The following is a 71,179-nucleotide window of genomic DNA, read 5'->3' on the forward strand; positions in this document are numbered from 1 at the left end:
CAGCTCTCTGCAGTGTCCCTGGTGTGTGTGCACAATTATAGGGCCCCACAATTTCCCCTGCTAAATCCAAAGCCTCTATTGGAAATCAGACTGGAGTACCCCCTCCACCCAATTCATCAGAACTAATGAACACAAAATGAGATGTTACCACGGTATTTGGGGATGCGGAAGGGAGGCCTAACTCCCCACATTTTTCTTCTGGTTGGCAAGGCTTGGCGAGATTCCCCAAGGCAGTACAACATGTAAAAGAGAGGGATCCTAAGGAACAGCATTACATCCCCGTAGCAAACCCAGTCCTCAGATACGCGCCATAAAGTGCATCCTCCTTCCTACAGGTTCGTCAACACAGCACGAGGAGGTAACAGCGGCATTGAGTTTACCTCCCTCATGCGGTACGTAAGAGAAATGCAGCAGCAGTGACTGCACACCCTGCAGCAGCTCAGCGAAGTGACTCCCGGTCACTGGCTACGCCAGGACAACAACAAGAAGTACGAGGCGCCTGGGCTCCACACAGAGGCGGCACTACCCGCAGTGCCTGAGCTGCGCCTCCCGAGGCCATTCAAACACCCTCACCAAGGGGCCGGCTGGGCCTCGGGCCTGGCGCCGGGCCGGAGCCGCCCTCCCCACCGCCCCGTGGGCGGGCGCCTGGCGTCGCGTCCGTGCTGCGTCGGTAGCGGGCGCCGGTGTCGCTCGGCTGGGATCGGCTGCGCTCGGCTGGGCTGGGCTGGGCTGGGCTCGTGGCGCCGCCATGGGGCTGCTGCTGTGGCTTGCTGTGCAGTTGGGCGCGGGCTGCGCGGCGTGCGTGGTGTACGTGGATGTCCGGCGAGCCGAGCGGCCCCTGGAGCACTTTTGGAGGAGCACCGGGTTCTGGTAAGCGCGCACAGCCCGGCGGCAGGCCGCGCACCGCCGGCGAGAAGCAGCCGGAGTGAGAGCCGGCTGCCTCCAGCCCTCCTCAAGCAAAGGATCCCCTGTGTGTGAGGACGCGGCCTCTCTGGAGGAACCTCGGCTTTTCCGGGCCTGCTGCTGTGGGATCAGAGGGCCCAGCACCTTGCTGCCCCGTGCCGCTTAGCCTGTTGTGTGTTGCGTGCGTGGACCTGGTCGTGGGACGTGGCCAGTTAACGTAAACAAAGTGGATCGCAGGACAGGGCCAGTCGACATCCCGCCTCTGTCTTGCTCCCTTGGCTCCAGGGCCCTCCAACATGTGAAGTCCTTCCTCGTCCCCAGGACAGCACATATGTTGGTAGTCAGAACTCACTCCCTTTGCTTTTCAGTGTTTCAGTTGTCACAGTCCCCACATAGATCCACGTGAAGGTTCCCTGCCTGTTAGTTCTGGGAGTTTGTTTACTCTTCTTGCGAGACACTTTCAACACGCATTGTCTTCCTGATCTGGCCAAATGAGTCCGGTCGATCAGAGGGGGATGGTTGGGAGCATGCAAAAGTCGCAGCTCCACTGCTTCATATCTTGGTACAGCTTGACTTCTCGGAGAAAGCCCAGTCTTGCTGAGCTAACGGGGGTTGAACAGCCTTCAAGTTGTGTGAGATACCTGAAGGCTCCTAGCAGGCTTAAAAGCAAGAGGTGGTGCATTCCTCACCCATATTAGTATCTTACTCTAAACTGATTATGACCTCCTTCATGTAGGCATACAGTGGATTAAATAACAGTTGTAGGGAAAAGTCACAACAGGCATGGAATCAGCAGTGTGTGCTTTGGACGAGAAGGAATTTGTGCACTTTTTTTATATAATGCATAAAAGTAGTCTTAAGACAAAACTTGGAAAATTTTCCATCAGTTTTCCATGTTGGTGGGAAAATGGAACAGGACCTAAAATACATGCTGATGAAGAGAAATGTTTGGGCTTTCTGGATTCATTTTTCTTTTGTGTTCTGTTTCATTTCTGGTTTTAATTTTTGCTTGAAATGTTAGGAAACATTAATGAAAAACTGCCTTAAAAAATAGTATGTTTTGCCCATTTAAACTGCAGCCCAAGAAACACACATGATTTTAACTGTGTGAAAAAAACTTTGGAAAGCTGCAAACATGAAGAGCACATGAGGGGAAGGCAGCGAAGCAGCAGCAGAGGCAGAGGCTCTCCCTGGGCCAGCAGCTATTCAGATATAGCACCTGGCCAACACTGGTACTTGTCAAGCTGTAGGATTCCAGCTCCCTTGAAAGGCCACAATGTGATGGAACTGGATTCCAGTTGTTAGAACTCCTTTTCTACATCACAATTTCAGTCAGCTGGGCAAATGCAGAGCTGTGGATCAGCAGTTGATAAAGCCTGGGAGAGTGCAAGGCTTGATGTTCTCATGGATGCACGCTTTCCACTTAGAACAGGAAAGGACAGATACTGATGCTAGCACTAACAAAACCCACTGTTCTGCCAGCTTTCTTTTTTATCTTGTCATGGTTTCTGCTAGGTTTCCCTCTAGCAGAGTGTGAATTTCAGAGTGTTTGTTCAGCATGGGCTAAGCAAAAATATGTGAATGCATTATGCCTTGTCTTCCATCTTTGCCACTGCTTGAACTGAAGCAGTGCACTGGTGCAAGCTTGAATCTTAGAGCAGTAGTAAAGCACTCCTTCAAAAACCGACATTTAACATTGTCCTTATCCACTGGAACAATTAAAAAGATCCAGATGGCTGACAAATTTTTAGTAAGAGTGGAATTGGTAACTTCTCAGTCTTACTTGTGTGACTTGAAGCAATCTCAGGGACATGATTTTTAAGTGCCTTGTATGCTGGTGAAGTTTTGCAGAGGGGCTCACATGTGCTGATCTATATGACGGACTATAAGGATGTAGTCTGTGTTAAGACTTGAACTTTCAGATAAGGATGCAGGAGATGGGGCAATAGACAGGCAGTGTCTTAGCTAGGACAAAAGTTGTGTCAGGTTCTTGTCCAGGTGGGGTCAGGCTTTTCCCCCTTTGGCACAGATTATTATACAGTAGCAGGTTCATTCAGTGGGGTCCTTGGAGGTTGGAGGAATATGTGAAGGGGGACAGAGGAGGAGAGGTTGACAGTATGACTCTTCCCACCATAATTACAGTCAGCATAGAGCTGATCCACCCATCAGAGGAGGCAGATCACAGTAGGAAAAGCATAAACTGTATTAGTTCTTCTCTTTCACAGGTAATATACAGTCTGTAGTTAAAGCACAAGTCATTTCCCTTTGCAGTGTGAAGACATGTGGAAGTATTTTACCAAACCTTGGGGACAAGGTTGTTTTTCTTGTAATACAAATGCTTTAAGTGCTCAGAATTTGCACGTTACCAGGACGTTTAATGAGAGTCTCTAAGGATGCCCAAAGCCAGTGAACTGGGCAGCATTCTAAGTTTCTGACTTGTGGAGGGTGGGGGTGAGGTCTCCCTCCATCTTGCAGCTATTTCTCTGTGAAGATAGAGGCAGCAGAAGTTTGCCCCAGTGTTGTGTCAATTTTGGTGGAATAAGTAGACACCAAAGTCATGCTAACGTGATCATTGCTGTATAGCTGTGAGCAGGTTAAACTGCTTAGCAGCATCAAGCATAGAAACCTCAAGGCACATATTCCCATGTTTCCTTATGCTTAGGGGTGAGTTGAACATGGCTGAAGAATGTGGAGGCTCTGAGGATCTAATTGTACTTTTAACAAGTGTAGCTTCCACAGCAGAGCAAGAGTTGATGTCATTGCATGGACTTCAGCAGGAAGATCAAGCCCATATGTGTCTTACTAGACCTCTGCAAGTCTGACTTCTACTCCAAAGCCTAAAAGACACTGAGCTCCCTTATCATTAGTTACTCAGAGACAAGATGACTGCCGTTGTACGGCTGCTTCAGGCCACCACTGCCTGAGGTTGCTACCTGTGCAGCAATGACTGCTTGTAATACCTTCCTTTGAGCATGGCAATAAGATGCACCCGAGTTGTGTTCCGCTTTGCCAAACTACATGTGTAACCAGTTAGCCCCAAATAAGCTGCAACTCCATTTTGCTTTCATCTCATATTAGACGGTACGCCTTATGCCAGGGAGGATCTTGCAGGTGGTATAGGGACTTAGCATAGGGATCTTTGGATACCCAGTGGAGCTGCTGTTTAATGTTGCAATGTGTTGTTTCTTTTCTGTCCCTCCTTTCCTGAAGCCCTCCTTTACCTCACAGTCGTGCTGACCTCTTTGACCTGAGCAAAGACCAAGAGGTGAACCTTGCCTACATTTCTTCTGTTCCGCATGGCGGCATTGAACAAGTTCGAATTCACTGGTTACTGGAATTAGTTGCTCTCAGGTAAGCAAACACCTCAAATCAAAATCCAGTAAAATGTGACACATCGAAGTGTTCAACAGGTGCTCACTTTGATATTTATCTTAGTGTAATTGCAAGCTGGGCATGTCTTTGCTTCCTTGGAAGTCAGGTAAGTGCCAATGAAGGGGAATAAATTTGGGGGTATATGAGATTAAGAAAGAGAGAGCTTCTATAGAGAAGGATGGGGCTAACCTGCATGCATTATATCCTAAAAGGTAAAGGAGCAGTTTAAGGTTTCCTTTCATCTGAAGAGTCTTGTGGGTGTGCTGGTCAAGTTTACCAAGACCATTCAGGTCATATGGCACAGTCGTTCCACATCTCCCCTGCTGCCATGTCCAGGCCTCAGCATCTTGATTCTCAGTTGTACCATGATCTCCAGAAAGGCCTCAGGCTAGCAGAAATGGGTTTCATGGACCATTGGAATATACAGGGTTCTAGTGCAGCTTTTTTTAACTGGGTGCATCCTTTCTAAAATACTGCTTGGCACAACCTTGAAAAGAGAGCTCTAGAGGGGTCTCCCAAGAGTTCTGCTTTGCAATCAGGGCATACACACCCAGTGTTATGGAGAGAGCTGTCACGTGGATTCCATGCAATGGTCGTTCCGACTGTTTTCTAGACTTATTCTGGGCATTATCACTGCCGTTCCTTCAAGTCCAGCAGAGTTTGGTCTTAGTGCAGTAACACCAGCAGCTACTCAGTACTGAGAAGAACTGCTGGGAGAAGCCAGACTTTAAGAGTTCAATTCCTGTCCACATCCTGGCTGTCCACATGTGTACCTAGAGCTCCCCCTGGCTATAGGTCTGGTTTTAATAGGTCACAATGTTACGCTCCCTTTCCACGTAGGTGAATCTTTGGCAAAAGCTAGGAATGGGATGCAATAGGGTGAAAGGTATAAATTCAGACCATTCCTTACCAAAGCATTTCAGGTGGCAATCCTGTCCCAAACAAGACTTCTAACCCATCCTGTTATGTGCTTTGCTAACCATTAGCCATTCTAAGAGCAGTGCTGAGGGACTAGAAAGGTGGCTTACATTTCTGTTCTTTGATTTAAGAGACATGATACAGCAAAAAAAGTCCCACAAAGATTAAAACAAGCCTAACTTCTCGTGACATCCAAAAGAAAGCTGCCACTATTTTATTACTAATTCTGTCTTCCTTCCACTTAACTTGGGACTTTCTTTTTGTGTCCTGAACCCAATTGTGCTCTGCATTAAGTGATAGGTAGTGACAACTAAAACGGGGTGGCTTTAGTTTATATGTGTTGCGGACTGCTTTCCGATATTGAAGCGGGCTGGACGGAGCTCAGGCACTGATTGGTTTTCATAATCTATGCCTGCTCATTCTGAGGAATGTCACGGAGTTGTTACTTCACTGCAGTGGTAGCGAATGCTGCTGCTGCTGCTGCTGCTGCTGCTGCTGCTGCTGCTGCTGCTGCTGCTGCTGCTGCTGCTGCTCTGTTAGCAGACCCGCTCTCCTTGAGTCTGGAGACGTTTTCTCTCTTGATTGCTGGGTGTGGCATCATGTCTCTTGATTGCTCTGACACAGCTGTGTGGCATCATCTGAGTCAGCAAGAGCAGCAAGTAGCTTCAGCTGTTCCTCTTGGCTCTTGCTCTGGCATAATAGGCTTCCCACAAATATGCTCTTCCAAAAGGATTCATATAGATACTAGCATTTCTAGTTCTAAGGAAATAAATGTCAGACCTTAGGAGGACAAGGCTGGAATTCCTTGCTTTTCAAGTCTCATTTAACTTCAGCTTAAACACACTCATACTAATATGCCCTGTGGAAAGAACCAAATACAGATGCCTAGAACAGGAGTGATTGTTCTATGAGGAAAGACAAACCATAAAAACCCGATCAAAAGTTGTAATAGCTCTTAAAGTTCTGCCTGGCTCAGGCTGTTGCTGAGCTGAGCGTATTTACAATACATATCATTACTGCGTCTGCTGTCCCAGACACAGGATGATGGGAATTTACCAGTTGTAAGTTTGGGGAAGCAACAAAGGGAAGGAGAGCTCAGACTCTGGAAATGGGATGTGAGCAGAGGAGTAGTGGGTTTCAGAGTGCACATTAGGAACAGGTGAAGTTTTTTTCCTAGGTATTAGGGTGCTTGTGTATGTAGGTTTGTTTGGGAGGGTGTTTGGAGGTCCTGCACACAGATGAGTATTGCATCTGTACCCCAGAGCTGCCTCTGTATAGTTAGTCCATCTGAGAATATAGCAGGTAACACAGGTCCTCCCTCCCATCTTCCCTGGAAGTTTCCCTGTGCTGTGTCTCCCTCTCTTACTAGGTTATGGGTTTTGTACTCACTCTTGCAGTGACCCAGCTTCAGCAGTCACTGCTGAAAGTGGTGACTTTCACACAGAAGACAGCTGTCACTGCTCAACACCACTGGTGTCTCTGTCTTAGATCTCAGAGGTTTCTCCTGAGAGATGGCTTCGGTCTTTCAGGTTTCTGTAACCAGTTGGCTTACAGAAAAATCAGTGAATACCTTTGAAAAGAAAGTAGCCACATCTACGCTCAGAGGCCAGAATCCCTCCTGGAAGCCTGTCTCAGCTGTGCCACATGTTGGATTGGGCTTTCCAAATGATTGAGGGAAAGGAATGCATCTGTTATGGATTCTGCTTAGCCCTTTTAGGGAGTGAGGCACTTAGTCCTTCAAAGTGGGATGTCGTTGACACAATCAAAATTCTAGGAGTGTGGAAACTAAGCATTCAAGCAAGAAGCCCCAGAAAAGCTGTAGTGCCTCAAGGGTAAGGTTATAACCCACCAGCCTCAATATTTAACCCAGCTTTGACATGTAGAAATTAGAAACTCTGTTTCTGTTTAGAACCAAGCTAAAACTGCTCATTATGCAAAAAATGTGCATTTGTTAAAGACAAGACTACATTTAAGTTGTGGAAGGACAACCAGTGAACTGAGAGGCAGCAATCATTTGGAAAGGGAGAGAGCACGGAGCCTGCAGACAAACATTGGGATTGCAAGAAGCAACAGGGGCAAGAATGCAAGTCCAGACAGGAGGAGTTCAGTGCTGATGCTGAATTATGTGCGTGTGCAATTCCCTTCCTGAACCAGTGATTTCCAGAAGGATGTAAAGAGGTTTTGAGTGAGAACCCTTCAACAGCAAAACTGTTATGTCATGGGGTTGGTGAGTAGAGAAGACTTCTTGGAAGGTGATTGTAGGTACTTGACTGAAGAAGAGCACTTACAGAAAACAGAGGACTAGGAGATACCACCACTGGGGAAGGCTAACAGACACAGGCATTGCTTCTCCTCACAGTTGTGCCATCTGTAAAAAGGTGCCTTAAATGTTCCTCCCAAGAAGCAGATGTGCTCACATAGAAGACTGCCAGCTTCCCCTTCTCGCTTCTATAATGCTCCTTCTCATTATGCCTTCTAATCCCCCAGTGCTGAGTGCATCCCTGTGTTTTAACCCTTATCTAGGATAGCAAACCCACCTCTTCTCTTCTTCTTTACTCCAAGTTATCCTGTTATTTTACCACCCATGAAAGGATACCACAGGGCAAATTGTTTTCAAAGAACTGCTAGTTTTATTTTCCAACCAAAAGCACACATTTGTCTCTAGGTCATGTAACACAGGAATATTCATGCTTAAGGCGCAATCCAAGGTGTCTTTAATGGACTGGGCAGTTCCCAGGTTGTTAGTTACCAGTGCCAATAAATACAGCCACTTTGACACCTAAACCACACGTTCTGGCCATGCTGCACTAGTCAACACGAGAGTTTGAGGTGAAGACTCCCAACTCTTTGCCCAGATCCATGCGACCCACACAGTCTGCAAGTTAAGAGCCCTTTTCTATTCTTACGTAGCAGTACTAAAGGTTGTTGGATACATGATCTATACAAGGCACCACAGTGAACAAAAATATAGTCAATCTACATGATGGATATAACATTTCCTAAAAGGCATATAATGATTTTATTTCAACATTAGTATTAACCTAGTTGGAATTACAAGCCCATCCCCAGCTCCTCTCCAAGTCAAGTTACCTAATTCCTATTAGAATAGAAGAGAATAATCACTTTTTAACATTTTCAGTCTTCATACTGTTTGTTTAGGTATAACACAGTATAGCAAACATAAACATGCTAGAAAAAGGCTTGCTTTTTCAGTTACCTTTTACATACTCCTTAGAAATAATTTTCAGTCTCCCAGCATCCCTACATCATAGCACTGAAAGCTGTTTCCCTGCTGTGTTTGACATTGTCCAACACAACAACTTGATTGTGAGTGAGCTCTGCCAATGAAACCAAAACAGAAAATGGTTCTTACGGTTTCTTCTGGTCAATAGTTTCTTCCTAGTAAAAGTCTTAAAGTTTATTCCCCCTGTTATGCATAGCCAAGTTTCATTGCTTAGGTATCCTTTGATGCCATTCTTACAATAAATATGATGAAAAAGAGACTTCTGACTCTCTATTTCTAAGTCTGCTGGGTAAGAGAAGGGCAGCTTATCTTCATCTTTCTCCAGGATACAAGGATACACCTTCCATTGGAATCTCTCTCTCTCTTTTTTTTCTGTTTTAAAATGAGATTCATCTAGAGTTAAGGGTATTTTTTGCATTTTTTGCTTTGTGTTCTGGACCGGTAGCTTGACCCATAAAGATAAATGAAGTCTAGATTGCTAGGATGTGTGGGTTTTTGTACTGAAAGAGTTTTATTTGACTTCCAATGACAACTTGCTTTGGCACAACAGCCTAAGAGTGTCTATATTGATATTGTCTAGCAGTAACTCCTGTAAAGCCACTTCCTCATGCTAGGCCCTGGCAGGACCTTAAAAGAGATATTCCCCTGTCAAAGAATGGTTACAAACAAAAGTGGACACAAAGCAATACTTTGTCCTTGGGCTCTGCCCATTTACCTTTATGACAGGAATAACATAGTCATACCAAGTCAGCAATTTAAAGAATAATGTGATTAAATTGTTTTATGGCAGGAAAATGCTGCCAGTGGTCAATCCTTTAATCTCGTCAGACATTTCCGTCAGGTTTTACTGCTCTGGCAGTACTAACAGTGTGCAGCTGATATGCTTTTTTATAATGAGTGCATGAAAATGTCAGCATTGAATCACTTACCTAATATTGTGCTACTCTCAATCCTTGTGAAGACATTTTTTATTTTGTCTTTTGGGAATGTTTTTCGTTTAACAAAATATTTGTTTTTGAGAGCCAGACAGGCTCTGGGGCACCTGGAGAAGCTCCCTTTGAGTGTTCTTTCATTCAGTGACTTGAAAGATTGAAATAAGCAAGTCACATGATGTGTTGGCCTGACATTTTTTTTTTAAATGGCACAGCAGAGAAATGGCTTCTCCATACATGGAACCTCTTTCTGCAGTCTGCTAATTGCAAGAGGCACAGCTGTGATAGAATTTCCTTCCATGCTTGGTGCTGTGTGTGAACCAGCCATGAATAAGGAAAGCTTGAGTATGAGAGAGGATATTCTCCCAATGCCATGGGGCAGAACACTGAGTACTAACTGTGTTACAATCAAAATCTAAATCTATGCTTATTTGTAAAGAGAGAACATGCATATATAATGACATAACTGACTCTGGAGTTATCATTTGGCACAAAGCAGACTGAACAGCAGTTAATGCAAATTATTTTAGAAAGTAACCCAGCCCTGGAAAACATCATAGAATCATAGAATGGTTTGGGTTGGAAGGGACCTTAAAGATCATCTAGTTCCAACCCCCCTGCCACAGGCAGGGACACCTTTCCGCTAGACCAGATTGCTCAAAGCCTCATCCAGCCTGGCCTTAAACACGGCCAGGGAGGGGGCAGCCTCAGCTTCTCTGGGCAACCTGTTCCAGTGTCTCACCACCCTCACAGTAAAGAATTTCTTCCTAATATCTAATCTAAATCTACCCTCTTTCATGGTTTAGTGGATCTCAAATCAAAGAGTAATATGAGGAAAAAAAACCCAAAACCTCTGTAATATGTACAAACAGTGGTGGAATTTTTCCAGCATGTGGGGATACACAACTTACAAAGCATTGCTCCCTTTACTTGGCCCAGGTATGCTACTGTAAATCTTCATTAGCATTGCATGAGAGAAGACCAGCCAGGCAGTTCTGACTGACCCGTCACTCCTAGGCAGATCACAGATTTACCTTCCCACCCTACCCTCTTTTCTCCTGTTTCTCTTTGTACCCAGGCAGGCAGTTGTAGGAAGAACATGCTGTGCTGCGTCACAGTTCTGAGGTTTTATGTTTGACGGTCCTTATGTGTCCCTGAACTGGAGTTGCATCAGCCCACCAGAGGCAGCTTATTTTTACAGGATGGTACAACTACCTGGGTAACTATGTGACTGCCAGTTAAAGCCATTCATTTTTCTTAATCCTGTTTATCCTCTGACTAGTTACAAAATTGTGCATCAGGGTCATATTTCTTAGAATCATAGAATCATAGAATGTTAGGGGTTGGAAGGGACCTCTGGAGATCATCGAGTCCAACCCCCCTGCCAGAGCAGGACCAATCTAGGGCAGGTTACGCAGGAACGCATCCAGACGGGTCTTGAAAGTCTCCAGAGAAGGAGACTCCACAACCTTTCTGGGGAGCCTCTTCCAGTGCTCTGTAACCCTTACGGTAAAGCAGTTCTTCCTCATGTTGAGGTTGAACTTCCTGTGCTCTATAGAATCATAGAATAACTCTGTAGAATCATAGATCTTCCAGCATCGTTAAGGGTATCAAAACCTTCAGTAACTAATTACCACAGATTGAAGCCAATAACACAGGTGACTCAAGCAGTAATTTTCAGAAATGATGGTTTTGAGAGGAACCTGTGATGGATCGTGGTTTCTTCTCCTGTGGTAGGTTGTGTCATTAAGCCTATGTAATCAAGGTGGAAAGACATGCTACATTCCACAACATTTAATACATTTTATTTGTATGCAAATAGTGGGAGTTGTTTAGTAGCACACCTAGAATGATGGAAGGGGCAGGGCCTTACAAGCCAGAATTTAGACCACTATGTGTCCAAGATGCTACATCCATTGCATTCTTATGGAGATGGCTTATCCTTCTTAACACAAACCAGCCATTAAACCACTGGGAGAGTCAGCTGACACTGGGCAGACCTTCCAGCACAACAGTCTTTTGCTGTCGCATGTTGGGGGTCACACATGCTTGTGGCACAAAGGGGAAGTCAATCCCAAACTGCCCTATTGCACATCACCTGCATTTTAAAGTGAAGGTGGAGGTAATAATCCAACCTGTTCCATCTTGGTCCTGGACTGCATCTGCAGTGGCTGTACTATGTGGCATCTGACAAACAGCAGAGCTCTTCAGGGGAGAAAGGCCAACAGTGTGTCTGATAATTTAATTATTGCAAACTGCCTCCCCTCATCTGTCACTTTTGTAATGAATTGTCAGGGATGTCACAGGATTAAACTGAGCAATCTACTGGAAGCTCTTGGTCTTTTGCAAACTGCACAGCATTGTGTATACTGTAGAACAGCATTTCCTGCATACTTCCCAAATCTTTCCCAAAGTAACCTCCTCTTTTCAGAGAGTCTATCACTGAGGGATTGCAGCAAGCCAGGAGAACAGAAATGTTTAAGTCCTTGTAGTCTTTCAGGATTTCCTTTAGAGTATTAACTCCAGTGGTGTCCAAAAATGAGATGAAAGAGCAATCTACAACGAGGGCTTGGAAATCAGTTTTCTTAGGAACTAGTTGCGAAGTGGTTTCTCCAGTGCCCAGTCCATTAGCAGTTGTGTGGTCTCCCTTTTTCAGGTGCTGCTTTTCCTTCTTCTCATGTTTCTTCCTTCTAGCAGCTTCTAGGTTAGGATCTAAGTTAGTCAATCTGTACAGAGACTTTAGGAAGTAGTTTCTATTTGCATAGTAAAGTGGGGCCTCAAAACGGAATATTTTGACCTTTGGAACAGAAGAGAGATTTTCATATTCTAAGTCATCCTCATAAAAACTGGTGTCTTGGATCTGACCAAGCAGGGCTGTCCGTGGCCGCTGTGTCCGAACAATGATGCACAACATGGAGAAAACAATGCCAACCAACAGCCCTACTTCTGTGCTGATCAAGGCAGAGGCGGACATGGTAACAACCCAAATAACTGTGTCCACCTTATTCACATGGTACCGTGCTGGCACATCTCGGAACTTCCTCAGGGCTCCTCGAAGGCTGACAATGATGATACAAGCCAGGACACACTTCTGCAAGGAGTAGAAGAGAGGAGCCAAGAAGAGCAGCACGAGCAAAACCACCATTGCACTAATTACTCCAGAGACTTGAGTCTGGCAGCCTGTAGATGTTTTGACAAGTGTTTTTGCCAGAGCTGCACTGGTTGCAAAACAGTGGAAGAAAGAAGGAATGATGTTGCAGAACCCCACAGCAAACATTTCCTGATTGGCTCGGATGGTGTAAGCATATTTCTTTGCACACATTTCAGAAAGGGATACAGTGAAGACAAAGCTGACTATGGCAAGAGGCAAAGCATCTACAGCGACTCGGAGCATTAAGTTGAAATGTGGTACCTTGGGGGGAATAAATCCTGTTGGAATAGCTCCAGAAACACTGGATGCGTACACTTCATTTAACTTCCCATAGTGTGACATCAGTGTTGCCACAACAATAACTACCAGCTCTGTGGGAAGAGGAAATTTCAGCTTATGCTTATACCGATCTCCCAGTTCCTTGGCAGTGACCAGCACCACGATACAAATGGCACTTGTGATGACATCACAAAGGTTAGCCTGAGAAATGTTCCGGAAAATGTTAATCCAGGTAATAACAAGCATCCCATGCCCTTGGCTACGTGGGATTTTTATTCCAATCAGATACTTCACTTGAGCTGTTAAAATGGTTAAGGAAGCACCAGTTGCAAAGCCATCTAGTACAGACTCAGATAGGTACATAGATACGAAACCCAGACGAAAGATTCCCATTAGAACCTGAGGAGACACAGAAAAAAAAAAAGAAAAAAAGAGATAAGCCTTAAATGACGCTGCAAATAATTAAGTAGATGGGAGAGAACTAGCTGGAGGCAGATAGCATTTGGCTATTTGAATCTTAAAACGGGAATTGTCCTTTGATGTTCCCATTCTGCTTTTAAAACCTGTGATTCCTTTTACTGTTGTGGGATGCTACAAACCCAAGAGCTGAATGGGGAGTTTGAGACAGAGTCAATCAAACTCTCTAACTCCAGCACTGGTCTGAAGTGACTCCACTGAAGTGTCTTGACTGAATTTTATTTCCCATGCAAAAGAGCAGTGGGTCCAAAAATGCTTCTGTTTTCTTTTTTCCTGTCTCAAAGTGAATAAAGTTAGAACTTACGGCCATTGCTTTGTAAAAAGAACTTGAATGACAACAGCTAAGATCTGTACTTTAGTGGCACTGTTATGTTAAGCAGCTTTTAATCTTAGCCCTGTGGACAGAAGGGAAAGTGGAGCACAGACAGCCTTTGTGGCATGCCTAAGGTCAGAAGTGGCTGAAGAGCTCACAAACTTTCCCAGATCTCAGGATACTGTCCTTAACTAGTTGCTTCTCCTTCCTTTGATGGCTTTGGAAAATACAGCTTCACAAGGGCATTTTGTTGTTCATAAACATGACCTGAAATTTCTTAGTGAACAGGAAAATAACTATCTCTTTCTTAATTCATATATATACAATCAATAGGTAAGTATGTTAGTTGTGCTTTCTTATGAGTTCTCTTGATACCCTTGTGACAGGTAGCACATTGGTAAGTCTCAGAGGGTCCAGCACAGCCATTGTCTGACAAGTTAGTCAATCTATTTCCCTGCTTGTTCTTTCTGCTTCTGAATTGTCTTTGGACAGCAGTTTGGTAGAACATAGTACCCACTAGCAAAACACTGAGCAGCACATTCTGGACCTGTGTAGAAGTAGGTGAGTGGGTCTGCACCTTTATTAGGGTATCCAGGGAAACAGAATTATTTCTTCATTGTTGATGTACACGGCTACCTGGGAATTTCCCTCATGGTAAGATCTGTATTGGATTCATGGTCCCATGAAAGCAGCATGGCCAAGAGGCAGTAGAATATCAAAACACTGTTAATATCTTGCAGAAGACTCTTGTTTTACCTGTGCTTGCTAGTAGCTAATAAAACTGCCTACCTCATGCTTTCTCTGAGTTGCCTACAGTTAGGCTTCCTGGAGAAAACAGTCTGAGGTCATTCAAGTGAACTGATGCTGTATCTCGTATTGAAAGAGAGTCAAACCAAAGCTTAGGTCATGCAAAGAAGCTTTAGGAACTTCATACCTTGCCTCTGGATGTCAGCAACCACTTACCTGATACACTCCAGCCACAAATGTCAAGGCTGTAGCAATGCCAATAGCGTAGCATTCTTTCCCACACTCAGCATTCTTCCCTGCAATTGTAAGGTTGAAGGCAGTTCTGTTGGACTGACTGTCATTCAGCAGAGACCCATTGCCTAAGGCTGGTGAGACATCATCATTCAAGTCAAACCCAGCCAAGAGAAGTTCTCGGTCCACAACTTGTCCTACCATTAAGCTTATCAAGCTGAAAATGCCAACTGAGACATGACGGGATGTGCCCATTAAGAAATAGATGATGTTGGCAAAGAATGATGTGTAAAGACTGTAAATGGGCTTCAGACCCGCCAGCAGTGAGTATGCGATTGCTTGGGGCACCAAAATGATCCCAATCACTAACCCAGACATAACATCCCCCCAAATGTACTCTTTGCACTGGTACTTGGGAAGCCATCGTAAAACAGGAAAGAAGTCCATGACAAAGTTCCTCAGCTTCTTTGGGGTGCAGGAGCAGCTCTTCCTCAGCTTAGCTAGCATGACTTCTTTCCTATTAATCTTGACACGAGTCTTTCTTTCCATGAGAAAGCAGGAAGAGGTGCTGTTTTCCATCCTGGTATCCTCAAGGGGTCTTTCCATTGTCCCAGTGTTTACTTCATGTATGTGTTCCTGCAATGTGAAGAAGACAGCTGTTAGGATGCAATTCATTAAGTTTTTTTTTTTAGCACAGATGCTTAACGTTGTCACCTGATTGTGCTTTTAAGGAAGCGTCATCCCAACAGAACACCACCACAGGACTCTAGTGACACGTAACACTAAGAAATAAATTTACAGATTGAGCCCTTTCTTGCAGACATTTAAGAGTACATTTGATTAAATTCAGTTTGTTTTACTAAGGAAAAATGGAGTTAAATTAGTCATTTCTTTGTACAACAAATATTTCCATCAGCTCTTCCAAATGCTCCATCATAGATGTCTCTGTTGTCAGAGACAGCACTTGATGGTGTGAAATAAACATATGCTATTGAGGTAGGCTATGATCTTTCTATGGTGCATCTGTAGTCATTGATGTGGAACTCAGATGTGGTATAGTGATCTGTCACTGCAGCTGTCCTCAATGCACAGGAGAAAAGTTTTGCTAGTAGAACCTGTAAAGCAGAGTTTTCTGGAGAGCAGCAGTTTAGTCTTATGCAAAAATCTATACAGAAACGATTGATGGACTCTTAGACACTGCTACATAGCATGAACCTGTTGAATTGTAGATTGTTTTGATGTGCAGCTTCCATTAATTAATAAGCATCTCCTCACAAATACCACTTTGGCAATATATGGACTGTGCACCATGATGGAATACATTACCATCTCAGAAGAGTGCTACATGTTAGTATTCAGGTCTAAGCCCATGGTTACTCTAGCTTTGCTCTCCATGGAATAAGATATAACAAATAATTCTGTGGGCAGCAGAACAAACATCGCAGTGTTTCCTATGGTTCTCCTGCATGTCAGTTTTATGATACATAAAGACTGGGAAAATTTGTGTTCTCAAGATGGAGGTGCTTTTGGTGTCTTTTTCCTCTACGAACACAACTGTTTTCGCCAAACTCAATCTCTGCGTTTTTGCCCAATTGTCAAAATAAGTTGAAATTACCTTAGTGCATTCATAAACTATTTGGGGGTAGGTGGGGGCATGACTGAGAGGCAGAACAGTATCACATGCGAGGTGCCCTACCTTAACTAGTTTAAAAATAAAAATAGGAACAGAAAGGTGGAAAATGTCAAACAGACTATGCCAAATGGCAAATCTTATCTTCTGGTTTGCAGTGGAAAGAAAGAAGAGACTTCCAAAAGTGGATGCCCATATATCACTACTGAGAGATAAGGAATGCCTCGTATTGACCTGGAAGAGAGTATGTGCTAGTACAACAGTATGCAGAGTCTCTAGGAGAGAGAACTTCTCAAGCCCAGCCTCTCCCAATGTCATAAACAGACAGGATCTCTTCAACAAAGCCTTTTATTGCCAGGTGTGACATTGCAATATAATGTCAAAGCTTGTCTTCACTTACAAGTTGAAGCTGTTTCTTTCATCTTTCAGTATCTAGAGACAGAAGCCATACCCATCAGTTTTCTGAAACTTGAAGTACACTCACTGGTGCAGTATTCTGTTGGTATACTTAATGATTTTAACAGTTAATAGTAAGTTTAGACTCTAGTAACAGAAGTCATCATTCTCTGTGTAAATTTCATACTTTTTTTTTAAGAGTAGTATTTTGATTTGTTAATGTTTTGTAACACCCAGTTAAAGCATGGAATTCCAAGCTGAGAAAAAACAAAGGGCTTATGAGTTCAACTGGAAGCATAATTGATAAGCAAAAGCGTAGATTCCCAACAGCCTGTAAGCTTTTGATTTGTAGCACTCCAAATAGAGAATGTCTTATTGTAAAGTCTTCTGTCTATCCTGCTTAGAATTTTTTTTCAAGATTTCAATAAATACCTTTTGCCAGCAAATTGAAAACAATAACAAGGTATGTATCTGTAACTACTGTAAAAGTCTTAAAGAAGTTCACGGGTATTATTTTAAATGACACAGCATGATTTCTAAGGCCATGCAAAGTTTAACCACAACTTGAAACAGGATGTTTGTGTTACAGGTACATAATTCACAATTTGGTAAAAGGCAGAAAAGAGATTCTTATTGGACATGTGTGGACTGATTGTTCAGGTTGAAAATGACCTGTGTAGTCTAAATATATTTTAAAAAATCAGTAGATTTCTATCCATCCCAATTGCATTAAATAGTTTTTAGCTCCCACTGTGTAAATTTCTTTATGTTTCTAAGTAAGGTTTCTTTCCATCATAAGGGAAAACTAATTACAATTTAATGTAATTATTTAGAAAGATTGATGGCTATTTTTTATCAGTAATGCCAAATTTACTTTAGACTCTAATGTACTGCATGGTTATACTAGGCAAGATCTGCTTGGACAGGAGATAGGTTGCATGTGTAGTCTTTGCTAGAATGCAAAGATGAGAGAAACTATAAAAGAAGTTACAACACCAAGATAAATACTTAAAAGCATATGATTAAAGCTTACCAAATACAGAATGCTAGCAACTATAATAAAGACACTCATTTTTAAGATGCAAAAAACCAACACTTCCTGACTTACCTAAATTAGTTTGGAGAATGAGAGGCTTGTGCGTGAGGACAGCAAGTCCTATTCGAATGCCACCCACTTCTTACAGCCAAGTGAATTCAGACTGCCAAGAAATAAATACTGTGCCCTTGTCCTACATACTTAAAAGCTAGTGGGCAGTTCAATATCCAATGAGTGCTTTTGATAGGCTACATAAAAAAGATTGCATTGGCTGCTGTACACTAGGCTCATATATTTAATTGTACAGTTGCTGTCTGCCTCTCTCTAAACTCGCACAATTTAATTGCAAGTAAATTTGTATTTACAAAAAAACTCATTAAAATTCACACATATGCATAGTTTGTGCAGCTTCCTGAGGGATGATAATAGTTTTTAATACATAAGATTACTGGAATATAATTTCTATGGAAATCTGTTAAGAGATCTTGTGTATGAATGATAATTTAGTAGTATATCTGGGCTATACTGCCTTACTGGATAATCAGAATGGTAGCTTTTTGTAAAAGCCAACAAAAAAAAAGCTAGTATGATAAAGCGTGTATGTTTTCAGCATTTTAGACACAGGTCAAAAAACCTTCCTGGTGGAATAAATACATTCAAGCTAAAACAAAGCCAAATGCTGACAGGAGGTCATTTTCTTCAATTCTTTTTTCTCCTGAAAGTAAGGGTTTCCTTCCTGTAAATAATAATTTATTCTGCTAGATATATTTTCAGAATTCATGTCAAATGAACATGCTAGCTGTAAAACAGTCAGCTCTAAAACGAGATGTTGTTGTTTTCCATAAGCTGTTAATGTTTAGAGTTTAATTGTTGCTTTTAGAAACATAGTAAAGCCACACCAAATAATGGAAGGGATGTTGTTACCAGCAAAACATTTTTCAGCTGTGTAACCCAAGAATTCTCAGGCTGTGATGCCTGTAATAGGTGCTTCAGCTGAAGAAAATGGGATTCCACCATGGCTGTGTGCTATCCCCTGTATGTATGTGCAGCCTAGCAGAGAGCTGGGAGCTTCCAATACTGGGGCCATCTCCAAAGACAGGAGGGTGGAGAGCAGATCTGTCTACTCCTGTGCATGAGTAGACTCCAGCCTTCTGATTCTGGCACTGAGATACAGCACTGTCTTTCCACAGTGGTCATACTTGAGCAATATTCAGGAGCCCTAGGGGTGTCGGTAAACAGATTCCTCTACTGATTCGCGAAACTGACCCATTTTAAACTCAGCCCATACTAAGTGGTTTATAAGAAAAGGGACAACCCATATTTCAGGCTCCCCCTCACGCCCCAGAGCTTCACAGAGCATATGTTTGCATTTTATTCAAGTGAAGGCTTCCCATCACTTGCTGCAAAAGCTGTTCTGAGCAGGGATACGCAGATGAAGCAGCATATAGCATAGAACATATCTATTAATTGCATTCTCAACTGTTTAATACAAGTGAAAGTTATTTGCATGCACATTCATATGCATATCATCTATATCATTACAAAGAAAAGTAGTCTTGGTTATTTTTAATTGTATTTTGATGTTTGGAATCTTCACAGTTAATTTTTTTCAAGTTGCCCTTGACCATACGAGCAAAAGCAAAAAGTGAGGTTTTTTTTCCGTGCTTGAGCAGAACCACTGTCTGAACCACTCATTCTTTCAGATTAAGTGCAGTGACTCAGTTTATCTTGTGAAAAAGAGAAACAAAGCAAAGAACCATTCAAACCAAACAAACTGCCAACTTTCCAACTGGCCTTAGTCCCACCTTTCTTCATGTCTTTCACCATGCCACTGACCTGACAAAATCTCTTTGCAGGGGAGGAAACATTCATCACAACGTGTTCAGTGGCATTTCTCTTTGCAGATTCCTTGGCAAGCAGTTTCTGTTGGTACACATATAACCATTCTGGCTGGATGAGTTGTTATTTGTGAAACAGCACAACCAAAAATAGCTTTATTCTAATGCATCCTTTTGCCTCCCCATCCTGATTGACCACCAGAAAATCTGATGCTGTATCTCTAGAAAGCCCAAGAGGGAGTAGGCAGGGTGAGCCTGCATCTCTGTGCTAAGGAGATATCTTAAATGCTTTTGGGAACAGAATTCAGACAGTGTATCACAACTCTATACTAGAATCTCTTGCTTTTGCTGAAATAGTGATTGCAAGTGTAAGTTAGGATAGAGCCCTTTGTATAGTTTGAGCCAAGTGATGCTTGCAGTTTTCTCTATGTTTGAACTGTGAAAAATCAACTAAAACCTAATGTGGGCAGAGCAGGTTTTGTATTTATCATCTGAAGTTTCATTGTATTTTTGTTGCATGAATCACTGAAAAACATGAGACATCAGTTTAGCTAAGCATTTGATTTAAAACACTTGTAGGTGTTGAGTTAGACTGTTCATGTTACTCATCTTGCACATCAGCAACCTTTTCTGCCTGTAAGAAACCTCTCTTGATCGCTAACAGCTATGAGTATGTTACTGTTCTGGTTTTAAGCATTAACACAGTTTTGAAAAAAATCCCTGGTTAGCCTCATTTATGGTGCATAGATTCAATGTACAGAGGTGTGTTATGCTTGCAAACCATACTTTTTTCAGAGAAAGTGCCCAGAAGCTCTGCCCCAGTGCACTCTGACCCTTTATGGTGGCATAAAAACCCGACCCAGTGATTGATTCCTTGGACAGATTTGAACAGATGTGGTGAGAACATTTAGTCTGTGGGACCTGACTAGTCTGAAATAAAATCCCCTGGAATGCGTATAATATAATACACTACTGCTTCAGCAGCTGCTGGTTTGATTTATTGATCTGCTTTTGTTATGCAGAATTGCTTACAGATGTTGAGATAACCTATGAGTTTTAGAAAGGATTAAGTGACAAAACAGAACAAATGAAATGAATGCTTCTCTCTGTCTTGTATAATCTAATGTATTTTCAGCTTTAGAGCACCAGGACCTAGATGTACTTGGAAGCAGACTTAAACAAGATGCCAGCAACCAAAACCATTTATTTAAAAACTGATCGAGCAAGCTTTCAGGCTATGGGCAAAGAACGTCGCAGTGCTTTTTAGGAAAATCATGTGAAACTTGATGGGCTCGGCTAGTTCTTTAATATACTTGGGCAAAATATTGTGGCTTCAAAACATTTTTCTGTTGAGTTTTAACGTTATGCTAATCCAAAAGTGAAAGAGGAAAAAATATTACAATTTATTGCTCTCTACAAGTCAGGGAAGCCAGAATATTAGCCTAAGTCCTCTACAAATTAACATGCTATACCAAGCAGTTATTCTTAGAGTCAAGCAATCTTTTAGATTTGTGTATTTCTAATTAAAATCTCCAATTCATAGCTTCTACTTCCAGCAATAAATTGATCTAGGATTTCCAGGGCAAGTTAGGCTCTTTTTCAAATGCCTGCATTCACCAGCAGCTGTAATTGAATTAATATTTTCCCAAGGATTCTCAGTCCACTGTCGCGGTGAGTAAGGTGACAGCCACTGACATGTAACAGTCCCAGAGGTGATGAGCAGGGTATGATAGAACTCACACAGCCAGCCAGCAGCTGTACTTAAGGCTGGCCCATCATATCGTCCTTGGGAATTATCAGACCTTGGAAATAAATGATCAAGTAGTTTCACTGGTTCTCCAGGGGCTGGTTTTGTTCAGGGGTTCCAGAACGTGCTGGTCAAAATATTGGCATGCACTTGAAGGCAAGACAGCGTTATTCTTCTGGAGAGTCCTAGGGCATGACCACTAAAAAGGCATTTTCTGTGGGGTCAAAGAAAATTCCTAAAAATTAGACTTCTTGCTTTTGGAAAGGTAGCTGGTCAAAAGTGAAAGGATGTTTTTTTTAAAAAAATCTTTCAAGATAGTTTTCCAAGACCTTAGTTACCAGTGACAAAGCTAAACACTAAACGCTGTTTGCTGCCCTGTGGTTTTGCTGGACTTTGTTTAGTCACATTAAGCTGTTACAGAGAAAAACAAATTTATATCCCATTCTCATGTTTTTTCCTGTTGCCTTCCCTAATATCTTGGGTTTACTACACGCAGTAGGATAATACTTTGGAAACTCTCTTTCATATTTAATCACTAAGAAAATGCTCAGCTTTAACAATAATTTAATACTTTTAGAACCAGATAAGCTTCATATAGGCCACTTTTCTTAAGTACAAATAAATATTAGCCAAATGGCTGGTCTTGAACTCTTAGATCAAGGTTTGAATGAAAGATTACTTCCATACCAGTTGCAGCTGACTACATGTTTTACAAACCTTTGCCCAATATCTAACTTGAAAGCAATATTTATCAAGAACAGAATAATGACAAAACTTAAAAAGCAACACCATGCAAAATAATCTGAGAAGAGACAGTTTTACACCTTTGAAAACAGGCAAAGAACAAATAAAACCTGAGTTCAGAGGTGTGGGAGGGGAGGCAAATCTCTTACCTGCATAGCTTTTTGACAGGAATGTTCAGCTCTGTTTTTGCACGTTGGAATGAATGAAAGTCTTCAGTGAGGCATTGCTCTATTTGCATAAAGGATAATTATTAGCTAAATATTCCTCAAGGAAAGAATGGGTAGTTATGGAATCTTGAGCTTGCTGCTTGGTAGTGTGTTGTCACTTGTACCATTCTGAAAACTTCAATATATATGCAGCTCTCGCTGAGCATTTGAGTTTAAATAATGCATAAGATTATTAATTAACTAATGCTGATCCAAAAATTATGCTGAGTTCAGGCTAGCACACCTCTGACCTTTGAAGCTGCTTCTCATCAGAGACTTGATCTGGTTTATATATCCTTATATAGCATTAGCTTTTGATTTTACATTTTCAAGGTGTAAGAATAAAACTACAGTCTTGCCTAAGATTTGTGCATGTTGCAGGCTGGAATAAGTACTGTTCTGCTCAGCGCATAGGATGGGACTGCTGGAGGTCAGAGTTCCATTCCTACACGTCAGCGCATTCAGATCACAAGATCTCTGTTCCTTCTGTGTAAACCAAAGACTGTAAAATGTAGGCAAATCAGCAGCACAAAGACTGACTTTCTGTTCATTCTTTGTAAGATATATAAATGACCAAGTCCCCTCTCTGTTACCTTAGCTCTTTGGATAGGAGCAGACCTATCCAAATGACAAGTAATCGTCCATCTCCTCCTCTCGACAAAGGTGATTGATAGGTAATGTGTAATGGTTACTAAGCAGTGTAGATTAACAGATTGGGCACAAGGCCAGGACTCACAGGAACTGTATTCAGTTGGCTTACAAGCTAAGGGATGAGGAGATGTGTATTTTTCCCAGCCAAGGAAGAACACGAATATGCATGCAATAAGAATCTGAGATGGGAGGTGTGAGGCCTGAAAAAGGCTGTGTTGCTCGATAGGCAAAGATAGTTCCTCCTTCCTTGGCAGCTGGAGTGCTTTCTGGGGGGTGCAGTGCACAAGCATGTCTACAGAGGGTCAAGTTCCAACATTGTCGTTTATCCCAGCACAAAAAAGTTGTTTGCTGCTCTTTAAAAATAAAAAGGAAACACGAAAATTATGGAAATGAAAAGTCAAAACACCAACATGAGAGTGGAACAGAAAGGGAAGCACATCTCACCTCTGTGATGCTAAACTAGTCCTGAATTCTTAAAACTACTGGCTGTTACCGAAAACTCAAACTTGGTGACAGTAGTTGTGACATTCTAATCCGAAAAGCTAAAGAAGGTCATTTAAGTCTTGGTAAAATCCTCTTTCTTGTCCCTTTCCTATAGAAAGTCTTGTCAAGCATTCTTGTCCCTTCACCATTCCCAAGGTAGCTCTTAGAATAAAACAGAAGCAGTAGTGCACTTAATCTGCATAATGAATTTTGCACACTAGAGGCTGTAAGATAGTGTGTCTCTTTGGTCTTGTGCACCACAGAATAGAAAATGTCTTTATTGTTTCTGTTAATTTCTTTTCAGGCCTGTGGTATTTCTTTCTTGAAGATAAAGTGACTTAAACTCGGTCTCTCAAATTTGTCCTTTCATCGATTTTGCTACCTAATTCTTAGCACCAAGAGTAATATTCTGTGATGACCTGTTAAAATGTCCATGCCATCTGCTGCAGGACAAAAGTAAGTGTGCCTACTCTATTCTTCTTTACAATATGTTTCCCATATTTGGAAACTCTGCAACTTCTAGTATTTGCAGTCTTGGAGCTTGCAGAATAATTGGGTTTTGCTCCACTTAACATTTTTTGGAAGGAGACCTCTCTGCATTTCTCTCCAACAGCACTTTTTCCCAATATCAGGCTCCTAAGAGTACTACAGGATGTTCAGGCTATCACTTGAGCCCTACCATGTAGAGTTGCATGTAACTTTGTTTTGCCTCAAGCTAGCCTAAGAATAACGCATTCTGAAAGTTTAAAAGAAAAAAATTTCAAATAATAATTTTGAAATTTGTGAACACTATTTAGGCACAGCAGCATTCAAGTGAGGCTAAATATCTCTGGACAGGACAATTCCATGTGGGGAAAAAAGTGATAAGATGAAGCAGTCTCTTATTCTGTCTCGAGGAGTTGTGAAAATAATCTTGTTTTGAAGAAACTACATTTTATGATGAACAAGCTTTACTTGACGTACAGAAGTACTGACAGCAGAAGGTTCATCAATGCTTTAATTATGGAGATGCTAGTTCACCTCCGTGTCATGAAGCCATTCATCAAGGTTTCAGTCCAACAATGATTTCTGAGTGGGCAGCTCCTGGTGTCCTGATTGAGTTCCACTGGCACTAACAAAGCAGGACCAAGTTCTAAAAGGACTGCCTTTCCATGTCAAATGCTCCATTTAAGAAACAATGGTAATTGGCCAAAATAACCAAAAGACATGCTACAATGACACACTTATCTTTAAGAATAGAAACTACATTAAAGAAAAAAAGATGACCATTGGCCAGTAATTGAGAGTTTACAGATGATTTTCCTTTGTGTGACTTACTATTTACCCTTATGAACAGATGCCTAATATTAACTGTATTAAGAACTCCAAAAGGTTAAAAGCAAAATCTACCTGAAAGTATTTATGAAAGAAATGCTATAAAGAGATAAAATATATTTGGCTTTGTTGACACATTTGCTTGAGGATTTCAGAACAATTCATGGCATTACTACATACAATTCATATCTAGTAACCTAGTTATATACTTTAAAAAATTATGCTAAATTTGTCATACAGGGAAGGTTAAAAGTGTTTGTTTACTGGGCTACAATCAGTAACATCAACTCTTCAAAAGTACATAGTGCAAATGTAATATCCTTGTTCATCCTTCTGTGCAAGTGTTTGAAATTCATAAATTCAGCGAATTATAAAAAATACTTAAGCCTAATGTCTGCAATATTTAAAATGCCCTCAAGCCTCAATTAGTCTACAGCTTACCTTTATACCACAGCAACCAGGTGATGTGCCTAAAAAGCACACACTTGGTTGCTATTTAATAGGAAGGATGGGAGCACTAAAAATAAGCATCCACTCTTCTAAAAGCCCCTATGTGCTACGCCTAACATTCCTTCTCTAGCTGTGGCAAGTGGCCAGTGCAGTTGAAAATTATGTGTATATGGGAGGGGAGAGACATGTTTTTTTTTAAAAAAAAAATCTTCTGTAGTCTCTGCTGCAGGAGAAAGTCTGAGATCTGTGAAGTTCAGTGCAAATGTATATATTCAAAACTGAGTAAGACCATCCTTTACTATGCATCCCTCCTTCTGTTTCCCACTATAAACACAGGACCAATTGGTTAGCACTTACCAAAGGCACAAAGTAGCTGCAGTAGTTCCACAACAGACTTCTTATCAGCACACAGTAGCACAGTTCCTCAGGAGTACAGCTTTCTACAAGAGCAGATTAGAAATTCTATCACGATATAGTTTGAGTCTGTCCAATGATATTACTCCAGTGGTGTTTACAGTGAGATAACATAAATAAATAGTAGCACTGGAAAAAATCTTTGTCCTGTAGAGTGTAATCACAGGTAGAAGATAAGCTTAAAATCATTACATTACAGGGGCTGGTAATCTCTGCCTTCTTACTCATCTCTGCTATTCTGTTTTAGTAGAGCCAGTTGCACTACGTGGAGATCAAGTAGAAGTGCAGTCCTGACTTAGCTTTAACAGTTTCGGGGGTTTTGTATATATACTTCAATTAGACAAAAAAATACTGTTCTATGTTAAATGGGATTAAGATAGGCAGTGTGTGGAACTGTGCTCACACACAGTGTTAAGCTGTCCATGGTCATTAATGGAGTTGTGTCCTTTGGAAAAGGATTGTTATTAAAATACATTATGGAGGGGGCATGGCTAATAAATCTTATGTCTAGGAAAACTTCACATACCTTCAGCTGCCATTGAGTGTAAAACATCAGAGCTTGTCTGCCTCGTAAACAAAACTGCCCGTTGTTTCATCCCTAAACAGCCAGAACTGTGGAACCAAAGCATACTGTTGATTGGTTTAGGATGAATGTTGCTATTGATATTTGTAAATCTTAGAGGCACATTTACTGTAACAAGGATAGTATCTCAGGAATACTAAAGCTTCTTCACCTATTCCTTGCATTCATGTGTAATCTTAACTGGATATTCAAAACACATTTCTGTGTGCAAAGAAAATAGAGGAATTCTTACTGCATTGTGAAGTAAATTGTCATGTTTCATAAGCACAGAATGTAATGCACTTTTATACTGGAAAGGGAGGTATTTTTCATATTAGTGGAAGTTATTTGGGATGGGGGAAGAAAGAAGAAAAAAGGGCTATACATGAACATGAAGACCGTGGAGTGGGAGAACTATCACTGTCATATTTAATAATACATCACTAGCCTAAATTGTAATGCCAAAACCAGGTTCAGAATAGAATTTCAGCTCTCAAGTTTGAAGAGACGTGTAGGTTTGCATCTCATTGAAAACTGTCTATAAATGCAATTGGTTAGTTTTACCTCCTTAATTGTGAGAGGTTTTGCTATATTTTACATTCAAGAGCCAAGAGCAGACACTGGCATGCCATTTAAAGAGTTGTTCTTTCCAGATTGGGTTATAGTGCTCATTTGTAAGTTCGGAAGTATTCAGAAACCACTCATTACAAAAATTCTGCAAGATTAAGAGCAAGACAGTGGATGATGTATTCTTTGTGCCTTTTCACCATCATAAGTTATTAAACATCAGGAAATGAACTCAGTATCGTTTAGTGAAGACCTCTTCTATTTTTTGTTTTGCAAATAAGTGGTATATTCAAGTTAGACATACAGTTGCCTGTGGGCAGGCAAGGATTGATACAGAAAGACACACCTGAAAGTACATCTGCCATGCAAATAGATCCAGGAGCAGCTGGACTTAGTCAGATACCATGTGCTGTCTATACTTTAGACATTAGAGAAGAACATCAGCTGAGAAGTCTAGCTACAAATCTTCACACCTTCAGTACTTAGCTCCATGCTTTGCTTTTCTTAGACTGTTAGTTGTCCCATTACATGGTCCTCAATACAGATCTCACCAGGTGGAAACAAATTTTGAGGACCGTAAGATGGAAAAAGTTAAACAGCTGATAAAAGTAGCACACTGCATTAATGCAAAATTTCAGGTCCAGTTACAGCACGTGACTGGAACCCATGAGCAACCTGAGTGCTTGCAAGATGCTGTCCCCTCCCTAGCAGTGTTTAAGTCCAGGTTGGATAAGGCTTTGAGCAACCTGGTCTAGAGGAAAGGTGTCCCTGCCTGTGGCAGGGGGGTTGGAACTAGATGATCTTTAAGGTCCCTTCCAACCCAAAGCATTCTATGATTCTATGATTCTATGTACAGAGCAAACTAAGTACAGCATTGTTGAATTTGGTTCTTGTCGCATATTTGGCAGCAGGGAGGGCAATCATTCCAACTCCTTGTTGTGATATTACTCAACAGTAACTAAGTTATGTCCTGTGCTATAGTTGGTTTCACATGCTTTTGGGCTATTTTTCTGCATACAGCTAACAGGCAAAAGAATAGGAGCATAAACAGAAAATAAAGATGTGAAAATGAAGGAGTGACAACAACAGTACTGTGAAGTGAAACCAGTAAGTCAAATATATACCATGGAGACTCGTTACTGAAGGTGCAGTATTAGGCTGAGTGCTTGAATTAGAATGCTGGATGCATACAGAGAACAGTTCTGCTGCTGCTTGGAAAGAAAAGTTCAGTGACAGCTTTCCCAGGCAGTGCCAAAAGGAGTTATGTGCTTGAAGCAAGCTAGTTGTAGCACTTGGTCATCATTCCTCTTCCTTGTGCATCTGAAAAGTCACCCTTTAATCTTCATTATGGATTTAGTCTCCCTATCCCCTCTTTCCAAAACTTTTGCTTATAGATGACATTACTTGGAGTTCCACAATCAAAGACAGCATAAAACCACAATGAACATTTTACTTGTAGCCCTGTGTTATGCAGGAGAAAATCACTTCCATACATCAAACTCCATCAGAAAGAAAGGTGTCCTCTAGCAGCCCAGCTCACATATGGTGACTGAGCCTGTCTTTCAGTCACTGGCTGAGCCTTTAAATTTGTAGTGAAGAATCAGTCTAAAAGCATTTTCTGCTACTGGATTTGCCTTATAATCATTTGATTACTTCCCTTCGTAAATGAATGTAGACACAACAGATCTCAACAAGGGATCACAACAAGATCTCACAACAGTCTAAATTATCCATGCCTAGATGATCTGATTGGATATGTTCGCACATCTGGAGAGGCCAGATACTAAAATACCTTATGCCTTTGCCTAAATTGCTATGCCTTCGTAGCCTGTTTCCCCTTTTACATTTTGAATTTGTTTTAAAAGGGGGAAGTGTGGGGGAGGAGACACAACAGTCTAACAGTATTTTCCTAGCAAGCTAACTCACCTCGGCACAGGAAGCTGCTGATGCTTTGTCTCCCTCTCTCTCTCTTCCCCCCACACACAGCACGCTCATTGCTGGAAGGACTGAGACTGTGCTCACAAAAGCAGGCTGAGTAAGAAACGGAAAATCATAGGCCGTGATTAGCATCAGCGTGAAAGCATTCATTGTTTGCTTGCACTTCTGTGCATGTGAGTTTTAGCCAGATCACAACAAGGATTTTGTGAGTTGCTTTGCAATGTAAAAGTCAAATAATGCTGATTTCAAAGAGGAAAGAAGCTAATTAAGATGCTGACAAATCCAAGTCAATTCTATTTTTAGTTTTTTAAAAAAATAAAAAGATTCAGCTGAATGCACAAAAAATAAAAAGATTCAGCCACTCCTGGCTGGCTTGTAGAAGGATTTCCAATAAATAACAGATGTTGTTGTATTTTGCATTTTTGAAGTCGGTTTGTTGCTAAACCACAGAGATTCATACCCGTCCTTTGTTTTGCGCATGTGTCATGCTGGTTGGTTGTTTGGATGGATTACGTGTGACAAGCTGTGACATCAGCAACAGCTGGATACTGCCTGGCTGTGTGGTTTTGTAATGCATCCTCCCGTTATTGCTGGGCTGGCTCATTCACGCTACAGGGTGAGTGAATTATGCGTATTATGGGCCCAGCACGGACTGGAGTCTTCAGCATTGTGCCTCTGTGCAGAAGCTGTGCCATAATTGTAAAGCAAGCAGATTTTCAGTCCCTGCTTATGCAAGTGATACAGCTGAGAAGCAAATGCAGAGAAGTATTAATGCTAATAAATAAACCTGGAAGTTATAAAATATGCCAGTTCTTTAGTGCGGGTGCTGTAGTCTTTGGTCTTGCAACTTTGAAAAAGCTTCTGAATGAGGTTTTTGTTCTGCAAAACATGTATGAAAAGGACAGGCTGTGTTTTGCTTGGGACTGCCAGGGAGGAAGGCTCTGTTCATGAACCTGCAAAAGGTCAAGTGACCGTGGTTATTGTGTGATACAGGGATTTCATGGAAGGCAGCCAATTTACCATACCTGTAATGATCATAGGAAGCAAGAGCAGGTGGAGCAAGAACATGGTAGAAACAGCTCTGGTGTGAATGAGTACAGTATTGTCAGCTTTCACTGAATTCAGAAGGGGTGAGTGTTTTTTAATAACCCAGGAGCCTGCTGATTTTGTAGTTATTCATTAATGATCTTGTGCTTAAACCTGAAGTGCCAATCTAGTAGGGTTTCTTGGTTGACATTGAGGAAACCTGGAGCAATAACTGCTGAGAAGGCAGCCTCTGGAAAGGTGAATGCTAACGAGGGCTTTGTGCCCTTCATATACTCTGAGTTATCATTTTCATAGTGCTCACAGTCCCTTAAGACCTGCTTTTAAAGTCCGGAGGTTTTTAAAGTAATCAGCAGAACAAGAAGCTTATATAGACAATTGGTGATTTTGGAGCAAACAGGGTCTTTGTAACAGGCTGAACTTTAAACTGGCTCCATTTAATTCCTCACAGCTGCAAAAGTAAGTAAAAAACAGGGAGGTAGGATGCTTTTGTGTTGTAAGAAGGATTTGGAGGGCAACAAGTTGCCCTCTTGGAAAAGATAGACTTGCTGACATTTCCTATCCAGAGCTTTTGACCTTCATCTTGAAGATAATGTGCTCACAGCTTACGTGCTTCACTGTCACTTCAACAGTCTGTTCTCCTGACTAAAGAAATAAGACAGTTACTTCTGAAGACAGTTCCTTCTGGAGGACCTGGTAGCAGCAAGAGTTTGAACTGGCATAGTGTATCGGTGCTTGTTCCTACATCTTTGCAGTGAACATCTTGGCTTTGGACATGGAGCTCCTCTCCAGGTTAGATGGTCATTGTGTCTGTTTTGGAGTCTGTGATCCCTAAAACGGCATCATGGACTCTAGAAAGGCGGTAAGCAATTCCTTGGGACACTGTATCTAAGGATGTTCCTGATAGCAGTCACCTACTGCAACAACTGTTTGCTCTTGATTTACTCTTGAGAGGGGGAGTTTAATTATCACGCATATTTACACTTGTCAGAACGACAGAGACTGTGTTACCATTGCTTCATATCCTGGCACCATGGCCAAGAGAGTGTGTGTTTGCAGGAACTGGCTTACAAAGCCAGGCAAAGATGGTCTGGCACACAGCTAAGCGCCTCTATCAAATGAATAGTGGTATGTAATACGATCATTATCTCAGCAGACACCATAGCAGGGTAGTATCTTAGACTGTGTTTTCACTTCTTTCTAAGACTGTAACACAGAAAACCTTCCATGGAGCAGGGTCTTTTTTAGGTGGCTTCCTCGTGAGTGCACCTTTCAAGTCTGAGGTCAGCCAATCCCCTGCAGAAAAATTTTGCTTACTGTTAAGGTGTCATTTGCACCTCTCCTCTGCCAACACCTTGTGCCAGTTTTCTGTCCTCTTTCTTGGCTGCATTTGCCACTAGCTGAGCCATCTTTCCCAGCAGAAGCTCTCAGTGAGGATGTAAGCAGGCTCTGCTGCCTTGGGAGTGGTGTTAGCCAGCTGCTATGACTGATCTACCAGAAGAGAGACCATACTCTCACATTGGTGGGAGCAAGCCAGATAATATTAGCTTCTGATGTGCGTGGTAACTGTGTCCACCAGAAGTGCAAAGGGAGGCCACACCAGCTGAGTGAGAATGTTGGGATGAGAAAGGCACTACTCCAGTATATAGATATTTCCTGATCATATCAATCCTAGGCCAGACAAAGCTCTCTTCAATAGAAGATGGTTACCCTACATGTTACCTTTGAGTTCCTAAACGGGCTGTAACTTACTGACAGGGGTCAGCCACAAGGCTTCCTATGCCAGGAAATTTTGTTCAGTACATTACAATAAAGTTTGATAAAGTTAGCTTGACGTGTTATCAGTGCTTCAATACTTGACTGAAGATTTCTTGGAATAGAAACACTCCCTGCCTGTGTTTGTCCTGCTCTCTTCTCTGTAGATAAGATATTTGGTCCAATGTCTGTGTATGCACTTGCTTTCCAGGGCATGCAACTCTATCCCTGGACAGGATCAAACCAGGGCAGAAGAGAAGCAGCAGGTGCTGGGCGCAGGAGGGAAGATGTAGCTGTAGGCTAAGGAGCAGTATCTACAGCTGTGGTAACTGAAGCAGATCTGGCTGTGATTCAGACAGTTGACAGCCAAAGCTAGCTTGTCCCTGCCCTCCCAAGAGATTAAGTTCATGAATGGGAGTAGGATGAAAGTGGCATGGATAAGAAGCACAACATGATTATCTTACAACACTTTGGCAAGCTATTCAGTAGCTGCCTATGCACCTGAAAATAACTTCCCTCCATCCTGGAAAAGCCTTACTCCAGTAAAGGGAAGCAGTGGAAAGCTGTCAACATGGGCCTGTTACCTTTGACTCAGCAAAGAATGGCCCACAAAGCAAGCCTTTCCAAGGAAGAGAGCAACAAGATTTTGTGACAGCTAGTGGACTGCCCTCCATACTCATCACTGCTCTTCATGTTCACAGCACGGTCATTGCTTTTAAGAGGCAGCACATACAAATGGGTCTGGAACTGAGACCACGACAAAGACTGGAAAGATACCTCACCAGCAGGCAGCAGTCTCTGGAGTATAGCAGCCTTAGGGATGGGACTTAAAAGGGCATTGGTGCCAGGATGCCAGTAAACATGCTTTAGGGTAGTTGCTTGTTATGACTGAAGATGAGGAAGGCCTTATCTGGCAAGTCTCCCAGAAAAAGCCCAGCCAAGGAACATTTGAAAGCCGGGCACAGTTAAGACAGTGATCGCCACTCCACATCAGAAATACCCAACAGCAAACGATGAACAATCCCAGTCTGGCAAGCACTCAAATGAAATGACAAGGACCTAGCCTTCTGTGTGTTCATAAATGAAGACAGTGGTGTCCAGAAACCATGATTAAGGGCAGAGATATCAGAAGAGGAGCAGGCAAAATAAGGTAGAAGACTTAAAGTCTGTGAGCTTGCTAACAAGGGTCCAATCATAGGTACGGGATGCTGCACCAGCAGGTCCTAGGTCAGACGTAGAAAGCTGTTTTGAACAACTTTGACAATGTCAAGTGGATTTAACCTGGGTCAGGGACTTACCTTGTGACATGCCTGTTATAGTTGTGATCTGGTCTTCAGTGTCCTAAAATTATATTTATAGCACTCCTGGTAACAGCCTGACAGTTGAGCCAATTTTCCCCACGCAGAATGTTTGTAAATAATACTAGCTTGTGAGATTAATGCTGTGCCTCACGTGTGGCAGTCAGCATGGCTTCCAGACACTGCATGGCATGCAACCATACAACCCAAATTCTAGTGATCCTGTTTAGGTTATAAAAAAAAGCATCGGTTTCACATCAGAAAAGTAGTATGGGTAAGGATAAGATCAAGATCTGAGAAAGCTGCAATCATATCAGTCAAGTAATCATTTTATTAGTAGGAGCATACTGCCTAATCCATTTGCAAGCAAAAAAAAATTCTCATAAAATGACAGATCAGCCAAAGGATGTAAGAAGTGCCTCTACACCTACGCATATAACACAGGATCTCATGTACTTCAGTCATGGCTAGCAACGGCATTCTGTTCTAAATGTTTAACTTAATTGATACAGGAGGAAAAATGTAGATGTGCTGGGGTCCTAAGTGTACATGCATCAGGCAGAAGGCCTTATTTACCCTTACGTTTTCACATAGTACTGTGTAGACCTTAGACTGGAGTTGGGAAGACACTAGTTCCTTTGCTATTATCTAAATGGCATTATTAAGTTTTTACAAGACAGTAGAGTTAATCATTCTTATCCTCACTGACTGTAAGTGTGCATGTAAGCAAATATTTCAATAGAACACAGGGTACAACTGAAAATAGTTAATGGATCTGAGGGAGCAGAGCTACCTTTTGCAACAAAATATTTGTCTTTGAACTTTGGAATAGGACTGTCAGACTTTTTTTTTAACCTCTGTCTAAGCCAAAAAAGCCCCTAGTTCCAAATGGCCATTCTTTAGTTCAACAGTGAGTTCTAAAATGCTCTTACAGATACTAAAGTAAATAAATATCTTTCTGCTATTTGCTTCTTTCACAGCTGCACCATTTGACTCTGGCAGGAACTGCAAGCCCGTCGGTGGCTGCAGACATGACAATTTCTGTCATGGTGGTAGGACATACTTTAAAAGAGAAAAGCCGGCTTCAGGTCCTTGGTAAAAGAGTGTGACCATGCTGGGGCTAAGATTGTGTGCTTGGTTACATCACAGGTGGAGCCAGTACAGCTCGTATGAGACATTACATTTGTTTTGCCTGCCCTGTTTTCCTCTTCTAGATCACAGTCAGAGATGCTGATGGCACTTCATTCTCTTCAGGTTGCACAGTTCCCTTCTTTATTCACTAGGCAACTCTGTCAGCCCTGCTTAATAGTCTGAGAATTCTGGGATTGCTATTACAGGTTGTTCACTGAAACCTTCCCTTGGCAAGAAAGGACAGAGGAAGAGCCTCAATCTAAGAGGCTCAAAAATGCATGGGAAGGCACAGAAAGAAACAAGTTGTGAATATCAGCACAGAGCCCAGCATTGATTTAAGAGATCTGCTGAGTGCCCCATTCTCACTTGTTGTCCTGTGTGCCCAGCATGCCTTGCTAGCACTGATCAGTTACAGGGACGGTACCTGGAAAGGGACATCATACCTAGGACATTGCATCTGCAGTTCACTTGTACAGCTTTCCACCCAAGCAGGGTCAAGATGCCTAGGAAAGGGTAGGCAAGACAGCAGAGGCAGAGCTCAGGCTGCACTGTACCAGAGAAATTAGGTGTAGTGCTCTGGCAAGGCTGGAGAAATCAGCTTTGAGAGGCGCTGACAAGACCCTGATCAGCCCTCCTGCGTGACCAGGGCTGGTCTTACCTCAAGGGTGCTTACAAAGCCTTTTGGTCAGGGCATACTGAGGTCAGAATTTGGGCACCAGGCCAAGGCTGTGGCTTGGGCCAAATGGCAGTAAGTCACACTACCAGAATATTATCAACAGAAGTTCATTTTTAATCCCTATTTGGCACTTCATACTGGCAAAACTTCTCTTGCCCTGTGAGATTTCAATTAAGTCAGGCCACAAGTTCAGAAGTTATGAGAAATCATACACCGACCCACATATTACATTATATTTGTTTTCACTGGATACCAGGCAAGAAAAGCCTTTCAGCAATTTAAAGCTTATCTTCAGATGTATCATAGATAAATTGCAAATACCAGTTTTCACCCCTTGTGTAAAAAAACTCCAGTGTTCCCAAGCAGGTGCATGCCCTAATTTTACTACCTGTGCTTCTGCAAGGTTCACTGATACAAGGGGTGCATCATGGGGCTAGTCTAAGTCTTTGAACACATGTATTAAAGGTGGATTAAAGGATTGCAGCCTGCGATCCTGGGAGTACAGGAGAAATAGTAAGCAAATGCTAACAGTGAAGTAAAAATTAGAGACACTGTGTACATAAATTCAGCATTCTTTGAAATATACAAAGTTATTTCTCAGCTGGACCTAAACCCATAAGAAGTGCTACTAAGAAACCTCTATTATATATTGGAAATTAAGAGAACATTGAAGAAGACTGCATACGAGAAAAAGGAGGAAACCAGCTGGCCTAGCAGTAGGTAATCAAGTGGAAACTGAAAAAACAGGTTAGCCAAAAAAAGTCTAGATAAATTTCACTTCAGCAAAGAGTTAGAAATCTTAATATCCTGTTAAAAACTCAAAATCCAGCAAGCAAGTTCATTATATTGCTTCTATTGCTGCTGCTGGAATAGGAAAATGGCATGGATTGGACAAGAAACATGACTTGCTTATGGTGAACACCTGTTACTTTAGAGGAAGGAAGTTTGTGTACAATTCCAAAAACCCTAGTTACATGGAAATTTTGAGACCCAAAAGGAGGCAGCCATCTGACTCTTATCTTCAACCAAGTGCCACCTTTGCTATAGTATTTACATTTGTACTTTTTATTACCTGTATTATTCAGAGTGTTGAATGGGAAACTTCACTACAATTTTACTGCCTTGGATAACCTTATGGATCGCCTGTGGGAAAATAAGTTAATTCCAGGTAAGGGCAGCTCCCTGCCTCCACCACTCGCTACATGTCTTTGCCCATATTGTGAAATAATCAGAAAATTCTTAGAGAGCTTTGCCAAAGCTGATTTTGATAAAAATTCTTTTTTTTTCCCTACTTACTTTTACCTCATGTCCATGTAAATGTAAACAGTGTGAGCAAAACACTATTAGGGCAATCAAGACAGCACAACTGGTTTTACGTTGCTTTCAACAACAGTTCGAAATGTATGAATTGGGAAATGCGATCTCTTTAAGAGGAGAAAGCTTTGTACCCATTAACATGTACCTAAAAGGGCCAGAGAAGCAGATACTCAAGGTATAGCTTCCCTTGAATTTCTGCGAACATCTACTGTTTAAAGTTCCTTCTGAACCCTGAATTTATGATGGTAAGTATTAGTATTGATTACTACAGTCATTGCCAAGTAACAAATGTGAGCAACCTCGAATCTTCCTCATGAAGATGTGCAGAAACAGGAAAGAAAGCCCATTTAATGATGCTTCTTCATCAACAAGTTTGTTTCAGATTATGCAATAACCCCTTCGTTAATCAAAAGGAGATAGCATTCACAAAAAAAGGAGACGAATCTTTTATGTCTTTTTTAGGATTTGAATTGATGGGGAATCCATCAGGATATTTTTTAGATTTTGAAGATAAAGAACAGATAGTAAGATGGAGAAACTTAATTACACTTCTGGCCACCAGATACATAGGTAAGTTCCAAAAAAAAAAAAAAAAAAGGAAGAAAAAAGCCCTGTTTTTTAGTCTGTTGTAATCCCTTCTAACTACCTCAAAAAGTTCTGCATATTGTGATCAATTTCAAGACCCTGGATTTCAGCACAGAACAGGAAAAAAAGCCATGCCAGAATATAGACAATGGGATAATAGCCCCTTTTTTTGCTGATCCGTGACCTGAATGAGTAGTGTGTTCTCGGTAGCACATTTGGCCTGCTTCTGAGGACTGACTTTTAACTTCATTACATTGTTGTGGCTGTAAGCCACCATCTTGCACTAGGACTTGATAACCTGTGTACTTCCCACGTGGCAGCTTCAAATGTCTCTGATGAATTGGACAGAAACCTCAACCTGAATTAAGGCTAGGTGAGTGCCCTAACCACAAGGCTGTGATGCCCATCACCTCCCTCTCACCCTTCGTCTTTTACAAATATTGCTGCATTTTATCAAAAATGAGAGATCATTTTGAAACTGCCAAAATCACATTTCCCTCATTATTAAAAATAGATAATATTTATACCCTGTTGTAGCTCTGGGTGCTGAACCTCACTTGCAGCCCTAATTGGTAGGATTGTCTGGATCAGTGACTAACTGATGAGATTGTCTGAATATGCAGCTCCCTGATAAGTGAGGCCTCTCCTACAGATAGGTATGGATTGGAGCATGTTGCTAAGTGGAATTTTGAAACGTGGAATGAACCAGATCACCATGACTTTGACAATGTGTCTATGACAGTGAAAGGTAAGCATACCTTGGAGCACTTACTAATGTAGTAAAGTGAGACAGGTATGAGGGAGTGGGGAGTGGTAATGAGAAAAGAGAGATGCTGGCAAAGAAATAAGGTAGATAGGAGAGATAAGGAATGTGAAAGGTATACCTAGTCTGTTCTGCTGAGGTCATGTTACTGACTACACTTTGTTCCCTGCTTGGACATCAGTATAAATACAGGGATAGTAGAACAGGGAAAACAGATCAGGAGTTACACTAAGAAGACACGGTTCATTATTTGGATATAAAGTAAGGTTACTGGGGGGGAAGGGCCTGAAGGGTGGAGTAAGAGGAAAACTGTTCATTGACAGATGCATGCTTTGGGAGCCTGCCTTCACAAGACCTTTGAAAGAACCTTGTGAATGCAGCTGAGATTTTGATGTCTTCTCGTGTTGTCAGTGCATAGGCAAGGTAGCCCCAGTTTGTGAGGTCCTGCCAATAAATGCGATAATAGACTTATAACACCTCCCTGTAGTTTTAGATCAAGGTTCTATTTTGAGTTATCATCTTTGATATATGCATCTGCTTGGACTTCAGGGTTTCTCAACTATTATGATGCTTGCTCAGAAGGATTAAGAGCAGCCAGTCCTCTACTAAAATTTGGAGGGCCTGGGGATTCCTTCCACCCCTTACCCAAGTCACCCATATGCTGGAGTCTTCTGTGTCATTGCTACAATGGAACCAACTTCTTCACAGGGGAGACTGGTGTAAGGCTGGACTACATCTCTCTCCATAAGAAGGTCAGTCCAAGATTTCATTTTAAGGCTATTTTTTTAATCAGTTCAATGCAAGTTACATTTTATTCTGATTTATTAGTTGATTTCCAGATGAGTGTCCAGTCTATAGCAGGAAGCATGGCTACCTATTCTAACAAAACTTTGAAGATGTTCAGTCGCAAGACTTCAACTCAAAGCAAATTTGCCTTTCCCTAATTCCCAGGGTGAAATAACTTCTCTACCTCTTTTCCATTTTATATTCTAGGAGGAGATCATGCTAACAGCACATGCTGTAATGGATTAGGTAAAAATACTAATACTGTCTGGCCCACAGCTGCTGAGGGACTCCAGGAACATGTTTTCAGAATACGTTCGTGTCTCTGTGTTTACTACTGTTTGCTCGCGTTCACTAAGCAGATATGAAATATTGTTGCAGGGAGGTGGGAGTTCTCTCTACATCTTGCAACAAGAAGTAGAAGCAGTTGAACAAATTCAGAAGCTGTTTCCAAATTTTGCTTATGTTGCCATATACAATGATGAAGCAGATCCAATGGTTGGATGGTCTGTTCCACAACTGTGGCGAGCTGATGTGACCTATGCAGCTATGGTTGTAAAGGTAACTCAGTTCATTGACAGTCTTGTGACAGTAGGGTCTCGTGATGCATTAATGCAGTTGGAACAGTAGACTTACAGTCAATTTTTAAGCAGCTACTCAGAATAATAGATCAAACAAAAGGAAAGCTCCCTGTTGATACAGCTGGGATTTTCCTGAATAGCCTATTTTCTGTAGCTTTATTTAGTTTGTATTAGTTTTCTTCATCTTCCCTTTAAAAAAGACAACTGAGAACTAGCTTTCCATGTGTTGGAGAATGTGTTAGATATTGTATATAGTCCCCCAGTTATATCCACCTGATAAGACCATACCCACACATCCTCTCTCTGTGTAATACTACTGCTATCATCTCACTACTGCTAGCTATCACCTCACTTATGTGAGGTGTTATTTCCCCACTCATAAGTTTATCTCATCAAGAGACATCAGGTATAATTAAGAAGTCCCTTGAGCTCTCGGCATAAGCCCATTCTTTGGTTTTGGATAATGACTGTACATGTGGTCTTACCAATGACTGCTAATAATTACTGCTGTTGATCAGAAAAGCAGAAGGAGAAGAGAATGCTCAGCATTCCTGCCCCTGCAGGAATTGTAGCCTGGCCCCAGAGCAAGCTCAGCTCTTGACCCTGCATAGCAATAGTTCCCACTGCAGGCCTGTTGCTTTGTGAGCCACTACCTTATACAGCATCCAGAGTCCAAGCACTCCTGTGCAAAGTAGTAATTCGCAAACCTGAGAGCATGCATGTCACCCAGAAACAAGATAATGTCTTATCAGCTGCTCCTGTGGAGACAACAGCTCCCAGCTCCTTTAGGCTGCATACAGAAGCAATCTTCTCTGAAGCAACAAGTCACTCTCTGCATTGGAGGGAGTTTGTGAGAGCAAACAACAGTGTTTATACTGACATGGTGATATGAAGGGAGAAAAAAAAGATACATCCAATGGAAGATTAACACTTGGGTGGATAGGAACTGAAGCCCTGTGTTCCTTCGGGGACACAATTATGAGACCTTTTCAGTTGTCAACCTTCTGAAGTTCTGGTTGATTCTGATACTTAGGCACAATCTGGTAAACAGAGAGCTTGTGAGCTTGACACTTTGCAGGAAAGCAGCACAGCAACCAGTGAAATATGGGTAGAACTAATTCCATGTCCGCACCAAGTGGGTGAAATGACTCATTGAGGAACAGATTCTAGGACCAATTCCCAGACACTTGTGTAATGGGTACAAAGTAACTCCAGAGTTGGAGAACCATTTAGATTTAATTCAGATAGTAAATCCTGGTTACTAATTTAATATTCAAGACAGAGGAGTATCATTTGTAGTGCAGTAGCCAAGGAAATATATTCATAATTTTTGCAGAGTACTAGTAATATTTATTTCAGAGACTTTTTACTGGCAAAACGTATGTGGATACTTCAAATTTTCCAGTGATTAATGTATCACCTAAAGAATAGTTTCTCCAAGAGCTGTGAGGAACAGTTTAGTTCTTCAGACTTTTCTAAATAGCTGAGTGACAGCTCTTTTCAATATGCTGTAAAGATTTTAAAAAGAAACAGACGTTGTGTGTTTGTTGGATTTTCTTGTGGCTGAAGTTCCTTCTTCTCCATGACTTTGCAGGTAATCATCCAGCATCAAAACCTGCTCATTTCCAAAGCCAACAACACTGTCAACTACAAACTGCTGAGTAATGACAACGCGTTTTTGAGCTACTACCCCCATTACTTCACACAGCGGACTCTGACAGCGCGTTTTCAGATGAACAATACAAAGCCACCTCATGTCCAGATGGTGCGGAAACCAGTGCTGACTGTCATGGGCTTGCTGGCCCTGCTAGGTATAGTAACCACTGATTACAGAGCACAGAGTACCCTCTCCTTACTAGCTGTGTTAAGAAAATGAAACTTCTTTTCCTCTGACAAATTAATACCTCAGGAGATGTTCCTCACGGCCTGTTACCCATTTGATTTAATTTACTGCTTTGTTTATGCCTTCTGTATACCAACCACTCCTTGTTTGTTGACTGGTACTCCCCTCCCATCAGGCTGCAAATGTCTTTAAGAAATCCCCACAGCTGGAAGATCCATGCAGCATACTAAAGGAAGACCCTAATTCACTGTTACATGCTTAGATGTTTCTAGCTGAACTGCTAAGCATAGGAACTGTAGTATGTGCATGCTCTGCTCTTGTAAAATAAGCCTGACTGAATGCTATACCTGGTAAAATAAGCTAGAACATAGCTCAACCTGTAGATCCCCATGTTTTGACCCTTCCTGTATCAGAAGCTGATATAGGACTGACTAGCAGTGATGCTTACAGAGATGTCACATTTTTTTAAAGGAGAAAAGCAGATTTTTGCAGAACTAAACAGCAGTGAAGGTGAAAGCACTCCAAACAGCACAATTGGTGTCCTGGCGTCTGTGCACATCCCAAGTGAGATGCAACCCTCAGACAGTTGGCAAGCTACTCTACTGATGTATTCAAGTGAGGATAACAGGACTTCATCCAACATCAGCACCGTCACAGTGAATGCCACCCACTTCCCCAGACTTAGAGGTAAACAAACATCATGTAGGCAGCTCACATAATTGATCTTTAGGATAGAACATCTGCTGAAACATTTCTGCTGAATTGCCTTTCATTGCAAGAGTGAGTTTCATTTGCTAACTCCATCTTTCAGGCACTCCCAGATTTTCCGAGATCTGATTTTGTTGTTCTAGGAAAGGTTCTTTCCTCATGTCTGCACTTGGACCCTGCCTTTAACGGCAGCTGCAAGTGCTAACTTTTTGGAAAGCTGTTAATCTCAGTGTCCTTGGCTGGATATTGCCAGGCAACAGTTCCCTTACAGGGATGACTCCAAGGCAGCCAACATGACCACATGATTACACAGTTGATGCAGTTGTCCAACAAATGCGTGCACCACCTGTGCAAAAAATAAGAGGGTTTCAATTCTGGTTGTGGAAGTAATAGCTTGAAATTTAAACTTGGCAAATACAAATTGTAGAGCCTTGTAAGAGTGCTAGCCTCATGTCTTTCCAGTGGAAGCCAGGCTCCGAAGTGCTGAAATCACTTTTGAGAGGGTAGACTTAAACATCTTCTGCTCACTTTATTCTTGTTAATCTTTAAATCCAAGTAAAGGGTTTACTGTCTTTAATTTGTGTTCCTAAAGAGCTGGTGTATGTGACATATTACCTGGATAACAACCAAACCAATCCCTATCTGAAGTGGAAGAAGCTAGGAAGCCCTGACTTTCCTTCCCCAGAACAGTTCCAGCAAATAAGGGATGCTGAGGTATGACCACGTGTTTGCTTGAAGTGTTGTACGGGTAAAGTGCTTGTGAATTGGTTAACTACAGCTAAAGAGACAAGAAATCAGCTCAGGTAGTCAAAATTTCCTTAGCCCAGAGTCATGCACATTTCGTATACATACAAAAATGCACTTGCAGTCAGGCAGAGAAATGTAGCTGACACACAACTGATACCTTTGCATTTATGTTATACAAGAGACTAAATGTAGATGACCAACTTCTTTGCTACTGGCCTACCCTTAACTAAGGAGGCAGAGTTGCTCCAGAGCAAGTTTCACCTTCTCTCTGAAACTTCAATGAGCTTTGAGACCCTTTCTGTTCTGTCTCCCCAAATAAGTCACATGGCCCTGTGTATATTACAGAAGGGAAATTGCTGCATTAGAGAGTTGAAATGAACCCCCTTCAATAACAGAAAACTAACAGCTCCCTGAGGTGGAAACTACCCAGAGCAAGTTCAGAAGACACTTGGCATCTCTCAGGGGCTCACAGAGAGGCCTGCAGTTTCGCCGCATCCTCACCAGTTCTGAATGCACCCCAGAGGGGACTGAGGAGTAAGTCCTCTGTGAGGATTCTTCTCCTCTCTACTGAGAAAAGCCGTGCCGAGATTTCTTACTGTATGTGAGCATATGTGAGCAGCCTGTCACTTTAGCTCCCTCTCCCATAGTTTCCCTATGCATTCAGACCCACGAGTTAAAATAAAGGAGGGTGGCCCACAGACTGTAATTGCCTTCTGACTTTGGTGTACAGTACTATGTCTTCTCTTCCCAGTCAACATAACCTATTATTGCTAAGGCCTGTGGGATACTATAGGAGCCATCAGATCTTCCTTCAACAGGGCAGCTAGCAAGGTTTTAGGTATCTTGGCCATCTGGTGAAACCTCATCCTGAGAGACCAGCTGAGTGACTGTTGTAGCTAGCAATAGCTTTCACTGCACACTGGGAATCCATAGATAAGAGACAGGGGTGTGGCTTGTAAAGATCACTAGCCTGAAAGGCATCCATGTGAGGTTACTAAAAGTGACAGATTGAGCCTAGAGGACATTTGTGACCAACACAGTTTGTAAGATGGACAAACGGTCTGTTTCCTGAAGAGCTGGAAAACAGGCAAGATAGAAAAGTCTCCCAGCTTGATGGCTGTAAGCCACTTATCAGCACCAACTCCACTGAAAATTCATAGTCCCAAAGTAAATACACAGTCCCTTTACACTGATGTAACAGTTGGCCTTTAGGTGCTGTAATGAAAGATTATTCACAATGCTTCTCTTTGACTCTCCAGGACCCAGTGGCAACAGGCCCATTCCCATTTCCTGAAAGTGGCATCCTGACCCTGAAGCAAGACTTTCCCATTCCCTCAGTCTTTCTTATCCACATCTGTGCAAGAGCCAGATCTGTTCCTGGTCAAGTATGTGTTGTATTCTACTGTCAGACTCACCAAATTAGAAACTGCTTCCTGTTTTAAGTCTTACTAAGAAGAGCTGGACTAGCATTTGAGCCTATTATTTGTTCTCTCTTTGATGAGAAGGCTCTCCAAGGCATAATTCAAGATAAAGCATTCCACAGGAGCCATCATTGAGATAAATGCAAGTTTATCCATGGTAGGAAAATAATAATGCAGTACTGGAAACTGCAGTATCTTTTTAAAAATCATGTCATGTGCTACCAGGCTTGACAACAGCTCTGCAGTCAGTCACTGGTAGCTAAAAAATAAAATGGAATCATGACTGTCCTAGATTAGGCATCTGTATCTGCTCATTCAGTCCCACCCATGTTCATAATGGTACCCAGAGCCTCTGCAGGTACTCTGCAAGGTTGACAGGTTGGAGACATCATAGGCTACAAAGGCACAGAGCCAGGAATTTTGTATTTTCCCCCGGTCTTAATGGAAAGAATCAAAGCAAATCATCAGTGAGGAAGAATGAATACAGAAATTTGACCTGGGTGATTGGTTTGTACAGTTTTCTTACATGGGCATGTGTCTTTGGACAGGTGACTGGTGTTCGTTTGATGCCTCTTACAAAGGGGCAGGTCATTGTGTTGTGGGATGATGGCTGTGTAAATTCAAAGTAAGTAACTTTTAAAATAAAATGGATATAACTGAGTTATCAGCACATTATTCCCTAAGTTGCCACCAGTCCTACAAAGTGAAATGAGTTCACAAATTAATGACTGCTTGCTCCTTGAGAGATGCTACAGTGCATTTGTCTGACAAAATGAACTGTAGGACCTACATGCAGTAACTATGGAGAGCAACCCTGAGTAATTTGCGGTCTGAGCAAGGGAATCTGCCTGTTGCTCACCAGCATCCAATGGCATTTTTGAGGGACTTGCCTTCAGCATAGCAGACAGAAAGATCCATGATAAAACTTATATCAGCAGGATGTGTCTAGATGGGATCTTGCACATCCCTGTAAGGGATGTCAGCTGGCAGAGAAAACCTCCAGTTCCTTGCTCCTGCAAGCTGTACTAGACTGGAAACCCTCTGTAGGTGAACTGTCAGAGGCAATCCAGTGTACATCCAGACTCCCTCAAGAAGCACTGACTTGGCTTGTTTTCAAGCCAGTCTCCCTAGACTCTTCAGCCTTGATAGCCCTGGTTTGGGAGTTAAAGATGCTTAACAGTTTGTGATGCTGCAAGTACCCAATATAGCAAGTCAGCCTGGGTGTTCTTCTGTGGGCTGTAGGAGCCGTGTTTCTTCCTAATACTGACAATTCATGCCATCCCACATTTGGTAGGAATGAGTCAACTGAACATTTCCTATTTTTTGCCTTTGTTGAAATAGCCCTGAGATTAGGGTATGATTGCTCACCACATTATTAGTAGTATTTACTGACCTGTCTGGTTTTCTTTTCTAGATGTATAAAGACATTTGAAGTGGAGTTCTCACCAGATGGAAAAGCATACCAGCGGATTAATGCCAAAGACACAATATTCACTCTCTGGGTCTACGGTCCAGGTGAGGCAAGAATATGCATGTTATGTAATCTGTCATGCTAACAGTGCCACTCGTGAGTGTGTGAAACATCATTTAGTAACTACTAAAGGTACGTAGCATTCTAGTAACACACACTCCCATCACAAATAAGAGCACATCTCTTCCTTTAGGCCCATGTTCTCAGTAAAAGCCTTGTTCTCAAGGGCAAACTAATTGACCTTTTTTGTTGTTTTTTGGGCTTTTTTAACCAAATGTGATCTAATCCACAATGCGACTGTCCAACAAGTACTAATAAGCACTGATCAGAGCTATGTGAAACACAGATAGACCTTGCCTCAAAGTAGTACTAATAAAGAGCAATTCACAGAGTTTTTTGTCAGAAACACAAGCTCATCTTAGCCTGAGAAAGGCTTAGCATCAGCAGTGGGTGCATTATAAAATTCAGAGCTATTATTGCAAAGTGAAGGCTATACAGGTAAGCAAAGACTGTAAATCATGGCTAAGGCAAATCTCTGAAATGAGGATTTATGATCATCTAGTGCCACCCATCTGGGGAACCTACCATATTTAATTGTTTGTTTCAAAACCAAAAAAGACTGCTTGAAAAAATCTCACATCTCAGCAGCCATTATTGCTAGGTACTTCCTTCTCACTCATTATTTCTAGAATTCTTTTAGGAAAAAAAATTAAATACTAAAGCACACATAAAAATCAAGTAAATAGATGAGAAAAAGCATTTATATTGCTTTTGATGTTGAAGATTCTGCTAGTGAAGGCTGTGTTCTTTGAACCAGATCAAGGATGAAAATCAGCAGAGCCGCAGCACATCAACTCACATACCTTTGGAGCAAGTGGTGCTTCTTCCTGAGTCAAGCAGAGGGTTTTCATTCAGCCTGTGTGCTCCTTGTTCTGCTTCTTTGTTGATCCTGTCCCCTCATAGCCTGTTCCAAAGGCACAATTCAGCAGAAAAGTAAGTCAGAAAAAAGGAAATTACTAGTTGTGGGTTGCAGACTTCTTCCAAAGGGGCTGCTGGGACAGCAGTTCTGTAGCAGTACTCATAAATCGTAGTGAGGAGAAAGGAGGTCCTTGATGCAACAAAAAAAAAAGAGCCAGTACTTGACCATGAGGAATTTATAAAAATTTTTAGTTAGACAGGCACAGACACACTTACATAGGGTGTAGAACTGATTTCACCACTTCCCCAGCCCATTGCAGAAACCTGCATTTGTAAGAGTAGTGCGCGCTCCACATCCTCCAAGTACCACAGGTGTCATCCTTTCACAGTGGCCATTTCTAACCTTTTCATTTGCAGGCAGCTCAGTCTCCGGCTTTTACAGAGTTCGTGCCATTGACTACTGGGGGAAGGCAGGCCTGTCCTCTCTTCCTGTGGAGTATGTTGAAGCTTTCAAGTGACTCTGAAGAGTGGAGCCTGGCTTGGTGACTGAGTGGTGTATGCTCCCTGCAAACGGACAACTCCCCAGAAAAATAAACCCCTCCCAAGCTGAGGAGGGAGTATCAAAAGGACCTGATGAAGCAAGTTAGGAATGCAAGTTAGAAGCAACTGCCCCTATTAACTCTTCAGAGCTCAAAAGACAGCGTTATCAAACAGCCACAACTGACAACCCAACTGGTACAATTGTAAGAGGCTGCTGCAGGGCTGGGATTCAGCTTGGTAACTAGGAATTATGGGAATAAATATTTATTATTACCTATTTTACACTGAGCTAATGGCCAGGACAACTAAAGATTTATAGGGGTCACAAACTGCAGCAGGAACAGGACCATTGCTTCACTGTATGAATGAGGATGGCACCAAAGGCACAAAGAGTACCTGCCTGAGAGTGAACTGCCTGCCTCAGCTGCCAGGCTGTCTTCACATAATGGTTTGATGGAAAAGTGCACAGCAACCAGACACGTCCGGAGCATGAAGTGAAGGATCCCTGCTTCCCCACCAGTTAGTCACACATGCTCCAGTGGCTTATTTCAGAGCACTTGCCATGTCTTCAGATGTATGAGGTTCTTCACCATCTCACAGAGGGGTTTCCACCTGTCTCTCTCTGCATTTGTGGCTGTTATTTGGATGCCAGAGCTATTCCCCTCACACAGGCAGAAGAAGGCGTAGCAGCTCATCCTCAAAGGGGAAGGAGGCACAGGAAGTTGTAGCCTCCAGACTTCCCTGCCTTTTCTGCTCTCTGCTTCTGCCCAAGTCACCTGTTTGCACTGTGGCCATCAGCTGCTGCCTCTTTGTGGTGGAGGCTTTAACCCTGAAAGCCGCTCTTTCTCTCCATTGCTGTCACCCAGCCTGGCTTTCTACAGCCCTTACAGCTAACATCCCTCCCCAGCATGCCTCCCCTCTCAGACTGTTACTAAGAGACCTGAGACTTGGCTCTTGGCTTTGGGTGGCCAGGAGAAACCTGAAATGCAAGTTAGAGCCTTTTGTGTTTTCATATTATAGGAGAGCACACTCTTGAATGTAACAGGGCTGCTACTGACAAACAGTTAGGAAATTAACTGAGAACAGTTTGAGGTTCTGTGCTTTGCAGAGTGTGTGTAGGAGTGTGTGATAGCCCCAGATCATGGGCTACAGAACACCTCTGGCTGTCCTTGCAGCTGCCAAACACTTTATGCAACAGCAAAGTTCCCTGAAATTGCAGGGGTGTTTTTTTACTCTCCTCTTTTCACAACTGTCACAGTTTGAACTATGCCTTTAAAATGCTTGTAGAGGGAAGGATAATGCTAGTGAAAACAGCTGGAGTGTTTTCCGTAAGAGGAGCAATTTTGTCATATAAACAAATCCCCTACTGCTCTCTTTGCTGACATCAGCCACCTCGCCAACATAACAACAAAGACTGCATATTTGATGAAACGTTCAGGTCTCAGACAAAAAAGACAAGTTTGCATAATAGGAGAGAGCTGAGCTACCTCAAATGGCCTCACTTTTACAGCGCAGAAAAGAAACATACAAAAAGTCAGTATATATGAGATGAAGTCTTTTATTTCCTTACCTTCTGGTTACTTGTTCATGAGCTTATGCTGAAAGTTAGCCTTAGAAGATTCATTTTGTCACAGAATTCAGATTAAATATTTCTTGCCTCACTGAAGTTTGGATAAGGAGTGCTTGTCACATCCTAATCTGCCAATTCCTCACCCATAAAGGCTTGTGCAGAACAGACAATGGCCACTGGAGCCGACTTAATTGTTAACTTTCTCAGTTTCAAAAAAGTTAGTGAGAATGGAGATAGTACTTGGATGGCGATAGTAAAAATACATTTCAAAGTTGTTGTAACTGCCCCTAAGTGAAGAATCAGAATAAGCAGTTAAATAAATATAGGAATTAAGACATATTGTTTTGTCAGTATGAAGTGGAACCACAGAAAAAAATTGCTTTTAGAAGTATTCAAGTATAGGTCCTTGAGAGATTTCAGTGCGTCTGAAGCAGGGGAAGATGCAGGAGCTTGAGAGGACAGTTTACCCTGTTAGGATGTCCTATTTGAGTAGCCTTCTGCTTTAAAATTGTCCCACACTTGCATTCAGAATATAGCAGTCTTTGTCAAACCAAAGAGCATGCACTAGTTACAGGTGTTTGAAAAAAAATGAAGCATAGCTGTCGTGAAGAGTATTGATTTTGCTATGCAGGGATACAGTAGAAAATTTAAAGGTGTGCAAATAATGAAAAACAGAAGATTAAAAATCACGGCCCTGCTTTATTTAGCAGACAAGCTTAAATTATACCTCACACAAGTGAGGTCAGTAATGGCATGTATGAGGCAAGTGATGCAGAGCTGATGAGTCCTGGTGGAATGTTTGGTTTTTGCAAAGGTGCAGAACAGAGAATGGCGATTACTTACTCTGTCACTGTACTGAAGCCTGTCCCTGTGTCAAGTGATTTCCTTTAGGGCAAGCTGTTATCTTTCAGAAGATTTTAGGCTGGGAGTTCTGCTGGCCCAGGATTTCTGCTTCTCAGCAGTGACAGATGTGAGGCTTGCAGCTGCCTCTTTGAAGTGGTTTGTAAATCTCATGCTTACTTTTTTTGTCTTGTTAAAAAGCAAAGTAAGAGTGCTGTTTTCTCTGAAGTTTCAAGATATACTTTTATACATTGTTGTGTTGCTTATTGAAGCCCCAGAAAAGCAGAAATTTTATTTGCAAGGGCAGAGCTTAACATGTTGTAGATGCAAATAAAATCCAGTTTCCTAGGGTCAAGTCCAGCCACTTTGAACATGTGTCAGTAGGTCCTTCTTTTAGGGCTTCTACATTAAACATCATCCAAAGTGTGGAAGGCACAGTGCTTTTTCAGGTATTTTCCTGGCAGTGGCAAGTATGCATAGAAAGCAGAGCTGACCAAAAATAGTGCACTGTCTGTTCAGAAACAAGTTTTAAATATTCAGCCACATTTTTTTTTCTTCTCTTCTTTGGTGCTTTGGTATAAACTTACTCCTTTAAGCAATGAGCAAATCTAAACAATTGCAGCAGAGAAGACAATTTGATATTTCCAGGCTTGAATTTACTTCCAACAAAGTATAGACGTTTTGGGCTGCCCTTGTCTTTTTTATAATTTAATGTCTACAGAAAAATGCTACTTAATACTTGAAACTTGAGTTTTCTGTAACTATCCATCACTGACTCTGTCTGATAGAGCTTCCAAAATTGCGTGTTTAACTCTGCCATCTCTTCTGTGACCAGGCAGTGATCAACCCCCCATCACAGTTTCGGTTTTCAGAAGTGCCACATGTGCGTAGCGCTAAGTGGGAGTAGCAGGTGCTTAGTAGTTCTGTAGCATCAGAACCAAAGCAAGGCTGCAGACAGCTCAGTTATGTCTCTTGCTGACTATAAATCCGAATAGGAAAATCTAACTGCAAGATGGGATTGCCTGCTCTTCAAGCAAAAGCTTCTCAGGCTATTTAACACTTTTGCAACTGTTTGTTAAAATAAATGCTAGGGGAAAACCTTTCAAGGGAGTGTTTTATATTGTCTAATTGTGTATATACTGCATTTGTTACCATCTTTTGTGCTATCCAATAAAACCAGTTTTTAATCTTTCACATGAACCCTGTAAAAACAGGATCTGATCATTGTGTTCTGGAAACTGCTCAAAACTCTTGTGTCAACAACTTAATCTTGGGAAGTAAAACCTGTTCTCAAGGTATAAAAAGAGAGCTTGATTGGTGCAAGTTCCAACATTACATAAAAATGAAGCGTGAAGAGAGTGTGACCATAAGAAATTTCAAGGCTGAAGTAGAAACTTTCACGCATAGGTTGGCCAGTTACCACAGCCCAGGGAGAACTGGTCTAACTTAATATGATACTGTAGCATCCTATCTCAGGACTTGCAGTGTCCTTGCTGGGAGGAGGTTCACTGGCATGTGAAGGACAATATCCTTGCAGGGTTCCTCCTGCTGTTGCACAGTCGTAGCCTTTCTGTCAGCACTAAAGGACCTCCTGAGGACAAAACAACAGTCCTATTCATTCGTAAACAGCTTTTTCTTTTCTCTTGTTAGTGGAAAGTTTGTGCAGGACAGAAATCATGACTTGGCACCTATAAACGCACTTAAAACCAGGAATAATAGACTGGTTCTTGTCAGCCAGCTCAGACAGCAGACAGAAGTGTGTTTCCCTCTAGACATATCCTAGATGTTTTATGTTGAACTCAGTGGAATAACAAGAAAAGTATAAATCAGATCAGAATACTCTCATAGCTGCCTGCCCTACCCTACCTCATCTTTCACATTTCCTGCAGTCAGTGGAGAGAAATGGATATGAGCTAACTCCCATCTGTTTATTAACTCAGAGATCATATGATGAGGGCTTGCATGTGGTCTTCATGGGAACGTGTTCCCCCAGTTCCTCCAGGAACAATGCAGATCCTGGGGCATGTATAACTCGATGGTATATTCTCCCAGAATCACCACTATCTTCCTATGAACCTGGAGGCACAACCTTGTGTGGCAGAGGAGGGATTTCACTGTCTAACTCATCTGGACAGACTATACCAAGCACAATAAGTATGAACTTGGTCTTGCATATAGATCTTTCTTGCTAGAACTCCCGTCTGCTCTGATCACACAGTTATAACCATAGACATTAAAAATCCCACTTCTCTAGGACTGGTAGTATTGGTCTGAAAGTCCTGGCCAAAGGCCAGGCTCCTTTCAGCTAGGGGTTAGTGTTGTCTAATCACTTGTGATACAAGTCCTAAGTTCACAGATCTCCACCCCAATACTTCCTCATGGGAGAGGGGGACAAATAGTGAACACTCAATCAATGCACTGACCTTGCACTTAGTCCAGCACAAAAGGCTGATATTTTTTCAACACTCGATATCTCTATGTGTTTGTTTTGTTTGCATTGCCTGCTGCTGCTCTTCTGTTTCTGTCCTTAGTTTTAGATGGTAGTTCACCATCTTGTTCCCCATCAGAGTGGCTTTCCCTAGACCAGAAGAACAAGGAACACCTTTATTCAATGCTGGCTGAGACCCTTAGGAGTCCCGCCTGGAAATCCTGGGAAACACAAGCTTGAGGGACTTCCCTGCATCCCTGGGATAATGTCTCTGGCCTTGGAGATGAGTCTTTAGTCAGTGGTTTTTATGCTACTTCCAACAGATGCTGTAGCTAATCATTGCATACTGTAGATAAGATATTGTGCAAGCATCTTGCAGAAGTGGTTTTATAGTGTAGTGCTCTGAAGGTCTTTAGTGAGTATCATCAGCCTTGTGCCACATACCTTTTGAAAGCCTCAGGAGCGGGGACTGTTCAGCTTGGTCTTCCCTCTGTGCTTGGTAATTATGACCTGGAAAAATTTGTGTTGCTGACAAACTGCAGGGTTCAGCAGGGTGCTGGGGGTGTTCTGGACCAGTAGTTTTATTCATAGGAAACATGCAAAGTGAATGTGATTTTACTAAGAGTAGTGGGAAACACGTGTCAAAAATGCTGGCTCGGGTTACCCTTTCTCTACAAGGAGTTGTCTAGATACTGTTCTTTTGGTTCCCTCTATCTATGAAATTCTTGGCCGTAAAACCTGTCAGTTCTGTATCTCAGTTCTATACCTCTCAGATGCTGGAGGCTGAATTATGAAGGCAGTGGGGAGTAAATTACTGCCTATGCCATTAGAAATGCAAATAACTGATCATTTAAAGCAATATCGGAGTGTTATTGAAAGGAACATCTGCTTTATTGCATTTGTGATTCAGGGGCTAATTAGAAATACTCTGTGCAGATTTTTGAGTATCCAGATGTACCAGAAATAACCATAAGATATTACCAGGCAGCAAGAATCACACTATCAGCCTCAGCTAAGAGTTGTTGTGGAAGAGGATTTCTTAGCTTCGGAATTTAAATAGAAATGTTGTTGGGAGAGGTATGTTGTGTATGCCAGGGCCCTGCAGGCACCTACAAGCCTTTGTGGCTTTGCGCAGCCTCACCTGGGACCTCCACCTGCATACCCCTTGCCCGCGGTCCACAAACCCTCTTCAGCTCAGCCCAGTCCCCTGCCCCGTTGGGAGCCCTGCTGCAGGTAGCTCTGCCCCTGACCCACTCTCTAGTCCTGTGTGGAGCCACCTTGCAGGCATACCTGTGCCCTGCCCTCTGCCTTGCTGCTCTTGCTCACTGGCTGGACTTCCCAGGTGAAGCCCAGACTTTCCCTGTCATCATGTATTTATCTGACCATCAGCACTGTCAGGGGACCTGTCCCTGTCACCACCCCTGCCCTGCTCCCCCTGCTTGGTGCCAGGGAAGGGGACTGCCCTGCCTGTGCTGGGGCCACCCTTGGCTGCTGTCTCACGTCCCCTCGGTGAGCAGCCCTGCTCTTCCTACTCCCCGATAGGACAGCAGGTAACAAAAAGCAGTTCCAGAGGTGTTTTTTTAAAAAACATTTATTGACAAATGATGCGTTAGGTATCCCCTTGAAAATTCAAATATCAATACTGTATTGCACACAGTTTACAAATACCCCAACATTTTCATGTGTTTTTCAGGAAAAACACACTAGTCCATACTATTATTTTCTTTTTTCATTAGCTGGGTGGCAACTTCAAGACCAAGAGGTCTGGTTTCTGTGCTTAAGGATAGGATCAGAAGTATACTTTTAGCAGGCCCCTGGAAAGAAAGAAAAGTAAACTTTAGTCCTTGTAAGTAAATTTGCGAAGCGCTTAAACAGCCCTTTAGTCATCAGTGAAGCTGTAGCTACAACCTTCCTAGGGTACTTCTGAACCACAGTACAAGATCAGGATGGCAGGGTGCAAAAGTTGCTGTTTGCATTGCTCTGTGCCTGGTGGCATAGCACTTGTGCAGCATTTGCTAGTGCCAGCTAGCCATGAGTTTTCAGCTTATGTGAGCACCTAGGCATGAGCCCACAAACCAGCTACCCTCCCTCCGCTACAGTAAGCAATACGGAGGGGCCTGGGGCAGGGATACCTATACCAGTCCCATACCCTTGGGTGATGCCAGCTCTGTAGTGGAGGACTGGCTCATGCAACCATGTGCTGTTCAGGAGGTTTTAGCTGCTATTTCTTGTCCAGCAATGCAGAACACATGTTACTGTGGCAATCCTGCAGACCAGGTCCTCAGGCCTGGCTTAGTAAAGGGCCAATCTCCAGGCAAGGCAGTGTGTGTGTGTGTGAAGGGTGTGGGCACTCAGCTGCCATGAAGGAGGAATTTCTGTCTTCCACATAGCCCTAAAAAATTATGGGCCTATCTCATGGACAGCATATGAGCTAGAAAGTCAACTCCCATGCCTCCAGAGAAAAAGTTGTCTCAAAAGGAGTCTTAGACATGCTCTGTTCACATGTTATGTGTCACAACTGCTGACTCCCACTGCCAGAAGACACAGTGGGAATGACTGCTCAGAGCCCCTTGTCTCTGCTACTCATATCGCCCAGGACACAAATCATGGTGGAGCTAAGAAGAGTGACGGTGCTCCTTCCTGGAGGCAGCTTCTCCTTTCCTGGAGGACAGTGCACAGACCTAAGGCAAAATGCTGTTATCCAGGTGGCCAAGACAAGTATTTCCAAGTCCAGAAACACCAGGTTGTTACACCCATCCCTATCCTATCTATTAGAGTAACAATCCAGCACACAGGATTCCTACAGGGGCAAACTGAAGGCTGCAGAACCACCCTGTAAGAGGCTCTCTCCCTTGTGTGGACTTGCCTTTGCAGTTATTTTCTTATAACACTAAAAAAAGTTGCTAGAAGAGTACAGCTTAGTTTGCTACAGTTCTGTCGCATTTACAGCAAATGCAATCACCTACTGTACAAGCTGGCAGGGCAGCCATTTCAGCGATTTTGCTAATTAGCCCAAAGTACCTGACTGAAGCACGGGCTGGAACTGGCCAGACATGCAGATTTCTTCCTGCTTCTGACGCACAATGCGCTGAATGGCTGGGGGGAGGCCACGGGGGTTGCGTGAGAAGATCAGGGAGTAGCCATCATCGCAGGAGCCATCCTCCTTTAGACTGCGGCAGGCATAGGTAATGGCATAGTTATCATAGTCAGTGTCAATCACCCAGTAGTTGTCCCCTGAAACATCAGAACACACGCGTTTGTCACAGTGGGCAAAACAGAGCAGAGGTGGACCTAGTCATCCCACAGAGAGACACCTCACTTCAGCACATGGCAGGGATAGCTTCCCAAAGGATCTAAAGTCACCTCCCCCATCCAGTTTATCTGCACACCATGAACTGAAGAATTGGGACAAGCACAGGACACCTTGAGACCGTATTTCTCCCCGTGATGCTCAGTGCATTTTCATCTTTGGTTTCTTAGGCTAGAATTATTAAGAGGACTAGGACTTGCCAGGTTTTCAATGACAAAAATATCGCTTTATGTTTCTCGCTCAAGCGTGGCATACAGATTATATTTCGGCCATTCAGATTACATTTCCTATACAAGGAGCTGCAGCAGAACATGCCTCTGTTTTCCAGCCTAGCTCAACTAAGCGCATTTTGGTGTGGCTTACCTGCCAGTACTCAGTGAATGTACTTCTTTCTTACTCATTAGCAGGCCAAGTCCTGCCCAGCTTCCACAGCTGGAGTCCCACAGCTATGGGAGACCTGGGCACAATGTATGGGGTGTGCAGGGTGCATAACTGAGGTTCAGCAAAAGCAGTTTCTGCAAGGGGGACTTCAGTTAACAGCTCCGTTTTGTTGAGTCCAGCTGTGTCTCTCTGAGGAGAGCTGTGCCTTGCTGCTGGAGTGCAGGTGTGGGTCCACATGTCGCCTCCCATTAGCTGTGAGAAGTGCAAGGATGACTGACCCTCAGGACCTTTATAATAACAACTGCAGAGCCCAGGAAGTATTGCTTCCCTAGGTTCAGCACCCCACTTGGCTGTGCAAAATCCATGTGCGTGGCCCATTGCCACTAAGCTGCATCTTCCCTATTAATACATATGGTTTATAGGTGGGAGTCTCTGGATTCTGCCCCTTCTGTGGAGATAAAAAGCACTGCTTGGATAAAGCATCCCCCCCCCAAAAGGATGTTTTGTCTCCACTTGGAGCAATCTGCTCATATACTGAAACACACGAATCTGGGCAGCTGTAAGTTATCAACTAACACTGGGGGCTGGAAAAGTTCACTCACCACCGCTGGAGAGGTAGCTGGCCAGGCCCTGGTAGGTCATGTACATTTTTGCTGGAGTGGTTGGGTCAGGTACTGTATACTGAGCAGCCATGTCAGCACAGATCACCCAGAACCTGCAAAGAGATCCATGAGACTGAAGGTAAAACCCTGCGGCATATGAGCTTCCAATGGGTGTCCTTCACTCAGGACTCAGGCAAGAACCAGGCTACAGTTCAGCACAACTGCCCCAGGCATGGGCATGGCCTTTCCTAATGCAAAAATCACTGTTTGTCATTAAGTAATGCAAATCTGTGACACACACCCCCCCATCACTGACAGTGCATTGCTGCTGTCTGGTTCCCCCCTCTGCTGTGCAACTACACTGCGACTGGGGCAGTGCTCTGACACTCCTTCAGCTCAGCAGGCTTTTTACCACCCATTTCTGTACAAGCAGACAGACACTAAGCAAAACGATGGACGTCATTTCTTGGCTCCTTGCTAGCAGTTTGCAGAGTGAGCTGACCTGCATTTGGGCTCATTTGGGCTCACTGGCTTGCCTCTCTAACCCTTCCTAGCTCTGTTGGCACAGGGATGTCTGTTACAAGCACGGAAATAATTACAGACACTCTGCTGTCCAAGCTAGTTAAAGGTCTTCACACAGGTTGTGGGAACTCCACAGGTGCCTGAATAGCATATCTTCATCATCCGTTTCTTCTATTGCGCTTCTCTAGTTGGCACCTGTTTGCTTTGAATACCACCTGTGTCTTAGCACAGTTTGTCAAGCATTACCTGGATTTGTGAAACAGTGGACGGGTCTTCATCCCCTTCCTTGCACAGACTGCACTTCCTCTTTACCCTGCCATTGCAGAAGGGAGTCCCCAGCAGCCTTGAGAGCCCACTTGATTTCTGAAGAGTCCTTTCAGGAATTTTCCCACCCACACTATCTGGCATGCCTGCAAAGCTTCATTTGCCCCATCCCAAAATATCCTGGGGTGCTGTGCTGTTAAGACTTACAAAGTTCATAGCCCCATGCTCTACTCCATTATTCACTCAGTTAGCCAGGTTTTGGTAGCTAGTGTGTGACAGAACTAGTGCTAGCCTACTGGAAGCCCCAGATCTTCTTCTTTACACTCAGAAAGCTATTTAATCCCCATGCAAGCTGTAATTCCTTAGAGTGACCATGACCAACAGGCAACACTCTTAAGCTTCCTTCCATCTGTCTATTCAGGCATCGCAATGCCATCCAAGAGTTAACCATGTGTTTTCCTCAGAAGTCCATCCAACACTGTGTTGAAAGATCTGTGAAAGTAATGCTCACTTACAGTCCTCTCCTTCCTCTGAACCTCGCAGTGAAATGAGAGCTGTCCTGCCCTCACAGCCCCACAGGCTTCACTAGCTCATCTCTCTTGGTTGAAATTAGTTTCCCTAACTGCTCTATCATTCAAGACTTGACTTTATAATTAACTTCTGGCAGTAGTTTTGTGATGGACCCAGAACAGAGCCAGGCTGAGACGTAACCCAGGACTCAAAAGTGTCTAACCTCTGGCTTCTAATATATTACCTTGTTTGAGCTTCCCTTTTTGATGAAGAACACTCAGTCATGTTGTGTGCTCAGGATACATCACCATCCATGTCCCCCTCCTCTAGTACCTCATGGCAGCAGCTAGAGCTGAGAGTCAAGAGAGCTCACCCAAAAAGCTTCACTCGGCCTTTGGATGACGCTGTCATTGTGCCATCTTCCTCCACGGTGTATTCAACAGAGATGTTGTCCTGAAGGAAAAGGCCTTCTGGATCCTTCTTGGCCAGGGCATACCATTTTCCTGCATACTAACATGAAAGACTATTAATATCTGGATTAATCACCATGGCAAGATTAGCACAAAAGCATTTTTGTAAACATAGTGCCCTTCTAACTACCCATTGCCTGGCCTACAGAGAAAGCCTGAGTTTGAGTGGGTGTGTAGCACACAGGTCCTGCAATGCCATCTGACGAGCCCTTGCCTCTGTGCCAGGAGGAGTGGGTCTAGCAGCTCCACACTTCTGTGTGTGTGTACTTGTTGTTATGTGAAAAGTTCCTGTCACAGTGACCCCACACTGAAAGCTTCTCCCATCCCAAAATGCCTGCTGGGAGTCAGGCCTGTTCTTCCCTGCTCCCATTCAGGCCCCTGCTTTTCTGTGGAAGATGCCATCAACGATACCAAATTGAAGCTACAAAGACCTTAACAAGCTGGCTGGAGACACTCTTGTGGCTGTGGGGGGCCACAGTAGATCTCCAACGGTGAAAAGGGTCTACCCAGCAAGGCAGAAAGTGATGATTCTGTGCACTGTGAGGAGGAAAGGATGTGTTGGGGAGACTAGCAGCAGAAGGACATGGAATGAGATTAAGGGGAAGAAAATTTCTAGGAAAAAATGGGTCCCTGAAAATGTACAAGCAGTATTTAGTAAAATCAAAACAAGATATAAGCAGGTGACTGGCAGACAGTAGGGCCCTCAAAAGTTAACATCAACAGTAGAAATGTTGAGGAAAGCAGAGCTTTGTTGTATTAAATTTCATTCTGCAGTGAATCTAATGAGATCTGCTTGGCAAGTTATGTGCTTAAGCCTGAAGTGGAGTCCCTAATTGCCAAATACAGGAGCCTGAGAAAAACTTTGACTTTTTAAAACTGCGGTGTTCCCAAAGCTCTCCCCAGACATAGGTTTATTTCCAGCAAAGCTCATCTTGTATAGAGGAAGCACTGGCCCCACTCCAGCTGCAGCTGGAAGTGATGTTTGCTGAGGAACAGTCAAAATAGGTACTGGCACACCTGTCTGGACCTTTCCAACACCAAGTTAGTCCTGATTTCCTCTTCAGAGGCAGGCAGGTTAAATGCTGTGTTTAAACAAGAGTCAGTCTGTGTTCAGGATACCCAACTAGATAAATCTTCAGTTTGCTATGACTCCCAAGAATGGTTGGTGGTGGATGCAAGTCTCCCAGGGCATGTGTTTGGGCTTTCTTTCTGACAGGGATCTTAATTGTTTCATTCACAGGACCACTCAAAGCTGAGATCTGTACTGAGCTTTGAGCTAACAGAAGATGACATCTACCAGAATAACATCCTTGACTTTCAAGGCCGGTTTTACCATAATGCTGAGAAGGTTAAACAAGTAGTGAGAAAAGCAAGCTACAGGAACAGTGTCTGAGAGACAGCATATGAAAGAAGTTAACTTCTTGGTAAGGAACCCCTTTAGATTAACACAACCCATAACCTGGAAAAACAGTTTATATATGAAGCTTCTTCACATATACTGTTGAAGTAACCATAATTACCCTTTTTGGATCAAAATTGTCTTTCACAGAGAAAGACTCCACTGCACAGGTCTGAGCTAGGCTGTATTCAACAGTAGAGAAGATTGAGGCCAGGAAAACATACTGTGAGTATTTCATTCTGCAAGACAAAAGCAAACACGGAGGTTTATTTCATGCAGTAAATATGGGTAGCTAGTGCTGTGCCTACAGATACATCCCCTCATTTTAAAACTAGTTTCTTTCCATGATGAGTAGACTACGAACTCCTCCACTGAGAAACCACTGGGTCATTGTGATGCCTAAATCAAGCCAAAACTGAGCATCAATGGCAATTACTTTGCAGGAGTATTTTGCTTGTCAGTAGTAGTATTGTGGTTCATGATATATTTACATTATAAATCAAGTGAGACTCTGGATAAGGTTGGTAAGAATTGATAAAAATGTGAATTATTTGTCTCGTCTGGTATCCTGGCTCATCTGTATCTCAGCATATTTGTTTCTTAAGCTTTGGGAAGACAGCACCTGCATATACATTCTTGCAGACTATTTAACCTTCAATACCTGTTCTGATGCCAAGATAAAACACAGCTACCTGAAACTTGGCTGCAGTATCCAAGCTGAGCTACCAACCCAGGACTTCCAAACACCCGAGCAGCTACTCTGTTCCCAGCTGCTGCCATACAAGCTGCACTTTCTTGCTGCAAAATATGCTAATCTGGCCCGCCTCTGCTGAAAAGAGACCTACCTGGAGACGTGGAGATCCCTGAGACTACTCTGCTTCAGTCTTTGGGCTGCAGTCAGCAGGAGAGTTTTGTGTCAATTGCCCTCCAGCTGCCTTTAAATAATGATTCTGCAAAGTCACTAATTGGTTATTTTTGCTCGTGTGCCTGAATAAAACACTTAATCTTGGATAATCCATTATGTAAAAACCAACTGTAATCCTCACACCGGTGGGTCTAACTGCTGTACTAATACAAACACAGCTTTTACATAATGGAAAAAGCTGCCCAGAAAGCTAATAAGTCTGCTGATGTGATTGTACTACACCTTTGTCTCATTGAAGTCTTTCTGCTTCTAACACGTGTTAGGAGAATAAGCACAGAGCATTAACCAGAGAAACTCATGGACTATACATACTCACCTGCATAGGCACGTGTTTGTATTTGACAACTTGCATGGAGTAGGTATATAATTAAGTCTTCCAATATCTGCATCATCAAATTAAGGTGATCCTTACAAGAGTAGAAAGCTGTTATGCATTATCTACTTGAGGAAAAAAAAGTGCAAAAATAAAGATTTTGCCTTCATGTTCACATCAAAATCTTGTGAGTCCCCAGTTCTCCTGTGCACTGAAATATTTTTATATGCATTCTTCCCAGCTCATCTTATCAACATTTCCAGTTACATAAATACTATAACTCTCTCCTTCTCAAGATGTTCTTCCTGAAAGTCTTCCATGGGGATGCAATAAAGCACAAATAGATGAGAAGCCAGAAATGGCTAGAAAAACATTTTTGGTAGCAAACTGTGCCTGCCATTCTTACAATTTCCCCAAATACCCAAAGAATTTCCACAACTGCAAAGGCTGCCCATATACTCTTTCTAACCAGACTCACCTGGCAGATTGAAGACTTCAGACACTTATCTAGGAGTTGCAGCACTGGCAGTTACTTCTACCACGGGGCTGCTGGGTGCTCTTGGACATACCCATTAGGGATGACTCTGTAGTTCCTATGGAGTAAGCCCAGGGAGTCCTGAACTTCCTGGTACTGATTCAACGATCTGGACATTCAGAGTAAGGCTAAAGCCTTCTGGATGCATTGGACTTGGTGCAGGGATCACTTACAGCCGTTTGCCCAGGAGTTCCTGAACAGAAGCACGTAACCTTGCCCTGTAGCTGGTGTGAACTGTTTTACTTTTCAGGCACCTTTTTTAGGGTTGCCCATTATGTGGGAAAGACAGTCAATGCTTGCTGCCAGAGGAAACTTTGCTTTGGCCTCTGTGCATCTTCCACTTACATTTTAGAGGGAGGCAACGATACTTCACAGGCGCATGTTTGACGGAGGGACTGAGTGTACCCTGTTCATGCCATCTGCGTGGCTTCAAAGATTGAGGCTGGCCAGTGTTATGCACAACGGCCCCTTGTTCTCCCTGGGTGTTTTGGCTGAGTTTATGAAGGGACACCAAGACCTGGCAGTATGGGGAAATGGCACACACCCAGCTGCTGTGACAAGGTACCATCTGCTTCATGTCCTGGGCGATGTGGATCTACCTCGTCCTGCCTGGACCCCTTGACCTGATTTTCTAGAAAGAAGCCAAACAGCCATTTGCCAACCTAATCCTTCAGCTACAGCTGTCTGCTCATCTGTACTGTGCTCCAGGGGTGAGCAGGGTCCCTGAAAGTATTGCACAGGGCTGGCGGCCTCCAGCACCGAGTGTGAAGATAACCAGCTCTGTTAATTCAGTCACAACTCTTTACCTATGGCCTTGCACACACACTGTGCTGCCTACCTTCAGCTCCCCTGGCACACGCTCCTTGTACTTGCATCTTCTTCACCAGCAGCATTTACTTCATTTAGAAGTGAAAGGAAAATCGATAGAAAGCCCATTTAATTTCTTTAAAATGCTTGACCATTTAAAGAATGACAGAAAAAGTAACTTCTTAAACTGCTTTTTGAGGGCTAGATGCCCACAGGATTTTCAGAGGACTTTCCCCTGACACTGAATCCGAGTGCAGAAGTGTGCTTTTCCACCCTGACATGGGGATTTGAGAAAGAATGAACTGCAGTGTTTTCTGTAAATTAGAAGGGCTTCAAAACACTTATCACTTCATCTGTTTCCAACAAAACAGATTAGTTTATGTCCGTGTGAGACATAGGTGACACTCGAAGCCATGCTTAGGTGACCACTTAATCCCCTGGGGATTAGAGACATGCTAATAATAGCTAATCACAGTACAAGATTTTGGTTGGTGAACATAACATCTGTCACTGCATTATTTGCTGTTTGGAGCAAGAAGAAAACAAAATTGAACTAACCTTCGTTTTCACAGTATTATGGTAGTTTGTGATAGGCATAGGAAAAAAAGGGAGGCTTCAAAGCATACTCCTGAGCCTGTTAAATTTGATGTAACATGAAACAGATCTTATAAAAACAAAGGTGCACTGCAGGGTCTGGTTGTCAAAGAAGATATTGAAGGGCCTGTTACAGACCTGCTCATTAAAACTGTCTGTTTTTTAACAGAAGAAGTGGCCTTACCAAATAAAACATATACTCAGTGCACTGGACTCAGCACAAGAGTAACTGGTAGTTTTAACGGCCTGCAGTAAAACAGGTATGCAGACAAGATGATTAATCTTATCTTCTGCTCTATCCTGTGAAATACAGCAGCAGCAGTTTTGGATTTGCTACTCCTAGCAGCCCCCCTCCTCCTGCCTTATTATTGGAATAAGCATTGGGTAAACTGCTCTGGGAATTACTGCAATTGCACTGCCGGCTCGGATTTAGCAACATGTGCTAGCTCAGCAGCCTATGGCACAGTACGAGATCTCTAAATAGCCTCCTGCATGAGGCATTAAGTTCCCTGCTGTCCAGCAGGCAATCAAGTTGTGGGCTTGTTTACCAGGGTGCTGGAGAACAACTACATGTAGATGCATTTTGAGTCACCCTTGACAGCTATTGTAGTGGTTATTGCACTGTAAGTCAGGAGGATTTCCTGTTCTAGCTTTAGATCTAATTTGTGCTGCTGAGGGTGCAGGACTTCCTTCTGGGGTGTCACACACATGTGCTTGCATTGCTGGAGGACCTGCGTCCCAGTCCCAGGTCTGCCAAGGACTGAGAGGACAGCAATAGTCTGCTGTACTCCTTCACAGGGGTGGGAGGCAGGAGAAATAAGGCTTTCCCGTAGTGGCACCCACATGAAGACCTTTGGCTAAGAGGTTCTTGGTTTCTGTGAATTCTGCTCAGAAATGCTGATCTTTCCCAATGAAGAGAGTGATGCAATACAGATGAAAAGGAAATCATTTGAAGTTTGTTCCTCTGTGGTTCAAGGGTAAGGTTCTTGGGTGTGTTACATCATTAGATAAAAAAGCATCATAAATCACTGCCTTATGACTTTCAAGGCGCCATTTAAATACCTCACAGCTTTAAATGACATAAACTAAAAGGCACCTTTCCCTTCTGAAGTATGGTAGTGTCATTCATGCGAAAGGTATTGACTGACAATTGGCAGAGCAAGGGCTCACATGCTCCCATGCACACAACACATCCCAGACACAGACAGACACACATGTCCCCCCAGGTCACAAGCGAAAACAGGAGGCTGCTCAAAGCACGGACGAACTGAGGAGCCTCAGCTCCTCTGCCATGATGGGTAGCCAGCCCAGGGGGAATGGTTTTCTCAGGGCCATTGTCAAGGGCTTGGCAGCAAAACTAAGTTACGGCCTCTCTCCCAAACCCTTCAGCATCTTGCTGCCTTGGCAGCAATGGCTGAGCTGGCTAAAATCTCTCCTGAAGTGGGATTTTAACATACAGGTATCTGCCAGCCAAAAAGGCAGATCAGTTTTTGTGCTATCTCCTGGTTTCTGCGTGGACTGTATGGATGATAGTTGCAGCTTGATCAGTGAGCCATGACAGTTTCCCTAATGGCCTGTTGCTACCCTGTACCAAAATACCATCCAGGCCTGAGGCAACTTGCTGAAAAAGAGACCCTTGTTTGACCATCAGATAAAGAGGTGGACATTTTGGTTGTTGTTTTCTAGTATTTACTACTAGGCATACTGTTGACATATCTATCTACATATCTAGTATTTATTACTACTGAACTGGCCCATTTGCAGACATTGGCATGTTTATTAATTTTAGTTGCAACATTTGTTTAAAGACACAATACTTGTCTTTTCATGTCAACCCAGCAGCTCTTGGAGGGCAGAGATCAGCCCTTTTGGCACAGAAAGCCTGGAGACCCTGCCTTTTCAAAGTGGGCAAGGAACGTGGCATCTGCAAACATGAGGGGAGTTCAGCTGTCTGGGGCTAAGGCCTTTTCACTTGAGGACAGCCATAGGGTATCTCCATGGCTAGATCCTATTCTTTTCCTGGGGGAAGGCAGGAAGAAGGGGGTTGTTCCCTTGAGGCAGTCGGTACCCCTTGCCACATTTTTCAGTGAGGTAACAGACCGGAGCTTATTTAATCCCTGGTGTTATTCCCATGATGCTTTCCAAAAACAAGAGACGCAGAGGGTATGTGGATGTCCTTGAAGGTGTAAATCATGCGTATAGCGTTCTAAGTCTCGTTCCTTTTCTGTTCATGCAACAGAAGCAGCTTAACACCAAAAATGCAGGAATAAATCTACAGGCTCTAACTTGTTGCAAAGCACAATGTAGTGGTAGAACATACATCCTCTATTACATACTGCAGGCAGTAAGTGCTACTTCCAGATTATTGCTCCAATGGGATATTTACAGTTCCTTACATGGCATGCATCTCAAGGTGCTTTGCAAAAGTGATACTGCTGGCACAGAGCTTGAGTAGTTCTGGATAAGCCAGGATGTCCATGCTAGACCTGATGAAGGATTTAAAAGCCAAAACCAGAAGCACAAATTACCAAAGCCAGAGGCATCTGTATGTGCGTGCAGCCAAAAGCCATTAGCCAGGCAGCTGGCCTTAGTAAGCATTAGAGGACACATTTTCCATCTGCAGCAGAAGGTGGAAACAGACTAAGGAGGGAAGGTTTAGGTCAGAGCACCTCTTCCACTCCAAGGAGAGGGAAGTTGTGAACATGAGCCTGATTAGTGAGCCACAGAGCTAGCAAATAAGCCAAAGGCTTTCACATACAACTGCATTTCAGCTTTCTATCTCTGCTTCCTCTGTGGGAGAAAAGGATGTACTTCATTATATTGCTTTGGAAAAGGGAAAAGAACTGTGAGATTTTTTCTAAGCTATCAAAGATGATCAAATTATTTTTTTTTTTTTCATGGAGGATTTTGTTTGTTTTATGCTTTAAATAGCTGATTTTCTTTGAAGATGCAAGACCTGAGATAGGGTAAATCTTCCATGGAGAGGAGACTTCACCATTTTCACCGTGGCATGCTTCTTGTCAGCTGAGGGCACTTACATATCAAAGCGATTTATTTTACAGAGGGGCCTGGAAGTTCCAGTCAACTCTCAGTGTCCCAAAGTGTTACCACCTCTGTAAACTTGCAACTAGAATACACTTGACCCAAATACCAAGCTTACATCCACTTCAGACTGAACAAGAAGCTGGGAACAATGAAAATTGCAGTGTTGCCTCAAAGACATAGTTCCTAATGCTTATTAAAAATACCATCACTGCAGCAACCTCTGCTGCAGAAAATGAACATTAAGCATCCCTCTGCCCACAAGGAGAGAAGGAGGAGGAGACAGGCTGCAGTGTGCCCAAACACAGTCAAAACCTCTGCAGGACTTACTGCAGTTCCGTGCCTGCAGTCCCACCATGGGGAGCTACAGCCACTCCTGTTATGATCAGTAAAACACCTTTATGACCAGCCCTGTTGCTGGTCTCTGGGGTATGAGTACTTGCCTCCTCTTTGCTGCAGTCTTGTAACTGCCAATGTTGTACCACTCTTTACACTGTTCTGCTGCGTGCACTGAGACTACATAGTCTCTCCCAAATTCTTCTCATGATTTCTTGACTTGACCTCTTCTTACCCATGGTGGCTATACTCAATTCCACACTTCTTTTTCCCCAGTTGTTCATAGTAATCTGTCCTTTGAGTTAAAGCTACTTTCTGTGATTGTATCCCTGTGCCCAGCACTGTCAACTCATCCTGAGCCACCCCATCTTCATTATCTTGTGTGCCATCGGCCTCTTTCTGAACTCACCTGAATATGTATTTCTCTGAGCATCTTCCCAGCCTGGGTTAGTTGTCCTGGAGCAGTTCTGTTGAGATTCACTCAGCATCACCTGTTCCTATCTGAGTAGCCAAAAGCAAACTCTGAAATACTCCCTATGGGACCCTTTCAGCCTTGATTTCCCCCTACTCAACAGCCCCCATGGCTTGTAGAAATGCTTCTGTCCCCTGGATCTTCGCTGATGAGACGCCCAAGGATTTGCCTCAATAACCAATTCGAGAAACACAGATGGGCATTTTCAGTTGGCTTTTGCCCCATGGCCCTCCTGGCTTATCACTGCGCTTTTAAATTGCTGTACTCTCCATCGTTTCCATATTCCTTCCCAGGTGTCCTGGTTTCATTGTGATTTGGTTTCAGTTTGCGGCCAGCCATGGTGATCAAGGCCATTAGCAGTTAAATGCAGGGCAGCTGACCCAGGCTGGCCCACAGGTGTATTCTATATCATTAACATCAAGTTCACTATAAAAGGGAGGGCTGGCTGGGGAGAGGTGGGGCTGGTTTTGCTCTCCCCTCTTTTGGCCTCCTCCCCTCCTCCCCTCCTCCCCTCCTCCCCTCCTCCCCTCCTCCCCTCCTCCCCTCCTCCCCTCCTCCCCTCCTCCCCTCCTCCCCTCCTCCCCTCCTCCCCTCCTCCCCTCCTCCCCTCCTCCCCTCCTCCCCTCCTCCCCTCCTCCCCTCTCATTGCTGATGATTGCTATTCCTGGACAACCTGCTGCAGCCCTGTAGCTAAGTATACTTTTGTGTGTTTTGTTTTATTGTTGATATTGGTTTCTTTATTTTGTTAAATCTGTTCAGTTTTAACCCATGAGTCTCCCTCTTTTTCCAAATTTCCTTCCTTGGTTGGGGAAGGGACATTGGGTGAGAGAAAAACTGTTATTGTTTAGCCCCGGGGGCAGGCTAAATGGAGACACTGGGTTTCAGTCCTTGGCTGTTTCCACAGCTTCCTATGGACTCTATAGCCCTTGTCTTCTTCCTCATTACTTTATCACCTCTTCTGCTCTTTCTTTACTCTTGAAGTTAGAGTCAGTTTCTCTGCTCTGCTTCTTTTCTGCTAAACAATCCTATTCTCTGCCTTTTTTTTTGCCATTGTGGCCATGTTTCCCACAAATCACTTCAGTCATCTGGGATGCTGCCCTCTTCTTCTGCAGACATCTGCGAGCCATTTCTTAGAGTCTCTTCTATCCTCTTCATCCTTTCCCCCTGATGCTGCACAAGCAAACCTACTTCTGGGTACATCTGAGCACCAATATTGTGTTATTAGTGTTCCTTATTAAAGTTTCAGTGTCCTACAATTGTGTTTTCCTTAATTCCATGCTCAGAGTATTTGGGGAGGATAGTTGCCCAAGGAATGCACATGGCAGAGTTTGGAAAGAGTTTAATCAACTTTTTTTTGTTCTTCAGCTTCGCAGGACATTTGACCAACTAAGTAATCTTCTTACTCAAGGTTCAGTGACTTGTGCTGAGAGCTTTGGATGCAATCTGTCAATTGAAATATAATAAACTCGTATAGACTTATTGCAGAAATTGACATTGCTACTGTATTGTAATATTTTTTTTTTAACTGAGCTATCTCTCCATAAAATTAAGAGGAAGAGAATCTGTGCATGTTTACAACATATATAAGGAGGATAAAGACAAGAAGGCATGTCCCCATGCCAGATCAAGTGGACTTACTCAAGGCTCAGGTACATTTCTTGTCTTCTGGGATGGCAAAGATACCTTTTCTCACAGATATCTCTCAAAAAACAACAGCCAGACTTGCCAAGTCCCACGCTGACTTACGTGCTGGAGTGTGAGTGAAGCGCTGCCACTTTCAGAAACCCAGCACTTGTCCTGGAGCACTGGGCAGTGCGTGTCTGGCCTCTTACACACTACCATTACCTTGAGCGAAGTACATCCTCTCTAGGAGGTGCTCTTATACCTCCTCTTAACACTAGGCAAATATTAAAACAAACAAAAAATATTGGCATGTATTTTAAAAGTTCGCAAGATTCTGCATTTAGGGAGAGTTTGAGGTTTTTTTGCAGAAATAAAATAAAACAAATAACTGAGAACTAGCCTCACATTAAGCTGAAGAGGTACTTTCTGTGTCTTATCAATGTATGGAGCTTGAAAGCATTTTGGCAAGCTAACGCAGCATGCCTGTTGATTGTTGCTTACTCAGAACACACTACTGATCTAAACTAAAACTTTGTATTTTTGTGTGTGTCCATAGCACCACCTCCTTTCCGCAAGAGCCATAAAGATTCAAATCTCTTTCCTGCAATTCACCAATGCAATACTTAAATTACTATGCTAATTCTAAAGTAATTCTCCAAAAGAATTAATGAGGGGAGGGCTGATATTCCCTGGTCCCCTGGACATGACAAGATGGAGTCAATATTCTGGCCAAAATGCAAGCAAAATTTTCTGAGGGGTGCCCGGATACTGATTTTGACTCTAAACCACGTTGTTCACCCTTTGCAATTGAACTGCCAGCAGCACATTTTCCCCTGTCCACAGTAGTGGATGGGATTTATACTTCATTATAAACATTTAATGATCTTGCTACAATTCAGATATCACCAGCCAGCAAGAAAACAGAGCTCTAGCATAACCAGCTACTGCTCAAGCTGCATTTTCTGCAGACGTAGGATTGTCACTAAGCTGTGCTCCTCTGCTCTGCTGCTGTATTTCTGTGTAACAGCCAGATTACGTTAAAACAGGTACGCGGCTCAGGCTGTGCTCATGCACACGCCCTGGATGACATGCGACCCATTGCTGCCATCCTGCACCTCTGTTAGGCTCCTGCCAGCCAGGGGCAGGATTCGGTGCTTGCCCAGGCTGGGCTGTGGACATTCCTGGTACCCGTTCCTCCAGCCTGCTGAGGTCCCCCTGAAGGGCAGCCCGCCTGGCACTCCCCCAATTTGGTACCCTCCCCAGACTGGCTCTCTGCCCCTCATGCATCTCCAAATGCCTGGCCCACAGGTGCCCGCAGGGAGGCTGCAGCAGGCCCTCTGTGCAGCAAGAAACAATCCATGTGCAGTTAGAAGAGCAGGCCAGGCTTCGGGGCCAGAGGAAGACCCTGGCCCAGGAGGGGTGAGGGACACGGCTCTGATCCTCGTTGGGGTCCCATGGCTCCAGGCAGGAAAGCTTATTCTTGGATACAAGCAGGTGGCATGAGAATATTACTTAGTAAATCAGATAAGCTGCAATCTCGTTATGCCAACAGATGAGTGGCCAGAAAGGTCTGAGTGTAGCTGTCAATACAGCATCCTGTAAGGATAATGTCTAATGAAATTAGTCACTTGCAGCTTCCATCCACAGAGCCTCTTGGTTAGGAGGAAAACATTGTTCCCATGAAGGAGTGGCAAAAGCATCTTCAGACCTAACATACCCGATGCTTGCCATCACCCTTTCTGCTTTGCAGGTAGTATCTGCACCATCTGCTTTGGGCACAGTCCCATAAATGGCTCTAGCAGTACTGCTTCTCTTGGGCAGTAGGTTTTGCTTCACATCAGCTGGATGACTTTACTTCACAATTGGAGTTTTTAGCAGTGTCCATCCCAGGGCTAGGGAGAGATTGTGATATAAGTTGTTGGGAGGGGAGGAATTTTATTTCCAGAGACTCCAGCTCATTTTCCCAGCCACCAGCCAAACCTTCAGGGCAGCTTAAGCATTTGGAGTTTCCATTTGAAACACTGTTTGAAGGACAGCCACCAACACACAATAAGGCAGAGGTCTTATGCCAACTCTGCAATTCAGTTTTAAAGCTATTAAAAATAAATGTGTGCAACCACACGTGCCCAGATATTATGCTGTGTGACAGCCTAGTGCAAGTTTCCTAAAATAGCAGCCTCATCCTCCTCCAAAATCCTCCATTGTCTGCCTAAGTCCAATCAAACAGCATTATCCTGTTGCAAGCTTAGACTGTATCCACCTCAGTTATCATTGGTATGCCAGCCATGGCTTTCATGGTGCCACCTAAGTTGCCCCGAAAGCCTAGGGAGCACCTGCAGCCTTTGCACTGTGCTTTAAATTCTGGGTATGTCAGCCCACCCTTCTCCAAGGGATTTGCTCTGGCACTGCTGGCTCCCTTTGCACAGACGGTTTAGATTTCCACCCACCATTCCTACATGGTTTGAACTGCACTGCAGTTATACAGCCCTGGCTTGGCTTAACCAATATTGCCTCAGTTTCTCCATTTCTACAGCTATAACCTTCAGTACTTTAGGACCTTTATTCTTTCCCCTTGTTAAGGGGAAATCTTCTTGTTAAGTTTCAAACCCTGCATGCAGAGGAAGGAACCGAGCTTGGATCTTTCATATTTTGAGCCTGGAATGTCACTGTTGGACACTACTTGTTTTTCTTACAAATGTTTCAGAACAAAAACATTTATCTTGAACTGAACAGAGCATTTCATACCAAACAAAGTGTGAATATCTGGGAGGTTTGGATCCAAAAGAGTGCCAGCTTCGATTCAATATGAATAGTTCACCCATTTGCAATTTTTCAGCTCCCACATCAAAACCCAAAATTGCGTACAATGATTTGCATACCCCTTAATACAGCTACCAAACCTGTTTATGTCAGCTTATACATAAAGAGTGAAGCCATATAGCCTGGAAAACACCGTACATTACCAAGCCTAAAGGACCTTCTGTTCAGATACAGGTCATCCTGAGTACGTCCTCTGACTGTGTAGCTCTGTGCTGTGATATCCATTTCATACACAGCCTGATTCCTGGACACTGAAATGATGCAAGGAAGTGTCTATGAGCTCCAAGGAGACCTCTCCTTCCACAAATCTGGCCTCCTGGCACAAGGAAAGTCTGCTAATTCAGAAAAACTGCCAGGTCACAGTATGCTAGACCATAAGAGGAACCACACTTTACTTCAGACCTTCTTCAAAGTCTGGGTGATAGGAAACTTCATTCCTTTGGGATACCAGAATCCAAAATGTGCTAGTCCCCTGCTAAGTTTTTTAATTGGTTTTACTTTACCCAGTCCTTTTTCCTCCCCATCATTGTGGGATGAAACAAGGTTCATACTTCACACTACACTGGAAGGGCCCAGGTTGAAACTGGGGTGGAGGCCTTGGAAGGCAGAAGGATGCCTCCGGCTTTCATCATGCATTAATCATCAAGAAAATTACTCCCATCTGGCAGGCTTACACTGCTGCAAGTGAAGTTTTTCCTGGTGTCCAGGCAATCATTTCCTCACATATAACTGGCCTGAGAGGCCATGAACTGTGGGAGGCTGGATCCACAGAAAAAAGAGTTTCTCTCCAGCTATAAGGAGTTGTTTATCCATACCAATTCCAGTAGGCTATTGTCATTACATGTGCATCACTTCTGACAAGAAGTGTTCACTGGGAGAAAGGATAGCATATCTAAGATAAGGTGAGAGCCATCTCTTCCCACTGTTGTGGAAGCCCTTCCAGTGCTGATCTGATATCTCCTGTTCTACATGACTGTGGAGAACAGATTGTTCGCTTTTTCTTGGCAGTAGCCTTTTATACATTTGGGGACTATTTTGCTTAGAAAAGAGATGACTCAAAAGAGACACGACAAACCTCAGTCTTTCCTCACAGGTCACATTTTCCCACTGTCTTCCAGGTGACACATCTGTTTAGTACAGCTTGGCGTAACCTGTTATACAATAGAAGGTTCATCCTAATGGAAGTACATCTCCTTCTGCCTGGCAGTGTTGACACATGTTCAGCCTGTGATAAGCCCAGATAGTGACTCATCCCCATGAATTCACCAGGTGACTGTTCTTCACATAAGTAG

General features: G+C 43.0%; 3 protein-coding genes across 3 annotated transcripts; 1 reads left to right on the forward strand and 2 right to left on the reverse strand.

The window, feature by feature from the left end:
- Positions 1-768: 768 nt before the first annotated feature.
- IDUA (alpha-L-iduronidase) lies at positions 769-49,706 on the forward strand. Its single transcript, XM_068422580.1, has 14 exons — positions 769-870; positions 4,114-4,254; positions 35,533-35,615; positions 36,227-36,334; positions 37,002-37,097; positions 37,662-37,864; positions 38,277-38,456; positions 40,071-40,287; positions 40,791-41,006; positions 41,620-41,741; positions 43,034-43,159; positions 43,744-43,820; positions 44,610-44,710; positions 46,002-49,706. The coding sequence occupies exons 3-14, from the start codon at positions 35,582-35,584 to the stop codon at positions 46,100-46,102; spliced, it is 1,581 nt and encodes a 526-aa protein (XP_068278681.1). The 5' UTR covers positions 769-870; positions 4,114-4,254; positions 35,533-35,581; the 3' UTR covers positions 46,103-49,706.
- SLC26A1 (solute carrier family 26 member 1) lies at positions 11,678-25,494 on the reverse strand. Its single transcript, XM_068423817.1, has 3 exons — positions 25,420-25,494; positions 14,553-15,203; positions 11,678-13,198 (listed from the first exon to the last, which is right to left on the reverse strand). The coding sequence occupies exons 2-3, from the start codon at positions 15,171-15,173 to the stop codon at positions 11,678-11,680; spliced, it is 2,142 nt and encodes a 713-aa protein (XP_068279918.1). The 5' UTR covers positions 15,174-15,203; positions 25,420-25,494.
- A 4,263-nt stretch (positions 49,707-53,969) lies between the features above and the next one.
- On the reverse strand, positions 53,970-58,658 carry LOC137676698 (purpurin). The gene is made up of 4 exons (XM_068423682.1): positions 58,542-58,658; positions 56,925-57,061; positions 55,256-55,368; positions 53,970-54,196 (listed from the first exon to the last, which is right to left on the reverse strand). The coding sequence occupies exons 1-4, from the start codon at positions 58,656-58,658 to the stop codon at positions 53,970-53,972; spliced, it is 594 nt and encodes a 197-aa protein (XP_068279783.1).
- Positions 58,659-71,179: the final 12,521 nt, after the last annotated feature.

This window comes from Nyctibius grandis, chromosome Z, assembly GCF_013368605.1.
Source record: "Nyctibius grandis isolate bNycGra1 chromosome Z, bNycGra1.pri, whole genome shotgun sequence".
Lineage (NCBI taxonomy): Eukaryota > Metazoa > Chordata > Aves > Nyctibiiformes > Nyctibiidae > Nyctibius > Nyctibius grandis.

Excerpts from the sequence above, each read along its gene's own strand:
- IDUA (XM_068422580.1), top strand. The coding sequence starts at position 35,582 with ATGGATCGCCTGTGGGAAAATAAGTTAATTCCAG. Across the intron at positions 35,616-36,226 it reads GGAAAATAAGTTAATTCCAG|GATTTGAATTGATGGGGAAT; the intron begins GTAAGGGCAGCT and ends TGTCTTTTTTAG. Across the intron at positions 37,865-38,276 it reads ACATCTCTCTCCATAAGAAG|GGAGGTGGGAGTTCTCTCTA; the intron begins GTCAGTCCAAGA and ends ATATTGTTGCAG.
- LOC137676698 (XM_068423682.1), bottom strand. The coding sequence starts at position 58,658 with ATGAAATACTCACAGTATGTTTTCCTGGCCTCAATCTTCTCTACTGTT. Across the intron at positions 57,062-58,541 it reads ACAATTTTGATCCAAAAAGG|TATGCAGGAAAATGGTATGC; the intron begins GTAATTATGGTT and ends CTTTCATGTTAG. Across the intron at positions 54,197-55,255 it reads CAGCTACCTCTCCAGCGGTG|GGGACAACTACTGGGTGATT; the intron begins GTGAGTGAACTT and ends CTGATGTTTCAG.
- SLC26A1 (XM_068423817.1), bottom strand. The coding sequence starts at position 15,173 with ATGGAAAGACCCCTTGAGGATACCAGGATGGAAAACAGCACCTCTTCC. Across the intron at positions 13,199-14,552 it reads TTGTGGCTGGAGTGTATCAG|GTTCTAATGGGAATCTTTCG; the intron begins GTAAGTGGTTGC and ends GTGTCTCCTCAG.